The 69286-nt window shown below is 41.6% G+C and overlaps 8 protein-coding genes across 10 annotated transcripts in view; 6 read left to right on the top strand and 2 right to left on the bottom strand.

The window, feature by feature from the left end:
- chatb (choline O-acetyltransferase b) overlaps positions 1-1530 on the top strand; it is a 9592-nt gene extending 8062 nt beyond the window's left edge. The window contains exon 15 of the mRNA XM_079293257.1: positions 300-1530. Within this exon, the coding sequence (XP_079149383.1) occupies positions 300-566 (267 nt within the window). The 3' untranslated portion in view covers positions 567-1530. The remainder of the gene's footprint in view (positions 1-299) is intronic.
- An 11737-nt stretch (positions 1531-13267) lies between these two features.
- LOC306795027 (poly(ADP-ribose) glycohydrolase) lies at positions 13268-32116 on the bottom strand. 2 transcript variants are annotated; one of them, XM_079293354.1, is made up of 17 exons: positions 31636-32116; positions 31445-31533; positions 30605-31347; positions 30245-30367; positions 29780-29866; positions 29451-29525; positions 26628-26720; positions 25472-25626; positions 23233-23312; positions 23072-23132; positions 22844-22919; positions 20418-20565; positions 17572-17650; positions 17038-17146; positions 15552-15657; positions 14369-14497; positions 13268-14095 (listed from the first exon to the last, which is right to left on the bottom strand). In XM_079293354.1, the coding sequence occupies exons 1-17, from the start codon at positions 31749-31751 to the stop codon at positions 13917-13919; spliced, it is 2448 nt and encodes an 815-aa protein (XP_079149480.1). In that variant the 5' UTR covers positions 31752-32116; the 3' UTR covers positions 13268-13916. The 2 variants fall into 2 exon arrangements, with proteins under 2 accessions (XP_079149480.1, XP_079149481.1); XM_079293355.1 differs by having other exon boundaries at positions 30605-30804.
- A 1171-nt stretch (positions 32117-33287) lies between these two features.
- Positions 33288-41230, top strand: adam9b (ADAM metallopeptidase domain 9b). Its single transcript, XM_079293193.1, has 22 exons — positions 33288-33418; positions 33638-33744; positions 33831-33907; positions 34022-34100; positions 34181-34257; positions 34556-34748; positions 34865-34927; positions 35197-35268; positions 35380-35549; positions 35647-35734; positions 36288-36415; positions 37059-37227; positions 37699-37788; positions 37884-38085; positions 38365-38476; positions 38719-38899; positions 39055-39141; positions 39237-39342; positions 40014-40146; positions 40256-40337; positions 40523-40560; positions 40674-41230. The coding sequence occupies exons 1-22, from the start codon at positions 33352-33354 to the stop codon at positions 40795-40797; spliced, it is 2445 nt and encodes an 814-aa protein (XP_079149319.1). The 5' UTR covers positions 33288-33351; the 3' UTR covers positions 40798-41230.
- A 1907-nt stretch (positions 41231-43137) lies between these two features.
- On the top strand, positions 43138-45716 carry pstk (phosphoseryl-tRNA kinase). Its single transcript, XM_079293746.1, has 6 exons — positions 43138-43563; positions 44121-44376; positions 44669-44870; positions 44984-45059; positions 45142-45235; positions 45333-45716. The coding sequence occupies exons 1-6, from the start codon at positions 43342-43344 to the stop codon at positions 45548-45550; spliced, it is 1068 nt and encodes a 355-aa protein (XP_079149872.1). The 5' UTR covers positions 43138-43341; the 3' UTR covers positions 45551-45716.
- Positions 45717-45755: 39 nt separating this feature from the next.
- On the bottom strand, positions 45756-48409 carry LOC306794841 (zinc finger protein Pegasus-like). The gene is made up of 4 exons (XM_079293071.1): positions 48287-48409; positions 47917-48143; positions 47639-47827; positions 45756-47259 (listed from the first exon to the last, which is right to left on the bottom strand). The coding sequence occupies exons 2-4, from the start codon at positions 48074-48076 to the stop codon at positions 46328-46330; spliced, it is 1281 nt and encodes a 426-aa protein (XP_079149197.1). The 5' UTR covers positions 48077-48143; positions 48287-48409; the 3' UTR covers positions 45756-46327.
- Positions 48410-48693: 284 nt separating this feature from the next.
- acadsb (acyl-CoA dehydrogenase short/branched chain) lies at positions 48694-52704 on the top strand. Its single transcript, XM_079292967.1, has 11 exons — positions 48694-48752; positions 49037-49193; positions 49276-49376; positions 49478-49684; positions 49894-50064; positions 50379-50504; positions 50582-50674; positions 50792-50881; positions 50995-51132; positions 51680-51779; positions 52120-52704. The coding sequence occupies exons 1-11, from the start codon at positions 48720-48722 to the stop codon at positions 52194-52196; spliced, it is 1293 nt and encodes a 430-aa protein (XP_079149093.1). The 5' UTR covers positions 48694-48719; the 3' UTR covers positions 52197-52704.
- Positions 52705-55449: 2745 nt separating this feature from the next.
- Positions 55450-56610, top strand: hmx3b (H6 family homeobox 3b; the record flags this gene model as incomplete). The annotated part of the gene is made up of 2 exons (XM_079294026.1): positions 55450-55729; positions 56021-56610. 2 exons carry the CDS (start codon positions 55450-55452, stop codon positions 56608-56610), a joined length of 870 nt encoding a protein of 289 aa, XP_079150152.1.
- A 1837-nt stretch (positions 56611-58447) lies between these two features.
- On the top strand, positions 58448-64053 carry bub3 (BUB3 mitotic checkpoint protein). Of its 2 annotated transcripts, XM_079294018.1 has the most exons (8): positions 58448-58584; positions 59350-59544; positions 59643-59712; positions 59850-60001; positions 60471-60629; positions 60818-60995; positions 61220-61436; positions 63404-64053. In XM_079294018.1, the coding sequence occupies exons 2-8, from the start codon at positions 59350-59352 to the stop codon at positions 63411-63413; spliced, it is 981 nt and encodes a 326-aa protein (XP_079150144.1). In that variant the 5' UTR covers positions 58448-58584; the 3' UTR covers positions 63414-64053. The 2 variants fall into 2 exon arrangements, with proteins under 2 accessions (XP_079150144.1, XP_079150145.1); XM_079294019.1 differs by lacking the exon at positions 63404-64053 and having other exon boundaries at positions 61220-62799.
- Positions 64054-69286: the final 5233 nt, after the last annotated feature.

The following is a 69286-nucleotide window of genomic DNA, read 5'->3' as shown; positions in this document are numbered from 1 at the left end:
CAAATGTGTTTCCAACTGCAATGAAGCCTGCTGTTTTCTGCTGAGTATACTATACCATCGTATTTTAATTGGAGACCCTGCCTAACACTATTGTCCTCCTTATTGGGTTCAATATCTTTATGTTGCACTCGGGCTCTGAGAGCTTGTGATGAGCGTTGTTTTATCTATGTTCTGCCCATTTATATGCCAAATGATTAATCCAATGAAAGAGTCAACTGATTAAGCAATAATTCATTCCTTTTACCCGTTCTATTGACGAGCTTATCTGATCTGACCCCGACTGTGCTCTCTTGTATCAGGTCCCAACCACAGTGGAAATGTTCTGCTGCTACGGCCCGGTGGTGCCCAATGGCTACGGCGCCTGTTACAACCCGCAGTCAGACCACATCATCTTCTGTGTGTCTAGTTTCTGGGAGAACACGGGGACCAGCTCGGCCGTTTTCGTCAAAGCCCTGAACGAGAGCCTGCTGGAACTCAGGGACCTGTGCAGCAGAAGCAGCGCTGCGGCTACCAAACGGGCCGATAGCGGCCCGGGAGCTGGCCAACGTCATAAATCAGGGAAGTAAAAAAAATACTGAGAGAGCACGCCCACTGAAGCGGCTTCACTCAACTCTCAGACTCAGTAGATGAGATGCATTGGTGTGTCTTTGTTGTCTGTGCAATAGTGTTCCTTCAACAACTAAATACAAAGCCTTAAAGTTCATATGTTATGTAAAATACAAAACAAATGTGATGTGAATGAAAACTGGAACACTATTTATTTTTTGGGGATATGTGTAGCCGTAATGATTTGGGGTCCAACAATGACCCCGTTTGACTCGGCAGACTGAGATTAACTGGTCTGCTGCCTTTAGGAAACTTAAGCCATGTCTGCTTTGTAGCACTGATGACAGGGGCAACTCCCCATCAGAGCGAATCAGCTGAGCAGTCCCAATGTATATCTTACAGAGTAGTAATGTATGTGAGAATATTCTGTAAAAAGTACCAAAAAAACAGTATCTTTAAGATACTTCTAACAACCATGACATTCTGTAAATGTGATCCTGTTTCACTTTGTGTGTGCCATCGTGTATTAACAAACTGGATCAGTTATATTATACATTACACAAGATCCATTTTAATGCGCTGAAGTTATGTCATGTTTATATTCGATTAACACCATGAGGTTTCCAAAAAAGTTCATGTGAAGTCTGTCTGATGAGGCACTTTAAGATATTTATTATATGAATCAATAACTTAAACGCAGAGGACTGGTTATGAATAATGTGTGTCGAGTGAAAACCGATCTCAGTGGCACATTTAAGGTCGTCTAGATAGATGTGCTGTACGTATGTGTTCCATGTTATAGCAATAGTTAATAAGTGTAGAGTGCAATACAATGCTACTGTATAAGTAAAATACAGTCCAGTGGTGATTGAGGCAATAAGTGCTTTGTATTTGCACTTAAGAGGTCAAATGAGGGATGTATTGTTGTACTGTAGTGCAATGAAGCAAGAGCAAGTGCAGTGAGGGTATATGTGCAATTTACCAAATCAACTAGTTTAGAGGCATGGAGCTTATGTAATATTATATTAACTATTTTTGATGATCAGAAATATCGGACATTATCGGTTAACATTAAAATGAATTATGGCAATCTACATCGTGCATGCTGTTTGGGTGTGAAAATATCAATTCAAAGTGTATTCGGATTCCAAATGTATATTGTGTTTCAATCTGTGGTGGTTCATGTCAACAGAAAATTGAATCAGTGATCTGTAGCGTTTACAATGTGAGGATATTTGTTGTCCTGTATCCAGATGCCACGAGTTATGTGTCTACCAATCATCAGCCAAAGTGAATGTGAACCATGTAGATGATTTCAAAATCAACGTCACAAAAAGACTATAAGCGACACACGTTTATTCTTATATGCCATCTGTATTTTTTTATGTTCACATAGAAAGCTTATATGATATAGAAAAATACTATTAAAGGGTACAAATAAGTAACAAAAATGCCTTCAAATAAAGTGATGTAAACTGTTTTCCTGCCAGATGTAATATTCTCGAATGCTTTACCTCGAACGTGAATTTGATTTGTTGTTGATTGCCGTCTAATCTGAGTGATACGTGTAATATGTGTCATGTGTTGTTCAGTGGGGGTTCCCTTTGTAAACCAAGTGAGTAATTCTTGCTGTTTTATCCATTGAACCACTGCGTAGTATTAATGTATCATCCGTGATAACATTTTTAAATGACAATTAATGTGCAACACATCTTTGACAGGGTGCTTTATTCAGCGATTAAATGTTCAATGAATGTTCAGTGAAAACTCATATGTTCGTCATGAAAAACAAAACAAAAGGCTGATTTATTTTTCTAGGCTACAACAATATTTTGTTGATAGAAGACATTGTTAATTTAAGCTGTAACACAACTGCTGTGTAGCAAAACGTGATACTCTATTCCAGAAATAAAAATGAACTCTAAACTCTCTCATCAGTGTTGTCTGTTCTATATCAATTCTGAAATCTACCTAATCTAGTCTCAACACACAAGAACACATTTACTCATTTTAATTCTTGTTTCCAAACATAGTAAGATAACGTGGCTGTGAAATATACTAACCTTGATAGTCAGTCTCATGCACAACTGTAACTGGAGAGAAACAACTGGACTCATTTGCATAGGGTTGTCTGTTTGCAGCATTGGCCACTTCACGAACACACTCCCAACAGATGGCCTCGTTTTCACCGGCACCTGATAAGGTCTTTAGGGAGAGACCTAAATTAAATTCTTCACTGAACCAGGTCAGTCAAATGCTCTAAAAAAAAATGAAACATTTCGTCAAGCTCCTGTGAACTGGTCCAATTAAATTTGAAATACAAATGGGGGTGAAAATGAATCATGCAGACTCATATGGATTACAACAGTTCAGTGTGTTAGCAACACGGTCCACTTACACGATATTGCTAATCATTGTCTCTGTATTCAGGGGCTGTGTTTTATTGCCATATCACTGCTGAACTAAGATGTTGATTGGACTTTCAATTCAAAGCAGCAGCAACTCAATTCAGACCTCTGCCATCAATCAATTTCTCAGTCGTCACGCAAACCTCAGGTGAGGGTTAGAGCACAGATTGACTGGTCTTCACAACGAAAAAATCTCATTGAACAGCAGCGTCTCACTCATTGGTGATTGGTCACCAATCTACCCTTTCTCGTGAAGACGACTCCAAGATACTCAGAGACTCATACAGCAAAATTGGCATACTTACCTTGATAAACACTAATCTACCATCCACATGCACGCCACGGCTCTTGGGCACATTGCAAAGATCTGAGAGAAGTTTTTCCTCACATATTATGCTTTATAAAGTAATCAATATGTGTATCTTAGCAGCATATCATACCAAACAGCTGCATTGGTGGGGGAACGTTACTGAAGGTACCAGTGAAACATGACCTATGAAGCTTGGTCATCTAAAGTCAGTGCTGGCGGCGACCAGCGCGTTCATTCGGCAAAGGTGCGACTATGTGACAAGCCTTGGCGCCGAGATCAATGACGGAAGCCCACCTGGAGATGGATGATGGTAGGACATTACCACTAATAAGTGTCTGCCACGCAGCAGACGGGGACAGAGCCTTACATGCTGGCTGCTATTGACTGGAGACGGGGCAGAGCTGTGCATCCAGATTCCCTCCTCCGTGCGTACGGGCCAGCCAGAGTCCAGGAGAAAGAAAAGGCCACTGTTGCTGGATTTCTACCTCAACTGAGAACGACAAAAGCAAAGCAGTTGCAGTCTATTGAAGTTAAGACCCTCATACGTAGAAATATCCTCCTCAACAGGTGGGAATTACAAAATAGATCCACCGCTGTACAATGAGACAGAGGTAGAAAATCATACGTAGTTTCAAGGCTATGATTTCAGTTTCTATACTCAGTCAGAACGGCAAACAAATTCTAAATGGAAACAGCAAATATTTGTCCATAAATATGATATTTAATAAATAAAACAGTGCACAAGGCATCAATTAGAAAAAAAACGTAGCTACCTGTCCTCACGTCTGACCAGTGCTCAACAACCCACGAGAGCCTCAGCTCTCACAAATCACGCGATGTGCTGTAATCACTAATCACCATGTCGTCTTAATGAGCCTCTGTAATTGAACATGACTGCACATTACTCAAAAACAACAGCTACACGATTACAATCTGACTCCATTGAACAGACAATTTGTTACACTGATCCTGTCGTCCAAACGTGCTTCACACACACGATTAATATATTCGGTAAAACAGAAGCCATCAGCAATGGTGCAGCCATCTTTGAAAACGAAACTGAGCTTGACATTTTCTCCCTAAAAATGGTACAGGGAAGAAAAACAAAGTCCCATTGTCTTGTGTCAGATATTGACATTTAAGAAGGAGAATTGAAAGATCGCACCACTGTTATTCCCACAATCTTTCAATTAAGGCCAAAGTCTATATTATAGCTGTCTGTTTTCACTCACAAAGGAATTCGGATAATGGCCACTCTGGCATTTATGAGGAAACTGCTCCCAGGGCAGACGCTCCATTTACACACCATCTTGAAGCCTAATTAGGCAAGAAGTGAAGCCCCATTAAATAATACGCCACAATACAGTACATGTCAAGAGCTGAAATGCAGTCCTTCCATGGAACCTCCCCCATTTAAGTTCGATGTCCATTAATGTACCGATACTGCTATGACAGAATACTGTGTAATTCAGCTCCGTGCAGTGATTGACAGGCTTCCATTACAGCTTTTTAAACAAGAGTCCGAATTAAGAGGCGTGTGAAGAATTTGTTTCCATCACATGAAAGAAAAATTGCTTAAATACAGCACTCTTCGAGCTTGCTAAAGAACTGCAGTATGATAATATCAAAGGCACCGCAATTATTCTCAAATGAAGACATTAAAATCACTGCAGCCATAAACACACATTGTTGCATATCACCACAGTAACTTCAAGCTCCTCACTTCAGCGACTGTCAAGAGCTTCTTCAGCTGTTTTGATATGTTATAATGAGGCTCTGCTGGATGACAACATGACACCTATTCATCTCAAGGTAGACTCCTAATTTATTTTCATATTTATCCCCGTTCCGCGCAGGTACTTGTTTTCTCGTGGTTTCAGAACAATACTCCGTCCTCAGGCTGCATATCAGCAGTAACCGTAAGCTACGCTATACTGTAAACGCAGTACCGACACAGTGTTGGCAACGTATGATTCATTTTGTGATTGGAAGATCAATAACCAATTTGACGATGACCCGGTGGAGAGGATCCAGATTGCGGGGCTGTGCTTCGATGTGCGGCGTAAATCTCGGGTGGTGGATGCGCGTCCAGGCTCCTGCTCTGAGGAATGATTTATGCCTCGGCCCTGCGACATCTCCTGTAGCGGTTGGGCTCGTACCAAGCGGAGCTAATTTGAGTGGCCTCAGTGAAAGGGCTTTCTGAATGAATAGTGGGGGATAGTAAACGAAAGGGTCAGGGTGTTACAATGAGAGAAAGTGGAGTGGAGGACAAATAGTCATTAATCATGAGCTTTATCATCATAATCATTATCATAAGCACACCGTTCAGCTCACAGCAGTATAAATGCCTCGACTCACACACACACATGGACTTACTTTAGATCTGAGCAGAGACAAAGAGAAAAAGAGGGAGAAAGTGAGAGTTCATGACTGGATGCGAGTTGAGAAAGTAAACGGTTCATCTTAAGACCCGAGTCAGTCATCCACAACAGCGCTGCGAAGAGACAATCACATAAATGCTGTCCTCACATCGAAGTAACAACCATTCGTCCGCCTGCATGGCCTCCAAGTTCAGCATGAGAGAAACTCTGAGCCGGTTGCATAAGTGCCTAATGTGAATGGATAGAAGGCGACAGGAGGGATAAAAGTTAGATGGAAGGCGCTCATTAAGAGTGCTGCATTCTCCTCACAAACCCCATCTCGGTAAAGTATGGACATTTGTGAACTGGCCATGAGTTCTGAAGGATATCTTATAATACTTGACAAGTGAAAACCGCCACCAGGCAGCTAATAGCTGTACTGTCATGAGGGCAAATAAAAAGGCATGGGTTTGCATGCATGTAGGCTTTGTGGCTCTGGTCAGGCAATTCCCTCACTCAGTCCCCAAGTTCCCTGAACAGTTCATGTTCTGCTGCCATGCCAGATGTGAGATGGAGGGATTGTAAGCGTTAGGAAAAGAGGTTAATTGAGGAGAAAATGAGTGAAAAAAAAGGTATGCTTCATTAAATGCTCAGCTCCCAGGTGGCCATTTGTCCCAGTAGCATAGTCCCTGTGGGGCAGAGCTGTGTGGGGTGGAGATGAACAGAGGTGCAGGAGCAGCAGCAGCATCCTTGAGCCCACAGCTGCCAATAGCTCCATCGCTCTCAGGACTCCAGTAACTAAGCCACGCGCCAAGGAGCAGCGCCCGCTTCCTGACTCGGCCAATTACAGCGAGCCATTAAGAGGAACCAACGCAGCTCCAACAGAGGTGTGTTCATTCACTTGTCTGGTGAAAGGAAACAAGCCTATTTTGATGCTGATGGGATTTTCTTTTAACTAAGAAATAAAGATTTTTTTCCACAATAGATCGCTCATATTTTTATGTGCATTTATATAGTCTTTTTGCCAGAGCGTGGTTGAAGGATCAGGTGAGAGTCTCATGGTTTGATACTTGCCGTGCTAACAGTTTTGAGTGTGTAGGCTATACGTTGCTTTCAACAACAAAAAAGCGTAACATTAGATGTTGCTGATGCACCTTACTGTAAATATACACAGACCACATATACATTCCAGTTTATAATTGCCTTCACATTATTTTAAGTCAACAGATATTCCATGAAAGTTGAGTTATGTTCATACTGAAACTAAACAACATACAATGTGAACAGGAGAGTTAAAGGGCATTCCCTCAATCTCCAGTCTTCAAATGATACTTTTCAATAAATCCACGATTTCAACCCAAATGAATAAAAGAGTTCTGCGACTGTCCTTCCCCCTACCGGTGAAGCAAACACCACCCCAGGAAACGCACACAAACACATTACGCTGCATAGTTCACAGGAGAGTTTCTCCAGAAGTAAACTTAATCCGACCACGAAGAGATGTTATGAGCAATATGGTAAGAGGCATTAGGAACTTAATGGGCCGCACACAGTTGAAAAGTAATACTGTACGGCCACGCTTTCTGTACAACCTTGAGCTCATTTGTGTCTATTTACTTCCAGGGGGGGGGGGGGGGGGGGGGGTGTGAAGGCAGATGAAGGAGGAGCAGAGAGAAGCGAGCCGGAGCTGTAAAGTGATGGTTCCATCTTTGATGAGCGGCTGGGGACCGTAATATCTGGCGACAGAGAGCGTGACAGAGAGTCTCTGTCACAGCGGAGAGGCTCATCCTAAATCTCGCTCTTATTGCTACGAGCAGTGCGACAATATCTCACTCTGGAGACAGAACTTCAGCTTTTTATGGATGCTTGGGTAATTGAGCAGCAGGAGAAGAAAAAGGTCTCATCCACTTTTTTCCCGTAAAGGAAGTGTATGCAACCTAAATGAGTGGTAAATTGGTATTCTCTCTTTTCTCTTTCCTCTCTCTCTCTCTGTGTTGGCTTTCACACGCAGTAGTTTATCAATGAGATTTGTTTGTGAATTGATCATCTGAGCTACATGTGCCTGTCAGTTTAGCCACTCGTTCATATGTAATCGAGGATAGGACTGAAGAATGGAGGCTCTGCCGCTTTATGGCCTCTCAAACCAAAACTTGTCAGGGAGACCGGCCCACGAGACAGCTCTGATGGGCACTGCAAATAGGCTTCGTCTCTCTGGTTTACAATTACCCAACAAAGAGACTAACTATATTGCATGTTCAATCTTTAAACTGACTCACTGCTGCTTTTGCCAGTGGGGAAGCAAACATTACAACAACTGTGAAGTCAGACTTTTACTTCCTCAATCAAAAAAAAAAATGCTGACAGGCGTAGAAAGCAACAAATTGTGGTCGAGATCCCAATATGGTCATCAAGGTGCTTTGGCCACAGTACGATACTGCCGGACACGCATCCAGTGGCTTAATATCATTCGATTTACATCTCATTACAGAAAAAAAATCTCAATGTTATCACAAGGAGTTGCAAAAAACAACAACCCAGCAGCAGTTAAGTTTATTGTTCTTACACAGGCCCCGACACCAAATCACTCATTTATTGTCTTTTGTTGTTGCTGTGCTTTAATATACCCTCCCATCACAAATGAAGTGCTTGATCATGAATAAGATGTTAAGCAGAGTGCAAAGATACAATAATGATCTCAATTACAAGTTATAAACCCCCCAGAGTTATGATACTTGCAATCATTTTAGCATGTCTCATTTATGTTTTGATTAAAAAGGATCTATCTGTAAGTACTGGAGGGCTTCCACAGATTAAATCCAATTAACATTCAGTAAAAAGGCCCAGCAGGGATTTACTGTCTTACCGGGAAATCCTCCGCCCCCTGTGCAGCCTTGCTGGCAAATCAGCTCTGCTTTCAAATCACTGAAATTACTGTTTTGTCACAGAAAATAAAACCAGACAAATATTACCAGGTTAGTTCCTTAAATCATCTGTGAATAACAGTGAAGGAAACAAACTGAGGTGTTAACAGAACTCATTTGCTTGTGCCTTTCCGTTACACTCCTCATCCTGGTCAAACTTCCACGAAAGGGGCCGTTGCACTGACAGCTCCATAACAAGCCCGGTCCACGGAAGAGCCTCGAGGTCCACTCTGCCAAAGCTACTCTGAAAAGCACCAAAGGCGCATGCCGAGACAGCTCCCTGTCTCTCTAAGGACAAACGCACACAGAGTCAACCTGCGACATTTGACGGGTCCTTGCCTTACGTCGCTCTGTTCTGCTATCCCCTGCAGTCCCCTGTCACAGAGTCCTCACATACATGCAGCAAACAACATATCAAGCACTTTGAAATGTCAGCAACAGGGCCGGTTGAGGTTCCAGTTCTCCAAGTATTGACCACGAAATGATTGGATTAATCCCTTTTCTTGGTGATTAGGTCAGAAAGAACCCAAGTTGATGTATTTAAATTGCATGTTTGCTTGACTAGCAGTCCAAAAGTCTAAATATTTATATATATATATATATATATATAAAAAAAACAGTGACGGGCAACACATTCTCACATCTGAGAAGTTTTTGGCATTTCTGCTTGTCAAATGATGGAAACAATGAATCCATAATCAAAAATAGCTGTTGATTCATTTTCTGACATTTGACTGATCAACTAGCAGACCAATCGATTCAGCACTACGTCCAAGGTGAAGTAAAACACACTCAAACTTATTCGCCTTACTTTGTTTTTCTCCCAGTTTAATGACTGCTGCCATGTGTTGGGATCTAATCATATCCTGAAAATGATCAAGGCCAAAAAGCCAGTAAAATGTCTCCTTTGAAATGTGAGGGAAGCATCTGGTTCTGGCACCTTTGAAACCCAGAGAGCGAGAGAGAGACATCTGTCGGATGTGGTAACGTACCCAAAGAACCCCAAGATCACCATATATGCATAAATCTTTACATCTCTCTCGCGCAACACATATCCCTCTGCAAATAACAGTGTAATGTGAACTATTTTTAAAGTTAAAATATACGGGAAGCTTTTTCATAAAGTCTCCCGGTCTTGTGCGGACACGGAGCAGATGGTGTTATCTACCTTGTGGGTGGAAGGAGCAACAAGTGTGCAATTACAGGCCTGAAGATCTTTCTCCGAGTTAGGAAAGAGTGCATCTTGTGGACATCTGTCATGAGCTGCCTTCCGTTCAAAACAGATAAACTCAGGAAAGTAAACCAATTCAGCAGTATATGCGGACACATTATTAGATCATACCTGGTGCATTTGGAAAGTAAAATGTGACATCCAGGATCTTAATATATGGTAAAATGACACCAGCAAGCAAACATGAAAGCTAATGAACAGTCTATGACATTTGAAGTGGTCAGCAATATGTGGGCTGTCCCTAAGTTACCGGCCTTTGCATACACACTTAATGGTATTCATCCCTACACAATTGCCTATCCAGCTGTTTTATTTTCCACTCAGCGTGCTGAGGTTGTAAGTTTTATAAAGAACGTTCTGCAAGAAGAAAAGAAAAAGGAGAAACGATGCAGCACCAGTAGTTAGCTTGTCATTTTATATCATTTAAGGGCTTCTTCAAACACAAGTTGCCGTGGCTATTGTGTGGGAGCAACAAAGGCCTTGCTCCATCTTTCATTCAAGCCCAGTCAGTATCAATCACATGACACTTCAGTGATAGATAGGCAATCTAATAACACTAGGAGCAAAAATAACTTCACCCACTCAATCCTTGACCTTACGAAGCGAGCAGTCAGTTTGGTTAAAAGCTACAGCTGTGACATCAAAATTGATTTTTTCTTTGCGATCAATTGCAGTGGAAACATTTGAACTAAAATGGCCATAGAAAGCTGTCACTAATGAATGATTGCTGGTGTTACGGATTTATACACCGGCTCCGCCTCCTCTAGAGCAGCTCATATTTAGACCGAATAAAAAAAAATTTAAAAAAAGACAAGGCAAGCAGGTTTTCAGAGCTGTGAAGGAACTGCCTTTGGACGAGGAACCATCTCAGCATGTGTAGAGCCGCAGGACAGACACAATTACCATCAAACGATAGCGGCCATGACACTGCTGAGGCGCCACACAGGACACAGAGGAAGTGGTGAAACATCTAGGTCACACCGAGTTCAAACATGCTAACACGGCTACAGCAGTGAAAAAAGGACATGAGCATGACAAGGCAAGCATCCCGTCTGCAAAGGAACATTATGAGTCACTGAAACTTGCTGATGGATGGGAGAAAATACTGATGGGCGTGTAACAGAATATTGTCTTTTTTTCTCAGTGGCTGTAATTTGTTGCAATAACAAAGATTAGTGTGCAGCAGTTTGGACCCGGCGACTGTTTTTCCGAACCATTTTGCCTTTATGTTGCAGATAGGGTGCAACTACAAATAAGGGCGTCAGAGGCGCCGTTGAGCTCGGTCTCCCACTTCAGCAAGCTAGCGCATAACAAGGTGCACCTGTGCTCAGGGTCTTGCCAAAAAAACATGTTTTTAATAAATCCCCTCTAAAACGGCAATGCACAAATTAATTAGAACAGGCAAGAAACATAACCACCTTAGAGAATAAGCTCTTTGATGTCTAAAATGATATTTCACACAGGTGACGTCTGTCATAGTGTGGTCGCACTGCAGAGGTTAGAAAGTGAACTTGAGGAAAATACATTGACGCCATAGCCTCAAGTGAACACATGGAAGGAAAATAAACATGCAGGAATTGATTTACAGACAAAGTTGGTGAACCTAATCTGACATTTAAAAATGATTGTTTTGCTTCTTTTGATGTTAGAACTGAATATTTTTTACCAACAGCATAAAATGGTAATAATTCATGAGCAAGATCGGAATAGATTTCACATAAGCTTGATGCACTCCAATAACCCCGGTATGTATATGCAGCGTCGACCTTTTTTCATAAAAGAAAGTTTTTTGTCACGGCGAGGACAAAGTATGAATAATTACCAAAGGGCAGCTCATGACAACGAATCATATTTTTGTATTATGTGTTCAGTCCAAGCAAATGTAAGCCACAGCTCCCAGGGTTCCGTCAAACATATCAATATTCATCTGATTATTCCTTTAATCTGTGGCCAAGAGATCCTCGCATTACTCCTCCAAACACTGCAGGGAATATCCACTAATGATCAAAAATAATAAGGATGTATGAAGTAAATAGCAAATAATTAATTCAAGTAGGCCTCCACATTTATAATACATTACCAGAGGTGACCTTCTTGGATGGAAACAAAGCAAAAGCAGTAAGATTATTTGTCGTTCCATCTTCAAAAAGAATCTATTGACGAAATGTTTGATACAATTCCTTTGTTCTCTGGGGTCCATTGATGAATCATTCACTCGACTAAAGAAAGCTTGGCGTTACTGTATTGCTGGATTACTCAATCACAATATACGATGCACTGTACCTGTTAAAGGTTGCCTGATCCCCTAAGTCTCATCTGCAAAGTGCATTATGTATCCAACGTTTCCATCCCAAAACTGCAGCACTGCCATGAGTCATGTTCAAGACTAAATACTGCTCGGGACTTTTTGACAGGTGGCAGCCAAAATGTCAAAGACACGCATGGGGCTCACTGAGGGGAGATCAATTCAGTTGGGTACCCCTGTGTGTCTGATGGATCCCCTTAGGAGAGACACCACCAAAGCCCTTTATTGAACTCAGCAAGCCACAAAGAGAGACCCACCTACCCGACTCCCGATGCCATGAGAGCACGAAACTTAAGAGATCCCTCCACCTCGTTCATTCACTTACAGGCTTCCAGGAGTCCATTCAGTGGCGCGGACAAAATTTATTTAACATTCAACTAAAATGATTTGGTCAATAAAGTCCTGCAGACTGGGTAATCTGTAAATAGACAGATAACAGCTTACCAGGCATGTAACATCACTGAAATACAAAGAATTGTGTCTATAATCAACGAACTTTAAGAAACATTCAATTCATATCAGAGTGTTAATGTACGTATCAATTTAAGTTTTAAATGTTGTGAACCCAGTGTTATTCATGCAAAATTGTGTTGTGGGCCAAGATTATTTCTACATGTCTCCCACAAAATTAAACCGGAATACAAAGTGGCAAAGGTCTGACCTCAGACTTTGCGTCGAGCAGCTTCTCCTTGATGCAAATGAGGCAGAGTTCCATCCCCCACACACACACACACACGCACACACACACACACACACAGAGAAATCACCCAGGAGCCCCACTGCCTCACTCTCGCCTCTGACTGGATGTTCTATGATCTACGCTTTACTTAATGAGGTGTCATGTACAGTTTATATAAAAAGGTATGACCTTATTAAACTGTGAGTGAAAGAGTGAAGCAATAGCTGGGGGAAAGATAAATGGCAAGGTTGTATCGAAACTCATTGTGCCTGTAACATTCACGGGACAAGAGGCCCTCCTTCTGATTGTTCCGAGACGTATTACTGACATTTGGGGCCCTCTTCAAAACGGTGCTTCAGAATAAAACGTAGGCACTATTAAAAATTTGAATATTGCATTTACTTTAAACTGATTTTATTTTCAAAATCAAAATCTGTCAAACAACACATAAAAGATTCACATCGATATTAATTGTAAAATACAGAAACAAACCAATCATAAGTGAAGTGCAACTGGGTTCCTTCGAGTGTGCATCAAATACAGCAAAGAATCCGAAAAAATGTATGACTGGAGCTGTGATTGCAACTACAATTTCTGCTGCGAGTGCAGAAGCTAAAAGATTATTTTCCAAAGAGTCACGCAGCTCTTTAAATCAAGCCAAGCTTTCCAAACCCCGTTCTTGTTATTCTTTTCCTTTAACTTGATTTCTGACAGCCAATTCAATTAGGCTGGATGTGTGGGTGTAAAAAAGAAAAAAAAGAAAAAAAAAAAAAAAAAAGAAAAGGCAACACGACAAACTCAGAAGATGGATGGCAACCTTTGCTTCACCATTAAATTCACAATTGCGTCGTTTTGAAGCTCAATCCATTGGCGTATTACCAGCAGCAGCAGAATGAACGCGGCGCCAGACGGGGTCGTAACTAATCACCTTCTGCAGCTCCATTGTGTTCGAGAAGGATCTGCATGCTAGATTGTCATTTTAATTTTTTCGGCTGCCAGTGGTGGAGACCACATTTGGTTTATCCACCGCTGTTAATCAAGTTTGTCTTACAAAAAAATAAAAGAAGCCGAAGAAGGTTTTAAAATCGTTTTGTGGTTCCTTTTTTTTTTTTTTTTTTTTTTAAATAAGGCACGGTGACTCATCAGCCACCTGACCCTAACGGCGGCGGTCTGCAGGGACGTGATGTCTGGCTGAGCCCCTGTCGGAGTCATCTGGCGCTGGGGAGGAGCTGACCTGTTGGTAGATGAACGAGTAGAGGCTGACGTCAGGGCGCCGACTGAGGCAGCTCTTGCACACCGAGCTGTAGTACTGGCCCAGGAGATCATACACCTCCCCTGTGACGGAGACAAGGAGATTGTGTATGTTCTCTCGTCTCATATCACAGCAAACTAAATGTGGAGTTTTCAGGGATAAGAATTAGCATTGTTTCATAAGATCACATTGTTTGCAACAAAACCTAAAAAGGAAATATTCCAAGTTCTAATTAATCATATTATTATTAAATTATTATCGTGCCCGTTGGCAGTGAAATCTGAAAGAGTACAATAAAGAAAGGCAGACACAGTTGCATATAAACAGGAAGCAGACCGGGTGCTTGTTTTCCTTACCGACACAGATCTTTCTCCGAGTTAGGAACGAGTGCATCTTGTGGACATCTGTCATGAGCTGGCTGTCACCAAAGGTGAAATAGGCCACATCTCTGCCCGCCTCAGCAGCTGCCAGCATCTGGAGCAGAGCTGGAGGAAAAGAATCCGTGAGAGTGGCAAAACAATCTGTTTCATGGTTCATTACAGTAATAAGATTGTTTTTGAAGGTTCTTTTTTGCAAGATTGTTTACACATTCTCTTCTTCTTAACTGTAAAAATAAAGAGAAGTTTATATGAAGTCTGAAGAGCCATCCAGTAGCCGATGTTACCATCAAAGTGTGTCGCACCAGCCTCTGTGGCATGTAGAGTGAAAGGGAAGTAATCTGGGAATAGGTCTCACCCCCACTGAGAACTCTGGATTAGTTACAAAGAGAGGCCAGGTCTGGCCCCGGGAAGCTGTGAATATATTTAGAGACTGGAAATATGTCTGCTGATTAATGAACGCTGGGACAGGTGCAAGTAAACGAGGATAACCGAGTCAATATTTACAGGAGAGGGCTAAGCTGAATCTCGACACTTCCGCTGTTTCTCTCCCCAGCCTTGGTTTAATTGCTTTTCCCGAGAATTATCTGATCGTTAACAAATAGCTGGCTATCCGATGCCACAGCAGGTAAACCCAGGAGGAGAACCACATCTGCATTACAAAGCTCTTCCCAGGAGGAAGGTCATTAGGAAAACAGTGTGTGTGTGTGTATATGTGTATGCGCATATATATATATATATATATATATATATATATATATATATATATATATATATATAAAAACAGTTTAGTTCAAATCATTCAATTATTCGCATAAACTCTCCGGAAGCTCCCTGCTCAGCGACAGTGACACAAGGCTGAGACAGAAAGCTGTAACGGATTGATGGACTCGAGCAGGCGATCAATTTCACTATTAATGAAACATATTAACTTTGTCATTTGATCAATAGGAGGAAGGCGACGAATCAGGCTTAACTAAACGAACGCATTCCCGGAAGACAAATGGATGCCCCACGCTGATCGGCCGGAGCCTTTGAAGCTGAAATGTATTCCATTATGTCCTGGAAGAGTGTCCACTTAAGACTGCCAAGTGCACCAAGAATGATCCGAGCACATTTGGCCACACGATCTACTGACGGGGAGCGTTACGTCAGTGCTCACCTTTCAGACGTGCGTCACCTCCAAAAACCCCACAGCCCCAGTTCCCCGTAGCCACTGCCGCAAGGTTTTGGCTTCGTTCTTCGGGTCGAGCAAAGCCACAGTAGGCCTAAAAGAAGACGGCAACATGTTAGGGAAGGAAAGGAAAATGGAACACAAAGCGGAAAAGATAATTCGATATGATAGGACAAGTGTTCATAGCAAACACAAGGAGATCAGTACACTGTGTCTGACATCATTCACTATTCTCTAAACATAGTAAACACTTGGTGTAGTATATAGTGAGCAGTGAAGTGAGGTTTCGGACACCTATGAATCATCATTATTATGTAGTGTTGCACACCTGTCACTCAAAGGCTAATCATTGCACAATGAGATTTTTGTATGTTGTGAACACTATGTATTTGATCAGATGTGGGAATTTTTGAATTCTGCTGAATTCTGCTGGGCTAAAATAAAGTGGCAGTAAATAATATAAGGTCCCAAATAGGGAGTGATATCAAATACCGCCATTGCCTCACGGTAAGCAAAGCCCTTCAGTCATCAAAATCCAACGATGAAACAGGTTTTCTTTGGATGACATTACATTAAGTCGTCAGCCACACAAGGCCGGGCCGTTCAAGGGAGTGATGTGTCATTTAGTACATGAAGGCGGAATCAGCTCTGATGAGCCTCAGGTCTTGGGATCACCTTGTTGTTCCAGATCAGGAACAACAATTGCAGGCAATTCCATTTGCCTGCAGGCTTGAGCTTGACACGTCAGTCAATGCATGAACACATGAAGGTTGGTTTGACTGGCTGAACATACAGTTGTAACATTGTGTCGTATTCCCTCAATTCGACTGCCATTGGTGTGAAATTGGCGTGAGATTAATAACAAGAGCATTTGACATGACAACATGTCAGGTGTCATATGAGAAATAATTTCTAAAAGCAAATGTTAAATGGAAGATCTGAAGGAGCTCTGGACATTCATTTTCCCACTGGAAGTGAAGTGAACAGTGAAAATGAATCGTGAGCGCCCGCCCTCTCTCTGACCAGTCGTAAATTCTTCCTGTGGAAGGGCAGATGTGACAGACAGCTGAACAGTATTTGAAACAGGATTGATCTATAAGTTGGTGCATTCGTCACACCCTTGTCCGAGCTGTCAAACTCCTACATGCTTCCTTCTTGACAACATCAACATCTTGATATTCTATTATCAACGGAGATCTCCGACTGGGAAGATTGAACACATGGTAGGATTCCTATTTCAAAAAATCTGTGACGTCAATTAAATAATTGTGATTAAACACCCCGAGGTCAGTTATGTTGTTTAAAATTCATTCTGGGCCTAATGGACAGTGGAATGAATAAAATGGAGCATAAACTCAGTCTGTATTACACATATACTGCACTTCGTGTCGTTTTGTGACATATAGTACAAAGACACTTTACAGAAAGAAAATAGAAAGAAACACAAACACGAAGTAAGCAGATAAAAGATCACCTTGTTCAGTTCTCGGTTTAGTTTTTCTGGACTAAACTGTTGAAGAAAGTTCTTGAACTGCAGCGCATCGATGGCCACAATCTCAGTGCATCTTCTCTGCCAGTCATCTCTGAAACAAATCAAAGAAATGGTTCTATAACGTTCCACAAACAACAAAACAAGTCAAATATTTTACAGCTACGGACACCACAGAGATAGACAGTACCACAGAAAAAAAAGTCAAAAAAATAGACAGAAAGCATGCTTTGGGACATTAAAAGAGATGCCTGAATTTTACATGATGATGGCGATAGATGAAAAGTTCGGCATCAAATCTGTTACAATTCATCCTGAGGGAGACATGAATGTCTGTACAGAATTAGATGGCAATCCATCAAATAGTTGTTGATTTATTACAGTCTGGACCAAGATGATGGACCGACCAAATTGCCCTCCCATGAGCATCGCCAACAATGAACCGAGGGGGTTAAACATGGCATGTTCTTATTATTTAGGCCTTTTAAGGTCTTTAAAGCAGCTCGGTGCAATAAATACCTTGGTGTTGTGTCCTGGTGGCTGCCAGCCCACTGGTAGGTATGAGAATAGCCTGTGTATTTACTGTACTGCTCGGTACCTGGTGATAACAAACAGGGACAGTCGTCACACATCACTGCAAAGCATTCACAAATCAATCTTGATTTTTAAACACGGTCAGCAAGGGCGGGAGAAAAATGATGCATGTAAAAAATTGCCTTCAAAAGAATCATTGTTTTTCACAAAACGGTTTTCAGAGGGTGTAGTGCTTCTGCCTCATGTGATCGGATGAAACAAGAGAAGCTGTCTCCCGACAAGAGGAAGGTCAAGTTATTACCCCCCTCGAAACAACGTGAGAAGCAGCGACTTACCGCCAACCCACAGGGGAGCACTCAGCACCAGTAAAGAAAAAGAAAAAAGAAAAGGGAGCGGAGGGTGGTAAGGCAACGGCACAGTCAAACAAAAGAGGCCTCAAATTAACTACCCACCCATTAGCGCTCATTAGTACCTGGCTGTCGAGAGCACTCGCTGAGATGCTTCATGCTGCAAAGTGCATAAACCAAGTGATTAGTCGTGGGGGCCTTGGTCAGCAGGTATTAGGGGGTGCACAAGGGGGGAGGGAATCTCTAGAGGGGACTCCACTTGACATTTCACTGATAATCAGCCTGCCTCTCAGTGTTTTTAAGTAATACGCACAATGATTGGTTGCCAGTATGCCTTTACATGAGGAAAAAGAAGAACGGGTAATATATAAACACCATACAGTTAATTGGCAAATGAATGGAGTCCCCTTCATTTAGAGAAGCTCTGGTGAGATTTGAATAAAGACCACTACATTTTATACTGATGCTTATCAAAACAATACAAGGACTCCTATTCTGTGCAGCTACAGCTAACATGCTAAATTACAAAGTTTGTAAAAAAAAAAAGAAAGAAAAAAAGATAATATTAACTATGCATACACATTAATCTTTATTGGTCCTCCCAAGAATATCAAACTCTACGATCAACCATATTTGCATTTGAAAGGAACAACCTTCAGGAACAATATGAATTATGATTTTGTGTCGTCATTCAAACATTATCTGCGGTGAGAAGCAGATCAATCTTGGCCAGGGAATGATGCGTCTGGTTATCAGAAATGATTTATAAATAACAAAATAGGTTCCATAGAAATCTGCAGGTATAATTCCCGATGTTGCTGAAGGTGGTTCCTTTCATGTGTAAATACGTCGTAAACAAAGTGTCTCATATTTGTGGTGGACCAGAGACTAGAAAAGGTCAGAGGCGCATCTCATTGCCATGTTGAGGCTAAAGTGGGCAACTGAGAAAGTTTTAGTGCCGTACAACCGTCAAGGTCTGCATGTGAACACACGCGAGTAACATTTTATATTATTCAGCAAGATTTTGTGCGGTCAACAAGAAAAAAAAACAACAACATTTACATCTTCTGCACCACATTTTCAGGTCTGTACCGACTTCTCCTTGATACTGTTCGGACTTTTGACCGCCGCCACATATCTATCAATCAAGGCAAATTCAATTAGGCTCGGGCACTTCTGCAAATTTCTGAGCAGAGGTAGGATCCATTAGCGTCCGTACTGCATGCCAAAACGTATCACAGGGGGCAGTGATTTACCACGCGGCCACAATGCAGCTAAGGCTTAGGATTTTATAACGGGGGACAAGAGATACGGGCAGAGTTTAATAAAGATGATGGAACGGAAGAGTCCATTAGCGGAACAGGTCTTGGGCCGGTCTTCCAGCTATAATTAATTCTGGGACCCAGTAATAAAGTTACGGTAAGTGCCCGTAAGTGGAGCCGAGGGAGAGGAGGCGGGGAAGAAGTCTGAAGGTGACTCTGCCACAGCGAGAAGACCCTGATGCAGCGGTGCGATTGCTGATCAGCAGGACGGAGGCTCCGTTGCCTCACTTCCTGCTCTAATCCAACCCACTAATGTACTCTATTTAAGGGTGGGTGTTCGCGTTGTAACAGTGGTTCACGGCATGGACTTGGCATTGCATATAATATTAAAATCAGGACTTGGTGACCAATTAGCAGCTAATATCTCTGCCAGCAGACAGTTTATCGGAGCTTTTCCTCTAAAAACATGTCTGAAAACAATGCTGACGACAACGGTGACAGTCAGCCAAAAAGATAAGAGCAGTAAAATACAATGAGCAGTAAAAAGATATTGATGATAGCTTCTGGAACGCTTATAACACCACAAGTGTATCTATAGTAGGGTTGTTATAAATATATAACATAACGTTAGTTTTCTAACTTGTTTATCAAATGCAATCAAGCGGCTGCAACAGTCTCGACAAACAACGTGAGACAGATACAAAAAAAGAAGAATAAGAAGAAGAAGAAGAAGAAGAAGAAACTGTCAGCAGACATCAGCCACCTGCTGGGACTCCTTCAGTCTAGCTCTCGTTACTGGGTCTACTGGCCTGTCCCAACCTTGTTTGTTGCAAACACTCGATCCTGAAGTACAGTCAGTGGGAATTACTCAACAGAGAGACACCAACAGAGCAATCAGGACAGCCCAATCTACAACACCCGACTGATGAGACGCTCCCCTATGCAGCCAATCAAAAAGGGAACATGTGACAAGGACAGATACAGAAATCGGGGCAATTGCCACAAACATTCGTTAGCCTCTTGCTGAGCCAGAATGAGGGTAAATTGAAGGTGTGCACTTCATGCTGTGTGTCTGTCAAATTATAGGTCAAGCATTAAAAGAACCCGGGGGCATTATTGATCTGATCTGGAACAACGGGGTAAATTATGAATCATGGACGAGTAAGATTCATTCAGTGGAAATCATTTTCACAAAAGGTGCGGGAGGGTTTTGATCACTGACCTGTGATGATCAGACATTCGTTATGATCCAGAGCTTCAGTGAAGAGGCGAGAAACAATGAGCTCAGGATTGATTAGAAAACGGATTTCCTCTTGGACTAAACCAGAGCTGGTGACTCCTCCTCCCACAAACTGGTTGGCAAAATCCACCTGCAAATCAAGAGAGAAAGCTGAAAAAAAACCACTTTGAATTTTGAAGTCGTGTGCACATATTCTTATAACAAAAAAAAATGTCTGACTGTGAAAAATACGAGTATAGTTCCCCAAACTAGGACAACAGGAGGAAAACATCTACATGAAAGGGACTCAGCCCTTTTTCTTTGATTTGTGACAGAATCCCTGACAAGCTGATTGGAAAGGGGGCCTGGGGTGCGCACATTACTCAGACGTTTGTCCCCCCCCATGCCAAAGTGAGCTCTCATCCGAGAGCTGCACTCAGGCGTGCTGCTGCCAGACGCAAATATCAAAACAAGAGAGCAGTCCTACAGTCATAAGTAAACATCTCCCTCCAGTCACAACGTGGTGCTGACGGATGCCTGTGATATATCTTCCTGCGTTTGTTCTTTAAAAACACTGATCAGACACCGATTTACTGGTTTATCTTTAGATAGATTGACTTTATTTCAGACTCGGGGTCCATACAGACAGATACATAAAAAGACAGACACAAACAATAAAAGTACATTGGCCTAGCAATGCCTTACAAAGAGACAGCTGTACCAATGTCGCCACAGCTGGGACTGGTAGCGTGTGGTGCTAAACCTTATGTTGGTTAAAACAAGTATGATCCCATTTACAGAGTCATTCAGTCGACAGATGAATTTGTACATGAGATTTCTTAAAACTGTTTGGAAAGTGTTGACTCGTGCAGCCACAAACATTTCACGAGCACTACTCCATCTCGGTCTCTTTAAAAGTATTCTCATGGCGTCATTGTACGCTACTTGAAGTCTCTGTAGACTCTTTTTTTTGTAGTTTGACCACAAGTGTGCAGTGTAGAGTGGAGTACAATATGCTCTGAACAGAGACATCTTCACTCCATCTGTACACAGACCAAACTTGCGTGAGAGACTGTTTGCTTGTGCATACATCATTGCCTGGAAATGTCATTATCGTCAGTCATGTGTTCTGTTAAAAAATGACCAAGATATTTTACTTCACTACAGACACCAAGATTATTGTCAGACAATTTGAAGTGAGGGAAGTTTAGACATTTGTCCTCTTTAGTTCTACAGATCAGGACAGCACTCTTACTGGCGTTGTGTTTGATGTCATGTTCCACACCATACACAGTACATATAGTGAGGAGCTGCTGAAGACCAGCGCTAGAAGGACTAAAGATCACCAGATCATCTGCATACATGATGTGATTAACCAGAGTATTACCCATCATGCACCAGTATTACAGGCTTTCAGTTGCTTGGACAGATCATCAATATACAGATTAAACAGAACTTGTCTGACACCATTGCTAACCCCAAATGGGGCTGACACACTTTTACCCCATTTTACTTGCATACTCTGGTGCGCATACCAGTAAGCCAGAATTCTCACAATGTATGTGGGGACACCTCTTTGGCTCAGTTTAAAAAATAATTTACTGTGATTAACACGATCAAAAGCTTTGGAGGAATCAATAAAACACATAAGAAGTGATGAGTTTTGACCTCTGTATTTGTTTACAATTTAGTTTGTTTATGATTCAAAATACAACACGCATCTCATCGTTTCAAGTCAGACACAGACTTGACAAGTCATTGTTTTAGTCAGAAAGCAGCCATGTGGAAGATATAATCCAAATTCCGGACAGACAGTTGTTGCTCATTGGCCTAAAGACAGTCCCGACCAACCCCGTCACCACACCCACGAAGAGGCTGCAAAGGGGAGAGCAGCAGTCTGAGGGTAGATCTCCCCAAACTGGTCACTCAACTCTGGGACAGCGGGCCATCCTCCAAAGTCTGCTTTGACAGGCTGTCAGCACCCCACCACCCCACCCAGCAGAGCAGCCATCAATCCGGGCCGCAGTGTGCCCCGGAGCTGCTCATGTGTGCACATCAACTGTCAGCTTGTGGCGACTGGAGGCAAACAAAAGGTGAAAGGCAGAGCGGGCCATCCTGACAGTGAACAGGAAGCACGGCCGACAACAGAGAGCAGAGGAGGCTCAGAGGCCTCGACCCCAGTCCCAGCGCACACTCCCTCCGACGTGCCACGGGCTCCCTCAAAGGCCTTTTCAGCAGTAGTAAGCATTCTGGGTGAAAGACTCCAGAATGTTGTGGCTCAGTGATTGACTAGAACAGAGGCGAAAGAGGATGGGAGCCAAGCACAAGGTGGAGTATCCCTCAAACTAAGAGCTCCGTCAAGCTAAAGAATATGATTCGGCAACTTATAAATCACGCTGTCCGTATACTTCCCATCCTCGGCATCTTACCTGAAGCATTCCGTAACCATCATCCTCAATGGTCCCTTCACAAGTAATGTGGATCTTTGTGAGTCGAGTCTGTGAGCTGAAACACAAAGAATCCCAGTTGTTAACTACAGTTGACATGATGGATCCTTGATTGCTTCCAAACAGTCTACTGGATTTAGCAAGCCGCAGGGATCTTTGACAGAAACAATACTGCAATAATTCTTTGATTACAGTCTCAATACACTACACCTTCTCCAATTCAGAGGTTTATCCAAGCTTTTTCGCATGAATGTTACAAGTCCAGTAGGATCTGTCGAAACGAGAAGGAAAGTGACAAATGTTCAATATCTTATTTTACATCAGTAACAACGTATTGCTGCAACATTTGAAAGGTGTATCTGAACACCTACTTTGTTCGGTGACATTTTTGAAATAGCACATCAGGGTTTTCAGTTTCTCAATCTTCCTTGGAGAGGGCCCCTCAAACAGCCTGAAGGCAAGAAGAGATTATGAATTGAATTCAGTCCTTTCAATAAGACAACACATTATACTCCTCTTCTAAAAATGAAGAGCACTTTTTAAGCAAGCTGGAGTGGATATACATGACATCACAGCCGAGTCCGCTAACGGTTAAACAACTACAGCAAAAGAAGAGGAAAAATGACTCTGTGCCGTCGACACACAAGACCTCCACTTTGGCCATGTGAGTTCAGTCATGCTTTAACTTTTGATATAAATTGGTTCATCTCTCACTCAGCTTCCCTTTCAGTCACTAGCCCTATTATATAGGAGTTCCTATGCTGTTACGACAATGGAGTTGCCCCAGGCTTGCCATCACAGAGTCACACTCATGTGCCACTTCACAGCACTCGCACACAAAAAATAAAATGAACAGAAAGGGAAACAGGGCTCCCTCTCCTTGGGGGTACATTAAGAAGCCCTGTGTCCCTTTTAAGCAACAGAGTCCTCAGGAGGCAAAAGGTCAATCCCCCTGAAAAATATCACATTAATGCACACACACACACACACACACACACACACACACACACACACACACACACACACACACACACACACACACACACACACACACACACACACACACACACACACACACACACACACACACACACACACACACACACACACACACACCTGCTAGTAGTGAGGTGCAGTGGGCAGGGTTTGAATGAACTTTCCACCATCTCCGTCAGTAGCAAAGTCTATAAAGAGCGCCACAGCCTGCCTCACATGCCTCACAATAAAGAGAAAGAGATTTCATGCGAGTGAAACGAATTAATGACAAAAGGTTGATGCACTGAGAGCCCTTCAGGGGCCGAGAAATGCATTTATCCAAGTCTGCTCCTGCATTCATTTCTACTTTTTGTAGAAACAACCGTGCGTCGTGTCGTCCTCGGGGCAAATGTCTTTGACATAAGCTCAGCCACTAGTGGAAGCAGGCTTTTAGGAACAAATTGCAATATGGTCTTTGGGGAAGAGAATTTATACGTGATTATATAACATCAATATACCACCCACAGATGTGAAGAAGGCTATGATGTAACTCAGGAAAAGGGTATAAGTGACTACAGCTGGGTTTCTGTACCATCGGAACAAGAAAACTGGGTCATCAAGCCTGGAAACTCAGTTTGAACGAAACGCACTTCATGGTGAAATAATACGTAAGCTTGCTTCTGAAGAACACTTTGAATGACAGCGACAACATTCAATCCAGACAAAGAAATAACGGTCTTAATAGTCAGCTTTATCTCACTGCAAATAATGTAAGAAGAAAAAAACATTTGAAGAACAGTTTTATGTTAATTTGAACGCTCAAATGGAGAAAAATAAGTTTGCAACAAAAGTAATAAAACAAAAATAGATGAATGATTTGGAAAAAAAACTACATTTTCCAAGCTGGCTCGCACCAAATGTGTGATTCAGGATGTTTTTTCAGCAGCAGGCTAAAAAGATGACACTGGCTTTCCTTTTTCAATCACAGCAAAACCTTTATGTGAATGAACTCAGCCATCTGAGTCAAAGTTAATCTAATTCCCTCCTCCATTTAGGTAATTACACTGTGATGCCAACAGAGATGGGGGGGACAAGACTGAGCAGTGATCTGCAGACCGTTGTTGCATTACACCACCCAGACCATCGCCACAGTGAAAGCTTGCAGGGATTAAAATATGACCCTCCTGCCCTCCTCTTTATTATATTTGATGCTTTTGAAGGGACGTGTTTGGCTCTTAACTATAGAGAAAGGTATTTATTATTCTGGTAAAGCTGCCAGAGAAGGACCAACAAATAGTATTGTCGTGTATAGTTCTGATAAGTATTGCAGCCTAAAGGAAACGTCTGTTTTCAGACATTTGTTTCATTTAAAATCTTTCAGATCAGTCTGTAAAGACGTCAGAGCGATCACTGTCTCTGATCAATGTACTCTTGTTATAAGACGCCGTTTGCTCATGTGTCATTAAATCTGCGTATGATTTTACACCCAGCCAGAAGATAAAATGAGGAATCAGGAAACATATACAGTGGTGCCCCCTCATGGAAATTAAACTAGTTGTCCCAGCAGCATCATTTACGAAACTGATGATGTAACTTTAAACATCGTGGATAAAAACTAGCACACCCCTACGTTACCTGAAGAAGTTGATGTCTGGGTAGTTGCAGTATTCCTTCCTTCTGGAGTTGCGTCGGGGGAAGGTGCAGAAGAAGGCGTTGGCGAGCAGACATGCCACCTGCTCCTGAGACATGGTGATGGAGTGGTTCATGCCTCCCTTGAGGAGGGGTATCGGCTAGAGGAGGAACAAAAAAGGTACGAATGAGGAAGGTCAAAACTATTTGTGTTTGCCAATTTGCCGAACGAGACTTTGAAGCAGGTTGCATAAATGTAGTAATTTGGCACCACTCTGTGCCTCTTGAAGAAGCCATCCTAATCATAATCAACATCCAGCTGTGCTCATAAGAGATCCATACTCCTAGTAAAGGCTGCGGGTGAACAAATAAGCATAAGCAATTCTGCCATGACAATGGGGAGAGCTTGTTGCATTAACACTATAGCCACACAGGAAATGGCTACAAGTTGCACGGCCAAAAATCAGCAATTTAGGAACAACACAGCAATAATGATGGATGGGATGGACTCAATTCATTGTGCACGCTGTTTAGCAGGTTTTAATGTTGCAGTCATGTAAGAGCACATCCAGTACTTAAGTATTAACCTCCACATCAAACACAGACCAGTTTTCAATGGAATGAACTGCATTTTAGACGAGCTACTCAATTTTCTATCCACTAAAGAAATCAACTCTTAACACACAACACATTTTTCTACGCTACTCACGTGTAGAATAATACTTTTGTTTTTTTATAATTTTGGAAATCTGCATCACTACATTTGCTACACTGAACACTGCTGTAGCGCGGACCGTTATTCTCTGTCTGGGCCACTTTCATTGTTAAATTAATCAAACTGGAAATATATTTAACACACAGATGTATCGATAAAATTTGATTACTGGCTGTTTGGCCAAATTGATACACATAAAAAAAGCCTTTTAATGAGACTTTTTTTTGGGCTGCAAACACACATTGCTCTTCATCATCCACATGCCAAAGAACCAGATGACCAAGAGGACTTTAAAACACATCACCATCAATCGCTACGTGCCTCGACCTCGCCATTTTTACTCCCATTTCACAAGACATTTGTCATGTTGTGACCTAACCCGCTGCGGTTGATGTACTATGTCACAGACCGGTGAGTCAGTGTCTGTTGGTTAGTGATGACTGTTACCTTGGTACAGAGCTCAGATGCTCTCAGTGCTAATTGCACCATGTCTGGCAGCAGGGAGCCAAACAGATGTTCAGCAGCATCAGGATCCAGGACCTTGGAGAGAGCAAGAGATCTGTTTATGTTTGTTGTTTTGCCACAAAACTCAGCTGTGACATTATTAGCTGTTTGGGTTGATTAGGACAGATAGAATTAACAGCTCTGATCCGTATCAAAATGTTCAGTTTTACGAAGAAACAAATCAATGAAATACAAGCAACACAATACATCAACTTTATACCTCTAATAACATCACCAGAAACACATTTTAAAGTAACATACCAATCTCCACAACACTGCTTAAGTGCACTAATGTCTTTGAGACAGTACACACACTACCCGCATTTACTCGCGTATTGGCTACAAAATGTCAGAATGATCAATCACAGAGCAATTTCATCAAGGTTGCACGGCCATGCCAGCTGATGAAATAGTCTTCCTGGAAGAGATGCAAATGACCCGAGCGTTTGAAATGGAAGGACAGTGTGTTCCCGGGACAAGAAGCCTCGACTTGTGATGTAGCTAAGGACATTTATATTACGGGCAAAAGAAGCCTGACTAAACAGTGTCATAAGTAATGACCTGGTTGACACCATAAACCGCTCCTATGGGGTGTAATAAATGAAGGCAGTTGACAGGGCGAGACAGAGGATATAGCTGAGGTAGTAGAAGCCCGGCTCTTTAAATCAGCAGAAGACAGTGCATCAAATCAACTAAACTAACACTCTGTATGACTCGATACAGGTCTGTACATCACGCCAAACTGACAAAGTAATCAAGCAAGATGCAGGCGTGTGAGCAGTGAGAAACCAGAGCTCCCATACAGATTTAACACTCCTGATGCTCCTGTTCCTATTCCCCGCAGGTCGGAGCAATAAAGCAATCTGCTTGACTGCGTCTGCAGACGTGTGACCATGTAAAAATAAAACACTCGCATGCTCATAACCGTAAACACAACACTGGTTTGCTAGAGAAAGAGAAATTGACAACAAAAAAAAAACAAAGCTGTCCGTCAACAGCTTTTCAGTTATTCATAAGATGCGCGTGCAGAGATGAATATTCAATGAGGGTGCCTGGCCCGTCACTCCGTGCCATTCATGTCTACTTTTCTCTGACACTCAAAATAAGTCTGCTCCAGTGTCTCTAATCCGGCATCTCCGGGGCAAAAGTATGGGCAACATTACATTGAAATGTTTGCTATCCCCATGTGTGTTGCACTGGAAATAAATCCTCGGTTATTGGTTTTAAAATGAAAATGTGTTAAACACCAACAGTATATTCTGTGGGCTGCTATACGAGCTGCTTTCTATCGACGCATTGAAGATATGAATGTGTAGACTAATTGCTACTGCCGTTTCAGCATATTCAACTATTAAAAACACATATTTATAACTCAGTCAAACGGAGAATAAATGATGTAAGAGAGGGACGCAATAAACAGTCTTCGTGGAGAGGAACTGTGTGCGTCAACTTTGCAATAATACATAACATAAATAAAGAAACTGCTTTTGTGTGAGCTACAATGATACAGTATGTGGCTTTCAACAGTTAGTTTTTTTTTTTGTTTTTTTTTTTAAATGGTGCTGGAAAATGTTGCCGTCTGACAAAATCAAGTGTTGCCTTCCCAATAGATTTGACAGGATTCAAATTCAACCACAACAACTAAACTTGGTCTTTGTATAAGGCCTCTCGACCTCTTCTTCCCCATTCGGACATGATTTATGACATACGTATGGCACACAGTTGATTCAACATTATAAGGCAGAGTGTAAAGCATTCTCTGGGACGTCATGTCAGCCATTTTCATTTCTGACAAGTTACTAAACGTGACCTTTTGGCAAAAGATTAAATTATTTCTCCAGACTCCCATTTTGCCACTGAAGGGGCTGCAAGGTTCTCCTGTGAGAACACCATTCCTGTACCTGTACAAAATAATAGAAACGCATTAGACATACTGACATTCATGAAAAAAAGAGTTACATGCACTTATTTCCTGAGATATCATAAAAAAAACATGGGGCTGATGTATTCTAAAGGATGCCATGCACCGGGTGGGTAAGTGCTCCGACTATAAGGAAAATAAAGCTTATTATTTGTCTCGTCCTACAGGCTCAGGGTTTCTTATAAAAACACTCACGACCCATCTCTCCAAATGGAAGATTCCCATCCCCTTCATGAGCCAGACAGTAGTACGGCCCTCTGATTCTCTACATGACGCAGAGCACATCAAGACAAAAGATGATGGATGGCCTCCAAAACGAGGCTGGAGAAGACACAGACAACTCCGAGCAACAACCAACAAACCGGGCTCATGATACTGTGTGTACTGTTTTCAAGAAGTAGAAAAACAAACAAGAAAAAAGGCTGCCTAGTACGTCTATCTATCCATAAATACACATTCCCAATGCCAATTAAATACTGGTCGCATCAAACTAAATCTAATCCGGTGAAAATGCGACATCCGTTTCACTGTGTCTTCCACGAAGTGTAGATAAATATTATCCTAACTATCTGATGAGACATCTAGACTTTCTGTGACCCGAACTCTGTGAGAAGCACTAACACTGGTTTACAACGCCTTCTGTGGGGCAATTAAGTATCACGATTAGACAGATGATGTTCAATCAATCTACAGCTAACCCTCCAACATCATGCATCTTCCATCTGTGTCTACATGTCTGCACACCAGTTCATTCTTCAATCACTCCTCCAAAAAAAACAACTCATTTTGAGTACAAAGTAACCTCATTCACTACTTCTGGGTTCAGTGACACTTATATTGTTTACCTTAGTGCAGTACAAACGTAATGCGGTGAAGTCCCATTTCTTGGCCTGTGATGCACTGTATTTCAATATTGCATTCTGGAACAAACAAATTCAATTATCACACAAAATTGAAAAGCTAAATTTCTATGAATTGTTATTTTCAGTCATAATTACTATGTGTGTATGTGTAAACTCTCAAAAAAGCAAAATTCTGAGAGACTCTGTTTCTGGGCCTATGGCGCCATCTTATGGTCTGGTCTAGTAACTACAACTACAATACACTGCCCCTCGTTTTATGAAGTGACATGCACGAGGCCTTGCCAATAAAAGGACACAGATGTGAAACTTGCCTTCAACTCTTGTTGACTTGAAAGTGTGTCGTTTAAAGTCTCCTTGATCAACTCCCAGCGACTCTTTTTCTGAAGTTCTTGTGTTACCTGTGGAAGCACACGTGTACTAATGAATGTTGGGTCTCAGCAGGCTGATTTCAGTTCAGCTTTTCATACGCAAAGAATGATAACACTGTGTTGATGTGCCTGTTTCTGGCAGTGATCTCATGATTCAATAAATACAGGACCGTCTTTTGCCCCTAAATTGTTATTTGAGACATGAAAAGTGAATGTGGACGGATAAGCATCGTGACTTGTAGCCGCTCTTGAATGTCTGACCTAAAGTGATATTTCAATACTTGTAAAATTAAGTATCACAATGCTAATCCTATAATCCTCATTGATAGCAATAATATGAAATAATACTGAATATGCATCGCAGCAAATGTTCTCATAATGATGTTTCATAAACACTTGGACCATTACCTCATCCTGTACAGGAAATAGGTTCCGACTGGAACAGGGCATCTTGACATAGTCATCATCCCAAGTATCCTTAAACTTAGCAGGATATGGAACAGAGACTTTACCGTCCTCAAGAAGGTCCGTCTGTCAATGGGATTGAATGAAAATAAATATTAGTATACACACAATATATGTGTGAAAACCAAATAGTCCTACTGACAATAAAATACAGATATGTAAGAAACTTAAAGTATAAGCATAATTTTAAAGATCAAATTATTGCTTAAATAAGTTGACCAATTAAATTACTGTCTGTTTCCATAACATAACCACTTGAAGTGCTTTGAATACTAGTATAAAAAAAGAAAGAACGTCTCAAACCCGTATCATCACAGTGTGCTGGCCACGAACGTCCCTCAGCGGAGGAAGCAGTCCGCCACATTCAGGCATTCTCTTCAGTTCGTTGATTGGCGTCCCGAGCCATTTGGCCTCAGCAGAGGTAGTTTCCTTGTCTGCATCTTGTTTCTCTGGAGACTTGTCTGGCCGGCGCCTTCTCACAGGTAAACCTGGTGATGACGTCCCTGAAAAGAAGTCTGTTATTTTGGTGTTGTGTTTGACAGAGTCCTCTGAGCTCGCTGAGCATGTCTCCACTTCTTTTTTCTCTAATCCACCATGATTGCGGGACAGTGTCTGCATTAGCCCTCCTCCTGCAGAATCCTTGGAAGGCGGTGATACAGGTTTGTCTTCATCCAGCTCCTGTGGTGTCAAAGGTTGGGTTTTTTCATCTTCGTCAGACAGGGTGGGATTTTCAGCATGTTGGTAGTCCAGCGCCTGAGCTGAAGTGCTTTGAAAGCCACAGTCGCCGGCCATCTCTACATCCTCTTGGGTTTGGCACACTTCAGGTGACGTTGGGGTTTTTTTGGGCTTAACCAACCATTGGTAAACAGTATTTCTAAACTGCTGTGGTGTGGGGCCGATTCTTTGACGATCACCTTTTATCTTTACGCCTCGCAAACTATCTGCTCCAGTCTTTGGTCGTTTATCCATCTTCGTCTCTGTGTCGTTTTGCCCCCTTCCTTGATTTTCTACTGTGTCATGATTATCTCTGCTACATGAAGATGGGGCTTAAAAATAAAACAAATATTGTTTTACAAAGAGGGATATACTAACCCAAATGACATATGTATACTCTGCAAGACAAATATTATCGAAACAAATTACCTTGGAGAGAAGAAGAAGGGGACGTTGGGGCACTGATTTCAACCCTGAGTCTCTTTGCTGAAGGTTCAAAGTCAGCCAGCGCAGTCATCCTGCAAAAGGAGAAAGTAACACATAAGACATACCCGTATTATTTTGAGAGATGTGCGTTTCTTGGCAGTTTAAACATGAAAACACACTACACGTATACTCACAATACAACTTGAGCTGACACCACGATTGAGGTGTTATTTGGTTTTGTCCAGACTTGTTTCTTCGGCAGTCCTTTCTTCAATATGTGAGCAAATCTTAAGATATGGTATGCAGCCATACATGACACAAACTGTTGTTTCTTGGATACTTAATGACGCAAGGAAATGGTGTTTTGTATTTCAATATTATTCAGACTTCTTCCTTCGGTCGTAGTAAGTTGCTGTCCAGCGATAGGTTGACAGACTATCTAGAAAACGACTGTCAACAAACCATAGCTCATGCTAGCTAACGCGTATCTGCTAACTAGCGTTGGACGACAACGGATTGTTAAAACAACCCAAAAATCGCGAGGATAGAGTCTGACACTTGAAAGCTTCAAAGTATACAACAATAACATTTGTTCGTTGATGATAAAAAAGCACACTCGTACTTATAGCGGTTGAACATTGCTACAAACACAGTGCCGTTCTTCTTCTTCTTCTTCTTCTTCTTCTTCTTCTTTAAATTTGATTGGCGGGTCGCAACCAACTTGTATAGGTGCATACCGCCACCTGCTGTACCGGAGTGTGCAGTTTCAGGGTAATCTTTTCTTCACTGTTTCCAACTAAATCCTACGGTCTAATCCCGTTTCTTCAAGATGTTCCTGTCTGAATTGTATCTTTGACATTTCAGGATAACATGCTCCACGTCTTCCGTAACATGACAAATAGTGCACTTATCTGAGTCCATTTTTGCCATTAAATACAGCGTTGAGTTAAGTCCTGTATGTCCGAACCTTAACCTTGATATTATGACTCTTCTATACTTCCCTTTGTATGGCTTCACATTTATGGATTTCTGAATGTTATAATGTCTTCCTTTGTTATCGTTGTCCCACTTCTTCTGCCATAACTCCCGTCCTGCCTCTCTTATTAATGCTTCCCCCTTTCCAAAACGAATTTTCAATATCTCCTCTTCTTTTAGTGTTAGTGCTCTCTTTTGCAATAATATCTGCTCTCTCATTACCCTCCACCCCTACATGAGCAGGAACCCAGCAAAATCGAACATTAATTCCCAGTCTTTGAAGTCTCAACATTATCAGAGATATTTCCATCACTAAATCCTCTCTAATTGTTTGTTTTGTCTTCAGGCTGTTTAAAGCTGCAGCAGAATCTGAACAGATGACCACTCACTCAGGCCTGAGAGAGTGGTGGCCTTGTTCAACATCAAAACACTTCCGCGTGCGAGTGACGTCCAAGTCACTGAAATCTCGCGATAATTCCACTGCAGTTCCCGTTGACGTTTAGAGCGGCATATTATCACTTATGTTGTACAAAGGTTAACGCAAGTTATTCAGTAAGTCTGATTCAGGCACCAAAGCTCGATTTTAAGTAGACTTACTGTGTCTTTATAACGCCGATGAACGGAAGAATGTCAGTGGAGAAACTCACCCACTTGAGACAGTTAACAGTAAAGCAGACTGTTTAACTGTCAGTTAACACGTAAAGCCCTAGTAGCGTGTAACGTTAACTGTTTCACAAACATTAACAGTATTATCACTTCACCTTTTGGCGTTTGTTTGTTTCCACAAGCCGAAAAGCTCACCTGTGGTTATAGCCACGCCCATCATGACGCACCTGACCAGCAGCACGGAAGCAAAAGCACGAAACTTGCATTCGTTAATAGTTGACTTACCGTGGGCCTAATTGGGAAATAACCTTGATACTTAAACGAGGATCATGGTCAGAAAATACATCTTATTTGCTATTGTTTTGCTGTCTTACGTTTCCTGGATTGACAACAAAGGTGAGGCATGTTGTTTTCGATGGAGCCGAAAAAGAGCGTGTTAGAGCGTGTTTTTCGTCTTTTGTACACACAAGTATTTGGAGGTTTTGACAGTTGTTGTTTTGCCATTAAGCTTGCTTGCTGTCTACAAAATACATTCATTTTGTATGCTCGATAGGAATTCTAATAATGCTTTTTTAATATTTACAGTTGCTCTGTATTCACCTTAATTCCTTCCAGACAGTTTCAATGGGCTGAAATTAAAACTCTCCAAGTACTCCATTGTAAATCCTCAGGTGGTTCACAGATGGAAAAGGAGCATCAACAGACCGCCACAGTCGAAAGACGTAGGAAACAACCCTGATTAATCCTCTTTAACTGATATTTTAATGTGACAACTTCAAGAATGCTTTCTTGTTTTTACCCATTTCAGAAACATGGAGAGGAGACAATATCATATTCAGTCAACATAAACAACAGGAAGCACCTCCTTCATCTAAAACAGAACAGGTTTGAACAAAGTTGGAACTTCTTTTGATGTTACTGACATTATTGTAAGTTCATGCCAATGCTTCAGATAACATATGTGCCGGTAATACCATGTATTTTTCATCTTCTTGTCAGAGACTTTTTGCACCCAGACTTTGTTCAGTACACAAGTGACGCCACTGGTAACACTGAGGCATCATATCCAAAACAGCATGTAAATTGACACTTCTTTATTTGGTTGTATTCTGGTTTGAACTTCAACCCTTGAACCTTTTTTTACTTTTCTCATCCCAGGTGCATTGCTATTACCATGGAGAGGTGGAGGGCTATGAGGATTCATTGGTAGCGCTCAGCACATGCTCTGGCCTCAGGTTTGAACATCTCTCTCGCTGTTTCTGTTTAGCTCCTCTGATTCAATATTGACATTTGTTGTCTTTCAGTGGAACAGTGTCATGATTTTATTGATATGATTGCGTTATGGTGCCACAGTATTTTGTTGTCCACATTAACGATCCAGAGCAGCAAAAAGTGCTTTTATTGAAGTTTTGAACTTTGATACATTTTTCATCACCTCAGACATTTAGTTTACTACTTATTATGAGGAAGAATTGAGAACTGAGTGAAAGCATTTCTCTAATGGTGTGTCTGCTATGCACTCCTTCTCTTTAGGGGTGTAATCCTCCTTGGAAATGAGACATATGGACTTGAGCCTGTGCCACAGTCCCCCACCAACGAGCACCTTCTGTACCTCCTGAAGGACAATGACTCCGGGCCCGTCACTTGTGGGGTCGTCAGTGAGGCTTCACCAATGCCAAGCCATGAACCCTTTGAGCCGGGCAAATCACTGACTTCACTGCTGCGGGTTAGAATGCTCCACACCGTCACCTGAAGTGAACATACTTCTATTGTGTGAACTGGTTTTGAAATGGAAGAGTGACACGACGGCATTTCCTTCTTTACTGTGTGTTGTTTAAACAGAGGAAGCGCAATTTACCAGAAACCAGTTATGTGGAGTTGGTGCTGGTTGCCGATCATAACAGGGTGAGTGTGCATATCTCTTGATGACCTCACTGGTATGTAAGTGAGAATGAATTGGCCGCAACAGGTTTGTTTTTTTCCACTAGATGCAAGTAAATATCATTCAGTGAAAATTAGCACTTTCACCATACTTATTGAGTCATCAGCCTTAATTAGTAATGTGCTATTCCCCTTAAATGTAGCAGTGCTTTTGTTCAATGCTGTGGAATATAGTGCCAAAAGTATTGACCTTAATCTGTTAGGAATTTATGTTTTATAATTTGTATTTACAGTATACTTTTAAGAAAAACAATGAGACGGCTGTACGAGAGGAAATAGTGCAGATGGCTAATCTACTGGATGGGGTGAGATTTCAAGTTGTTTGTAAAAGAAAGTATGCTCCATACTAATTCATTTAAATCTTGTTTTTGTGTTATGCTATGCCTTATCATCTTTTATTTTCTGTTTTATTCTAGTTTTACAAGCAGCTGAATATCCGTGTGGTGCTGGTGGGCCTTCAAATCTTTAAGGACGGTAACCCCTTCGATGTGGAAGGCTCTCCAGGACCTGTGTTGGGCAGGTTTGTCCGGTGGAGGAAGACTGATCTGTTACCAAAGATCCAGCATGACATGGCTCAACTCCTTGTGTAAGTAATGTGTGTTATTTTGTCATAGATGGCCACATGTCTTCAGACATGTAGAGTGAAGTTTGTAACTTATCTCTTGGTCCACTTTATTTCTCAGTGGTCCGAATACATCATACGATAGTGTATTGGGTATGGCCTTCGTGGGCACGGTCTGCCGCGCAGGGACCGCTGGAGGAATCAGCTTGGTTAGTTCAACTCCCTTTTAACTTCTAACACCAGCTGTCACATTGCTGCTTTGGCAGCATGAGCTTTTGTACAGAAACTGATACTGTCTGCATTATTCATGGTGTGTTTTAAAAATGCATTCCATTCTCGCAAGCTCTAAATAACAAGTCAAACGTGTTCGACTTCAATTCCTTTTCATTCCTTTGTCTTGTGATACCCTACAGTATTTCACTTTTTTATGTCCTTTGACCTATAAATTCTAATCAAATAAGATAATTAAACTTTTGCTGCCCTTCTTTTCCCGAAAACACATTTTCTGTTGAAAGATCCCTTCTTGCTGGATCTCTTCCTCCAATATCCTGATTCAACAGTAGATAAGTAAAATGAATCAGGCGAAAGGCTTTCTTTCACTGTGACTTAAAAATACTCTTGTTCAAGGGAAGATTAATACGTATGGAGCCAAAGCACTTTAGTTTTTTTTATAATACCGATGAATAACTTGCATTCAGGATCATATATTTAGGTATATTGACTGGCGATTGTTAGTACTGAATGTACTGTGTGTTTTCCCAGTTCCACGGGGACAACCTGCCTTTTGTCTCCACTGTGGTGGCCCATGAGATGGGTCATAACCTGGGCATGAGTCATGACCGTACTGGATGCAGCTGCAATGCGGATACATGCATCATGGCAGTGTCTGGGTAACACATCTTCCACAAAATATTTCTGAAACTCTTGACATGAAATTAAACAAGAAGTAGTTAAAGTGCTGCGGTACAATACATACAGCATATAGCATATTCTGTGCCTTTTACAACAGCTAGAGTCTAAAACAGACTCCTGAAATTATTACATTTTTCTTTGTCATGTGACAGCTAGCAGACGGCTGTTTTCTTTTTGAATATCCATGATGGTCCAAGTACTTACTGAACAGGATTCAAGCACAATATGCTTCTCTGTAATGTAGCCCTTTTTTTTTTTTACACTAAATCCATTTACCTTTGAATGATAAGAAGCAAATGTGTGATCCTTTTTAATGTTTTAATTTTCTCTATCAAGTAGGATAGAGATCATGTGTGTAGTTTAACAATACACATAGGTTATGATGATGTTGTTTGGCACGAAGCTCTTGATGTCCCTGAAATATTTTTGTGACTTTGGTGCCTCCGTACTGAAGTGATATAATTCTGTATTTGTTCTTGTTCCCAACATTTTTCATGTCATATCAAAATGAATGTTTCTAGGACCACAAAAAAATGTCCTCTGCTCAAAGGCCAAAGATTGTTGAATGCGAGGCCTGGCCAATTGGACATTTCCATTAATAGCTTATCCTGCTACCTGTAGGGGTTCCGCTTTCAGCAGCTGCAGTGAAAAAGACTTTGAGAATCTGATCATACGCGGAGACGGCACATGTCTGAAAAATCAGCCATCCCCCTCAGATGTGGTTGGTGTAGCTGAATGTGGCAATGGCCGACTGGACAAAGGAGAGCAGTGTGACTGTGGCAAACCAGCGGTAGAGTACTGCCTCTCAGATAAACTCACACACACACACGCACGCACGCAGGAAGTTAACGATTATTGTATTGGATAAGGATTTTTTGAATACTTCATTCTACTGTAATGTAACTGGCATTTACATCTGACAACTAATAAATACAATGTATACCAGGAACTTATACAGGTAGAAACTATATCGAGTAAAAATATTCAGTCCATGAAGCTGAGAAGTTTGTGATATGTTGTAAGCCAATATCTAGAAAATGAAAACAGACATTTGCAAATGAATTCTGTTAAGAGTAATAATTATTGTTTCTTTATAAATTAAGAAGAATTCTTGGGTGTAACACATTTTATTTACAGATTAGACACACGTCATGTTACAACCTCATTGGACTTAGAATAAAAATATTCTCGCAGAGTTAAATCCCTGTAATTTGTTATTGTTGTGGTATGAATAGATTTTCTCTGTTTCCATTTCCTACAGGAATGCAAAAATAAATGCTGTGATGCTGCCACCTGCAAAGTCAAATCTGGGGCCGTCTGTGCTCAGGGAGGCTGCTGCGCTAACTGTCAGGTCAGCATTATGCTGGCCTTAATGCCAGAGTTGTATGGGGGGGGACTGGGTGTTTTTTTTTTTATTGTTGTGTGTGTGATTGTTTTTCATTTTAGATCAGAGTCTCTGGAACACCATGCAGAGGGTCTGTCAACACTTGTGATCTTTCTGAATACTGTGATGGCAAGACTGAGTTCTGTCCCAGTGACTACTATGTCATGGACGGCCTGGCCTGTCAAGACCGTCAAACTGCTGCGTACTGCTATGAGGGCCAATGCCAGACGTATGATTTCCAGTGCAAACATCTCTTTGCACCAGGTACATTTAATAATGCATGATACGAAGACCTTTGCAGCTAATTAAGCTCCAGAAACGGTGAGGGTTTGTGTACTTTTGGTCATAATTTCTGGCTGCAAGATATACCCTTTGTGCCAGTCCACACTAGTGATTTCTATCTGTTTGTGTAAAACGCTAACTGTGGATAACCCTGTCAAAAATGCATAAGTCTAACAGGAGGCCGTGGTCACCTGGAAAATATTAAATCACTTCTGTTGCCATCAATATTATATGTTTGATATTTTTTCTCTTTTTTGGCAGATCCAGCAACAAAGGCAGCAGATATTTGTTTTCATGCTATAAATTTGAAGGGAGACGTAGTTGGTAATTGTGGAATTGGAAGCAACGGAAAACTTATCAAATGTAGTTTAGCGTAAGTACTCTGGTTTTTAATAATTGAATGATTTGAACTAAACTGTGTGTGTATATATATATATATATATATATATATATATATATATATATATATATATATATATATATATATAGTTGTATCACAGTTCTAATTTAATATACTTGGGATGGTCATTTTAAATAACTTTATTTTGTCAATAGACTGTTATCTTCCAACATTTAACTCCATACCAACTGTGTTCCCTTGAACCTGCACTGCAGAGATACCATGTGTGGGAAGTTGCAGTGTGACAACGTGGACTTCGACTCCTTGCCCAATGGTGCCCTAATCAGTGCCACAGACATTGAAGGGGAAAGGTGTATTAATGCAGACTTCAACCTCGGCCCAGATGTGCTAGATCCTGGCTATGTCAACTCTGGCAGCCCTTGTGAGGAAGGAAAGGTAAGCAGACCAACTATTTAAGAAGTGTACACGCCCAAGAGAAGGAATGGAAGGAGGAACTACTTTGATTATGTGTTCTAGGACAGTACTATCATTTTTAAAGTTTAAATAATGACGCCTAATGACATCATTAAGTTAAAAGTCTTCTCTCTCAGGCCTGCCTGGATTTTAAGTGTGTGAACGCCTCTGCTCTGCTGCCCAACTTGGACTGTGATGCCCAGAGCACATGCAACGGCAGAGGGGTGAGTCTCCTTTTTATTTACTTTTTTGTTTTGTTTTACTCGGTTACCAACCAATAAATACAAGTGTGACTTTGCTGTTGTAATGTTTTCTTCAGGTATGTAATGACCAAGGGAACTGCCACTGTAGAAACGGGTGGGCCCCACCTAATTGTGACAAGTCAGGGCGTGGTGGCAGCATAAACAGTGGTCCTGCTCAGATAGGTGGGTTCAAATTGATGTTGTCAATTTACGTTTCAAGATATAGTATGCAGAAAGTCAAAGGCACTCAACTGTATTTATACAGTTCACCTAATGTCACATTATAGGCTCCAATTGGGGCAACGTGAAAGTCAGCAATGACGTTGTCTAAGTGCATCCTTTATTAGGCTTCAATGTCTTCTGTTGGCATGACTGAAGTTGATGTGGTTCCTTATTACATCTGTTTTTGTAGCGCCAAGATTTGAACAGGTTTTGGTCTTAGAACCTTTTAATTATACTGAAAATACATCATGCCAATTTGTCTATTTCCTGTATATGCTGGATCAGAAATCCGAAACAATGTGTTCAGTCACTGTTTATCGTCTTCTCAGGCTGTGATGCCTCTCGTGATGAACTAGAAGGAACCAGATATTTTAGCTGTTATACTAGCATTAGTTATATATTGTAAATCTAAGTTGTCTTTTCTGCATCGTGCCTCCGTTCCTAATGTATTCATGGATGTTATGTTTGTCATGATGGCTTTTGTGTTGTCATGTTTTGGGGGGGAAACTATAGCAAAAATCACCGAACCACTGATGTAATCTGCTCAGAAAACATGTTGAATGTTTGGTGTACCTAATGCAATTAAATATACTGTAATGTTTCCGATTCACACGTGACCGTTTCTACCACAGACCACTCCCTCAGGGACGGACTGTTGATCTTCTTCCTGTTGGTGGTTCCTCTTCTGGTCCTTCTCATCCTGGTGCTGCTCTACTTCTTCAGGAGAGACTCCCTGGACCCGTGCCTAAAAGGACGACGCCTCAAGTAAACTTCACCTCACATTAAAAATATACCAATAGATACTTTATGAACTACAGTGTTTTATATTTAGATGAAAAGAGTATTGCTTCTCATAAGTTTTCTGCTTTCACAGGTCGCGTAATGTTACAAATGGAAACGCAAATGGGAACTCAAGTGCCACAACCCAGCCTCCATCACGAGCTACTTCTGATGAGGTAAAAATGTGTCTTTTTCTTAGTGGTCATCACTGGAATGTAATGTTGATTTTTTTGCAGTAGGAAAATATGTTTTTCCATCACCTGAAAATTGTCACACAGAAGGAAAGAGGCAAATCAATCAGAAAAGGTACATGTTTTGTTTTCAGCATTAATTTAACATGTTTTTTTTCTTTTAATTCCAGGCTGGATACCCACCAGCTACTGCAGTTCCAATTCCTGGGTATGAACTTTTTTTATTTTACTCGATCCATATTGCCCTCCCACACAGATGGAAATGTAAGCTTTCAATGCACAAGCAAACCTATACAACCAAATTTGCACACATCCTGTCAGTTTCAGGCCTGGAGAACTGGATTATTGGAATGCAGAGGAAAGCACTGCCCCTGCACAACCACCAGCTCACAGGCAGGGCCCTGGAGTACCCGCACCAATCCCACCCAGGCACCCAGCTATTTGATTCTCTTTTAATACAAACTATATTCAAGTTTATTGTGAATATATATATATATATATATATATATATATATATATATATATATATATGGAGTTTACTACAGCTCAAGTGAGACGAGTTTAAAACACTGTGATAACAAAAGTTATTTTACCTTGTTGCCAGCACTTTTTTTTAAGGTTTACTTTAGTAATGTGGTGGTGGATGAGGTTTATAGGCAAGTGAATATTTATTGGAATATATGTGATTTTATAGATTGCTGTTTATCACTTATTGGAAATTCATGCTCAATTTGGCGGATTTATAAACGGATGAAAAGATTGTGATTAACTGTGGACAATAATGGGATTAATCACGGTTAAATATTTGAATAGATTGACAGTCCTAGTATACATGTTACGATGCATTTAAATCTTTTTTATATTTTGATTTCATGACTAAACGGAATAAATAAATATATGAATGAATTTCAATTTGTTTTATTGTGAGAGTGGGTGTTTCTTGGAACTGTAGTAAAGCTGTACTGTCAGTGCAGTTTGTTGAACTCCTGTAATGTAAAGCCCCGCATATGCCTGCCTTCTTTGCTCTGCACTTTATAAGTGTAGTTGATGTTGTACCAAGTTGTTTCTTTCATATTCCAAGCTTTCACTGAGGTTTTCTAATGTCTGTCATACTTTATGACATTATGACCCAAAACATGGGGTAAATATGATTTGGGGTGATATGTTTTCAATCGATTTTTACTTTTGGACTGAGGACAGACAATTAGAGAGACGAGGAGGGACGCGTTGCTCGCTGTATGAAACTACACACTATGAAGCATTAGTTAAGTATGAGTAAACACTTAATTCATCATTTATAAAGCATTGTTCCTACATTAATAATTCATTAGTATGCAGTTCATAACAACAGTTATAAATGTTGTATTCTTAATTAATAAGCCCGTCTATTATGTGCTTCATTATTGTGTTTTCATACTTTATAAATGATGGATTCCCCATTTGTAAATGAAGTATTATATATTTTACAAACCAATTATTAAGGAGTTGTAGATTTTAATACGATAATTTATAAAGTGTTGCTAAATGATGAATAACTTATTTAGATGTACATTATTCATGCATTTATATATAATGGTTAGGGACTGTGTTAATATATGCTTTACAAACGCGTATTAATACTGCAATTCATGATTAATTCATGATTTATTAAGGTAGTTACTACTCGTTAGTAAAGTGTTTTATGTGACCTCATCTAAAGTGAGGACTATTTATGCCTTATAAAGCATTTATAAATGACATTGAAAAGCCAGCAGTGCCTCAAAACACTATTTTGAACAGAAAAGGCAAATAGACACAACACAGTGATCAAGAACATATTAATATTTATTGCAAGATGCAAACAATAAACTGTTAAATACAAACCTCTCAGTCATTCATTCATGTAAGAAACAAACAAACAGACATTCTCCTTCAGGAGAACATGGCTGGATACAAAACATTTGTAAATATATACAACTGGAGCTAACCAGGAGCTTTGCGTATTAGTTTACATTTACTTATTTAATCATTCATTCCACACCAAGCATATCGATCTCATTCACTCCACATATAACAGCTAGTTAGCCATCTGTCATCTTGATTGCTCTATTTACAACGGAGGCGTTAGCGTGCGCCTGTCTCAGGACCTCTAGTGCTAGCTTGAAGGCTAGCTTGAAGGCTAGCTGGATACTCATCCTCCATATTGTGTAACGTTACGTGCCAGCAAACTAAGAAACAAACAGACGGGCATTGGAGAACAGTCAGCAGTTATTCTTTCTGGCCCGGATCCGTGCGTCCTTTCAACTTAGGTCGGAGTTTTAGATCGCGTAAGTGCACTTCTGTACCAGTTCCTGAGCGAAACATTTGCCATTGTTCATAACCACATCTTGGCCAGATGAATGTAATGGCAACCTTTATATTCCAAATGAGAAGTTAGCACAGCGCTCACTCACTTTAACTCGCTAAAGGCCGAGACAGGCCGAGGAGGACGTTTGTTCTTAAAGCAATAGTTTGACTTTGTTGAGTCGTGTCTTTGCTCTAATAACACATGAGAGGCACAAACTGGGCTTGTAGGTATCAGAAATGTTAAGCAAGAAAATGTTTTTGGCAGTTGCTTTGTTGTTTAGTTGCTCAACGAATTATGGAAAAGGAATTTAAATGATTTTTGGAGAGTTAAAAATATATAGTTTTCAAGAACAAAAGCTCAAAGACCGTATCTATTATTTTGTGTAAAAGAAGTATCTAGTGACCCTTGCATTCTTTCCTTTGAAGGTTCCCAACCCACGTTTGGGAACCATTGTCTTAAACAAAGAAGTCTTTCTGTTTATATTTAAAAATACATTGTGTCGGACTATCTCAAGCGTTTGCCCCTTTTTATTTTGAAAGGCTTGTGGCCGGATGTCACGTGTTGTTCCTACATTCTGACGCAGCATGATACGGAAGTTAGCTGACCCATTGCTACAATGTGTAAAAAAAAAATATGAGTTTTGAAGCGGCTCTCTGGTAGCACATGGCAGCAGAGGAAACCGGAGGTGTCGGCCGGGCTCCGGCCTGTCTGTGTGTCCTCTGCGGTCTACCTGCTGCTGGGAAGTCCACGCTGGCCCGCGAGGTCCTCAGCACCGCTGCACAGCGCGGATGGAGAGCTAGTGTGGTGCCGTATGATGACCTGATCCTGGAGCATGCTTTTCAGACCAGAGTGGTGGAGGTGGACGGTGTCAAACGGGAAGAAACGGTAAAGAAAATGTAGCTAAATCGGTCCCAAGCAGTGTAATCTGATGACACTATATCCAAAACTAGTAGAATAGCACAATTTAGATTATTTTAAGTGGACTTTTCCTGTTAGTAGCCTAATCTTTAATTGTAAACTATAAGATGGTGTTAATAACATTGCAGCTGCACTATGGACGGTCAAATAAGTGTATTGTGAGAATAATATATTTGCAGACATTGCAGCAAAGTTTAAAGTTGTGAGCGAGAGAAGAGGAATAAGTTCATTGAGTTATTTTTTAAGGACAATTCACTGGTTTCAGCTTCTCACGTGACTATTTGCTGGTTTGCTTGGTAGTTATGGTATTCAACTGAATATTTCAGGGTTTTGGACTGTTGGTCAGACAAAACGAGCCATAATAAGTACAAATGTATTCACTATAAGGAACCAGTCATTGTCCTGATTTGGGTTTCGGTGATGTGTCCACAATATGTTTTTGCAATAACACTGTCAATTCAATTTCAGTTTTCCAGAATACATAAAAAAAAAGGTACATCGGTTAAATTAGTTTCTATTTCTAGCACACTGAATGGAAGTTGCATAGACAAGCAGTTTTGCGGTGCGTTGAGCAGTTCTTGAAGAAACCTCAAGTTTTGGCCGAGCTGCCGGACAGCCGTCGGATCAACAGGGCTGCATGGGAACGATGTATTCAAGCTCTACTGCAGCCTGGAGCTTTGGACCGCTCGCAGGCGGACCAGCCACCACTTCTCTTCCTACTCGATGACAACTTCTACTATCCAAGCATGAGATATGAAGTGTACCAACTTGCAAGGAAATGTAAGCACTGTCATTTACAGCATAAGCCACTGACTTGAATGTTCATAACAGACCATAATGGTAGTGTTGCATGTTTTAGCCCATTAAGTACAAATGTATTTTATATCTCTGTTCTACTGTGATGAATTTTGGATCCCAAGCAAGTTTGTTTTAGTAGACTGAAAACAACTGATACTGTCTGCCTTGACAATTAGAAATCAGTGTCGAAACTTTGGGATAACACAAGCAAAACCACTCGTATGGCATTTAAATGTCCCTTCGGTTGAATGAATGTGTCTGTTTCCTTTTTTAGATTCACTGGGTTTCTGCCAGGTGTATCTGCAGTGTGATTTGGAGTCCTGCATCAGCAGAAACCAGACCAGGTCTGGACCCATTCCCACTGAGGTGATATCGGAGATGGTGAAGCGTCTGGAGTCTCCAAATCCACAGAAGAACTCATGGGAGACGAACAGCATTTCACTCAACACCACAGACGACTTGTCCAAATGTGACGTGTAAGACGGCAGAATAAACAGTTATTAACACGTATTACTGAATCTCACGTGCATAAATTAAGTATTCATGTGTTGCCTCTGTCTTTTTCTCTTCCTGTCTGGCTTTCCCTCAGCCAGAGGGTGATGGAGTTGATCTGTTCTTCACTGAGCAACCCACTGAGCCCGGCTGAAGTCGACACTGAACAAAAGGTGTGCCAATGTAGCTCCAGTCACATATTTTAACAGTAGGACTTCAGTTATGCAAGATGTGTTTTTCTCTCATACCGTGCAGGAGGCAGACCGCCTGAAATGTGCAACGAGTGTGGTTCACCAGACAGACCAGGCCTGTAGACGCCACATCTCTGAAGCCATGAAGACTGCCAGAGGTCAGTTGTGAGCTTCATTAATACTACACGTTTGACATTTTATGCAGTTTGTCATTTGAATCCCAGCTTTATCATAATTTTTTCACCTCAACTTTAGAGAATCAAGCACCTCCCGAGCACATGAGGGCTTTGGCCGCTCAGCTGAACGAATCCAAAGCAACATTTCTTCACGACCTGCGGAGACGGCTGTTTCAAGAAGTGTCTTTCGCTCAAGACGAGGACATTGATGTAGAGCGTGTGGTGAAAAGAGCGGTGGACGTTTTTGACCGTGAGAAAGAGGAAATCCTGTTGAGAATCACAAATGAAAATGGATGACTTAATTGTCTTCTTGAAGGCAGATTTGATTGCATCAAACATCACGAGAAAATGCGTGACAATCTGTATCTAAATGTAAATAAAATGTACTTTTGCTGGTCATTGTCGCAAAGAAAGAAAATGTATGCACACGACTATTTTATCTTGTTATTAAAACCTTTTTTAAACTCAAGATACTGCGCTACATTCGTGGTCATCTACAAGGTCTCTGCCAATAAGGTGTCAGTATACAAATGCTAGATAAGAACACATTGATCTCAAATCATCACTTTCTGTCCATAATAATATTAATCGCATACAAGCAAGCAACCAAATTAATTAACATTTTAAATTACATCTTAAGAGTCAGAGATCGAACACAGTGACTCTACATCTCCTACTATACACAGAAGTGTGTCGAGTGAAATCAGAATTTGTACAAAAAATTGAGACCACAAAACTACTTAGTTTATAAATACAAAATGGTTTCATGGAGTGGTATAAATAAATATCAGAACAGCAAGCAGGATTATAATGAGTCTGGCTGCACACAAACGCTTGAACAGAAAATGAGCCAATTAAGCGGTCAGTCTTTGAACGTCTCACAGCGAAGTGTGTCCAGACAAAACGCTATTTAGCAAACATCTCTTTGCTAAATAGTATTTAGCAAATTAAAAGAAAACAGTAAACTGTTCAGAATATAAAAATGTAAATCAGGGTCACCATGTTTAAATGCTGTACAATCAATATGCTGAAAACAAGGAGCAAAGACACCGTATGCGTCTGTGTTGCTTGGAATCACTTTATATGTTGCCCGCGGGCAAAATGGCATGAAAAGTTGTATTTGTCTTTGCACATGCGACCACAGATGTTGCACTGGAATGGATGTTCGTAGCCATGGCAGCCCATGTGAATGGTGTAGAGGATGTTATCCAGGAAGTGAATATCACAGTGCTGGCACTTATTTAGGAGCTGTTGGTCCGCTGTGGTCAGCGCAGGGGCCGGTGTGCCCGGCTGGCTGTTGCAGACGTTTGCAGTGACAGTGTTCAAGCTGTTCTCAAAGCCGAAGCCGGGAGCGGGACTGCAGCTCCCGTGGCCTGAGGTGGGGGATTCATTTTTAGGCGGTAAAGTCTGCATGCCATTTGAACACATGGCGAGGTGTTCACTAGAGACCTGTTGTATGAGAATGGGCTTCTCATCTTTTAGGGACTCCCTGTCTGGGGATGCAGGGGTCTGAGACTCAGGATGAAGGTCGGCTAACTGGCCAGCGAGTGTTGACAGCTGGTCCAGTGGGTTAATAAAAGTCAAACCATTGTCGTCTCTTTCATGACCGTCATTCTCGTCTACCTTGGGATGGTTCTTATGATCACTGCCATGCGTATGATGGTGGATCTTGTAAGACAGGTCATTTATATAATTCAACTTCGGCATCCCCATGGAGGGAGGGTTGTAGTTGATGAGCAGTCGCCTGCTGAAGCCCAACGCGCCGGTCCTCTTCTGCAGCGAGCTCAACATTCTTTTGTTGGAGAAAGGAGAGCGGACGGCCCTGGTAGGCAGGAGCTTGTGGCGGCGGCGGCGGTGGTGCGACAGGTTGCTGCGGTCACTACAGCGGAAGGCGCAGAGGTCACACTTGTACGGTTTCTCTCCTGTGTGCGAGCGCATGTGGGACTCCAAGTGGCGCTCGTACGCTGAAGCAAACGGGCACAGCTGGCAGCGATGAGGCTTTTCTCCTGAGTGACAGGAAATAATTGTAGATATAATATCCATATTACCAAGCATACTTTACCGTGAAAGAGTAAACAGCTATGAAGCGGTAAGTACAATGTAGTATGTGTGCAGCACAAGACATTACACAAAATAGACATGATGATAAAGACAAAAAGTACACAGCAAGTACAAGATATTCTTCAAATATATAATCTTAAATTTGTGGGGGAAATTAATGACATGAATTTGATATATGGTACAATAACAACAGTAGTTGATTAGTTGAGTAGTTGACATTTCCAGTCCATTTGACTGAGAACCCTGAGAGCTGCTGGTCCCTCAGCACTGTGTTCGAATGACCTATGTACAGTGTTTAGGAATGAATGAGGTGTGGACACTGACCTGTGTGGATGCGGATGTGCTCTATTAAACGAGCCATGCCCTTGTTGGCATAGCTGCAGTAGCTGCACTTGTACTTCCCATCGCAGGTCCTCTCCAGGCCGTCCATCTGTACATCTGGACCATCCTCCATGGGCAGGCTCACCTCCAAAGACGGATGGGCCAGACCATTCTGCTCACTCCTGGGGGCAACTTAAACCAAACAGCACAATGACTTAATCGAATGACTCTTACGTTATCAAAATATATATTTCTGTAAATGTACTGTACTACGTTCCCACCGGCTTGAAACGGCTCTCCTGGCTCTTTTTCTCCGCAAACAGAGCCCGAGATCATGTTGACATGCTGGGTCTGCTGGGTCAGGTATTCTTGGAATTCCTTCACAAAATCCACAGGCTCGGTCTTTATCTCTTCCATACTCCTTATTGGGCCTGATAACATCCAGAGGAGATGGGTTGACAGTCGGACTTGCAACCTAGAGTACGTTTGCTAACGTGACGTTAGACGCCTGTGAAATAGGTAATGTTGATGGTTAGCTCATAGCTGCTAACAACAATGCTAACGTGGTCTCGCTAGCTCGACACCTTAAAGCAATTTTTATATCTTACCACCGATTATCTAGCACCAACCTCAACGCAGTTCATAGCTTACCTTTCAACGTGTAAGTAGCATTATCGCTAAGCAGAGACAAGTGTGAAAACTGGCCGCTAGTGGATTAATTATCTGGCTCGGACCATCAAGAGTGACCGCTTCCGGTTTTTGCTGAGTCATCGCTGTTCCGTACTAACTGTTACCTCCAAACGTAACTGTTGCGTTCATGACTGTCGTCGAAAATAAGCATGTTCATACGTTTGGCACATACGAACGAGTCTCAAAAACGTACTTATAGAGCATCCATCGGAGAGCTTTACGAATGACAGCTTGATTTAAATTGTGATTACTCATTAGTCATTAGTCTTATAATTTACTCTTAAGTTTCGAGTGTGTGATTCGCACAAGGGACACTTGAAGGCAGCATCAAACCTCCGTTCGTCCACGCATGCCCCATGACGTATGCACGCATGTAAACATTTTGTAACGAATAATGGCTGCACCATTGGTCAGGATTTTCTCAAAGGTGAGACTGAATACCATTAACAATTATTAACAATTGTCAGGTTTCATTGCTGCATTTAATAGATTTTGTCCACTGCAGCAATCCTTTATCCTTGAATTACGCATCGTTAACATAACCCCAGCTGGCTTTTGTTGACGTTACCAGCTAACACACAGCTAATGCTAGCATTAAGGGCACACACGAACTTGCAGTGCAGGTAAATACCGTGTAGCACTGTTATTCAACGTGTGCATTTAGCCCAATACGCAGATAGACATTTCCACTGTTGCCTGTCTTGTTTTTAGTCGTGTAGACAGATCTCTCGACCATGGTGCCAGGCTGGATGGAGGAGCAGGTCCACCAATCCTGCCCCAGATGTGTCCTCAGACCAATCAGCTGGTATGGTCTCCTTTCCTCCACTTCAAACATATTCAGAGGAGGAGAGCATGATGAAGGAAGCGGGTGAGTTGGACATATGGTGGTATCATAGATTGTGGAGAGAGATATTCCCACAACACTAAACATATGTCTTGTTCTTTGACAGTTAAGAAATATGCACAAGAGCGCATTGCTCCGTTTGTGTCCAAGATGGATGAAAACTCTGCCATGGATGAAGAAGTGATAAAATCTCTTTTTGAACAGGGTGTATGTAAACCATTTAATTGCGAATTAACAAATATGTCACTTCACTGAAGTCAGTGTCCGTCTTTTTTCCATGCAGTGATTTTCTTTGTTTCTCTTTACAGCTCATGGGCATTGGGATTGACCCGGAGTACAATGGCACCGGCTCCTCCTTCTTCTCCTCCATTCTGGTCATTGAGGAGCTGGCGAAGGTGGACGCCTCTGTGGCTGTGCTCTGTGACATCCAGAACACACTAATCAACACACTGTTTGCCAATCTAGGTACAACCGCGCAGAAAGAGCAGTACCTCAACCGACTGTCAACTGACATGGTGAGCCATTTAACGTACTGTCTCTCAGCGTACGGCATGAAACAGTACATTGTCGGTGTGGCACAGATACCAAACGGTAACCTAAAGATGAAGACAGCTATGACAGGAAGATTTGTTCGAAGACCAGCCACATATTACCAGTGTAGTAATCTCTTGACTGGCTGTGTACATTCTGCACTGTATTTACTGTAATGCTCTCCTGCACACAGATTGGAAGCTTCTGCCTCTCTGAAGCAGAGTCGGGGAGCGATGCCTTCTCTCTGAAGACGCGTGCTGAAAAGCACAAGGACTATTACGTCATCAATGGATCCAAGATGTGGATCAGTAATGCAGAGCATGCAGGTGTTTTCCTCGTGATGGCAAATGTCGACCCCTCTTCTGTGAGTAACTGCTCATCTCTTCTATCTTTGTTTCTCTTGTCAGTTAAAAAAAAAACAGTCCACAACTTAGTCAGTTGTTCATCGTGTTTCTTTAAGATCTGAATGTAAAAATACCAAATCTCTTCATCTCACATCTCTAAGATGGTTTGCAATAGAAAAGTAACATCTGATTGTCCCTTGTTTCCTGTGAAAGTAGCTACCGTCACGACCTCCAAAGGTTGCTAAATCTTGCAGGAAAGTCACCAAGTCTCCCTCAAGAAGATGTGAAAAATGTGCCTCTGTAATGTAAAGACAAACCCACTTTCAATTGACAGGGATACAGAGGCATCACCTGCTTCATAGTGGACCGGGACACGGAGGGGCTCGAGATTTGCAAGAAGGAGAACAAGCTCGGCCTGCGCTCGTCCTCCACCTGCCCGCTCAACTTTGACAATGTCAAGGTAACACCTCGCTCTGCACCGGAGAGTGTGAAACTGTGACTTTTACCAACTTCCTGCTTTTTTATTTTTTATTTTAGGTACCAGAGAAGAACATTTTGGGCCAGATCGGTCAGGGGTACAAGTATGCTATCGGAATGTTGAACGAGGGCAGGATTGGAATTGCCGCTCAGGTGAAGCAATCTTTATTTAAATGATCTACTTAAAAGAAGCTAAACGCGCTCTGTTCAAGATTACAAAGTGTGAAAGGGAAACGTTGCATGTGCTAACTTTGTCTCTGTGTGTTTCAGATGATTGGTCTGGCCCAGGGTTGCTTTGACCACGCTATTCCTTACACCAGACAGAGAGTGCAGTTTGGACAACGCATCTTTGACTTCCAGGTTAAGCTCCACAATATACTCGCATGTTAGTGGTTCTTCACATTATTCTGGGGATCCGCGTGTATTCATGGTCATGGGGTTCTTATGTCGTTGTGTTACTGTTTGCGTTCCAGGGCATGCAGCACCAAATAGCACACGTAGCGACGCAGATCGAAGCTGGTCGGCTGCTGACGTACAACGCTGCTCGTCTGAAGCAAGCTGGGAGACCGTTCATCAAGGAGGCCTGCATGGCGAAATACTTCACTTCAGAGGTGAGCTTCCTGCTTCACTGACTGCACTTCGTCATCAGTGTTATCTGGGTTTTTGTCCATTTATCCTTGTACTTAAACATGTTTATATTATTTATCTTAAAACGTATGTGTTGTTGAATTGTGATTACCTTCTATTCTATGTGCTGCTATCACGGCTAGGGAACTCCTGTAAAAATATATATATGTTCAGTGTCGGTGAAACATCTTCCTGGTTGTATTAAAGTCATTTTAATATCAGAATCAGATTTATTGCTCAGTAGGATTTCACATGGAAGGAATTATAGTAGTGCAAAAATCACAAAATATAGAATAGAGGAAATATACAAATGAAGAAATACTGTTTAAAAATAATACCTACAATAAATCTCAATTACAAATGGGAGAGCTGTGCAGATTTTTTTCAAAGGTTCACAGTACAAAGTATAAAAAGCATATATTCCCAAACGTGTGCGTTACTTTAACGCTGATCGACGGATGTGAAGGTGTTAATGTAACGTGTAGTGTCTATGGGACGGGATAAGAGTCTCTTATGTTTTATCTTCCTCAGGTTGCAACCCTAACCACATCTAAATGCATCGAATGGATGGGAGGGGTCGGCTTCAGCAAAGACTACCCCATAGAGAAATACTACAGAGACTGTAAAATTGGTGAGCGTGACATATACAGTACATGAAATACGGAGCGGAGAGAAGGACTGATAGTGGCGGCTGTAATCGGACTCCGCAGGAATTCCCCCCGGCTGGACCCCTCAGGGTGCCATTATACTGACGTGCATCCAGGGAAGCTGCCAGGGCAAAATGTCCCTTTTCCTGTCATCGCCGCCGTTTCGGCTCCCCAGTCCTCCAACTGGAGCGCCGGCATACTGAGCTGCATAATAAGTCCCCACCTTGTCTCCTCTGCAGGTTCCTGTACTGTGCGGGACAAAGTTGACCTTGTTTTGCACTGCAGGAGTTGATTCTAATGCTTTGGTTTGTCTCCCATGTGCAGGCACCATTTATGAGGGCACAACAAATATTCAGCTATCGACGATGGCCAAGTTCATTGATAAAGAGTATGATCACTGAAACCACCTGACTGGAGCCTGATGGATGGCAAAGCTGTGTTACACTCCGTAGTCTTCCCCTCAAATGACTTTGTGGAGTGCATTGCTGTAGATCTGCAGTCATGTTTTAAAGTTTGGTTGCAGTTATAGATGTCTCGGTGTAACTGAATGTTTGTGGAGCTGCACCGCTTCCCTCTTGTTCATTCTTCTGCTTATTGAGATATGGTGATGAATCATGACAGCACAACATAACTGATCCATAAGTTTTTTTTAATGTTAGAATTTTGAAAGATATTGATTGGTATTTTCTTTGAATGTTTCAGTGCCTTCAGAGGGTCGGCTATGACTGAGCTTCATCACTTAAAAGTGTGTTGTCTTCGCTGGCTCTCAAATAGGTGAATTCTAACATTTCACTCACTTACTACTGTACAGTTCCTTGTTGGGGAAATAGTTTCACATCATATGAATAAATATTCTGTATATAGCAATCTGTTAATAACTTTGGCAATATCAATAAATATGAAGTATGATGGAGTGCAATTGACCGTCTTTCTTTGGTGTGACTGAGGTAGATTAATACGGAGCACTGCCACTAGATGGCAGCATTCTCCAAAGTGACAGCAGCACTTTGAGTTGAGGCAGCTTTCCACTGAGAATAGTCCGTTCCAACAGCCTGTCACCTCTAATGACATTTAAATCAGTTTAATTATGCTGGTGCTTCAGATGAAGAGAGCCTGCCTTGTATAATCGATTTACGAATCATTTTTCAGGTGAGATTGATTACAAATACACGGCCTACATGTGCTGTGTAAAATGAGGTCTATTGTTTTACACAACACAGATGGGCTGTCTCCAAGTATACGTACTAGTAATAGCCATTATGGCTCCTTGTAATAATGAATCCGGTAAGGTATCAGTTTTGCAAAAATACATTAATCACTGACGGTACTTAATGATATTTATTAAAATGGATGAAAAAATACCTGTCGCAATGGAGATTGTCACAATTGATGTCAAATATGTAGCCGGTCAGATCCCCATGAAGTTAATGGATAATATTTGTCATTACATTGATTCAACTTTATTTTAACAGGGAAATAACAAAGCTCTCTTTCTCTTTGGGGCCCCTGAAAACTATTCCTCTTAAGAGGAGAGCAGAGACAAAGTAGACTGCTCTATTAAAAACAAGAGGCAAATATGTATAGATCATATTTGCCAAAGTGTTTTCCCAACAGTAGCTAAAAATGTCCCATTTTCCTTTTGTCAAATCATTCCAATTACAAAAAATCTAGATGTGTAACCTAATTCTGTTTGGTGTTGTCCCCGTACGATTGTATTTACTGATATTTATTGTTACCTGTTGACACCAGATCAAACACAATATATTATATTATTTTAAGACAAAATATAAAGTATCATTTAGGCGTGGGGCGTCACTGATGGAACTAATAATCCGACATGAGTAGAGTCTGTCTTTTATGGGTGGTGTAATTAGATCTAAACATGACAGCTTCAAACAACACAATGTTATTAACAAGATCCGCACCATGCATGATTTGTCCAGACATTTCCAAAATCACTAAGACGACCAAATTAAAACCACAGGCCTGCGTTTGCATCATTGGTTCAGCTGACTTTGTTTCCCCCTCTCATCCACTCTGACTTGCTCTGTCTATTGTGCAAACCCCTGGTTAATGAGCATAATCTGATGGAAACACAGCTATCTGCTTTTCACTTTGCATTGGCAAAGGCAGCTCAACTATAGCCTCCTTCTCCGCCCCCATCTTTAACACGGCTATGAGACCTCTAATTATGCAGGGATTCAAGTAGCTTTTCACAAAACTCAGTGTTGTCCTTTTGAGCTGCAGAGCGCTCCGTGAGCTAAAAGGACAGGCTGGATGTTTCTCGGTTGAGCAAATTCATGTGGTTTGATTAGTTATCTGCGTCTGCTTGGAGTTTGGTGTTGTTGATTAATCTTAAATGCATTCCATGGTGTGTTTTTCGGATTTTTAAATTTCATTTTATGGCCATATTTACTAATAAGTTTGAGCCAAATGTTACAGGCATACATTTTTGTGTGTTTGCTTTCGGATTTTCTAAGTGACATATACATTAAAAGCATATTCCAGAGGCCAGTTGTTTGATTCAAAAATCCATGATTTGTACCTCTCCCTTGTCAAGTCTCAAACTTACATACGGTAGTTTCCTCAATCTTAAGAGAAAATCATTTTTGACGACTTAAACACAATCTTTTTTAATGAACGTTTCATTACATATGGAAATATAAGTCGCTGCATCCAAGCAGCAGCATTATTGTAATATTTGATGAAAAAAGACTTGTTGAGTCATCCTCATGCATTACATCACCTGCTGCCCCTGGGTTTGCAGGCTTTTGTAAAAAGCTGATTTGAAAAGCCTTTATCACTGTGCTAAGCATTCAATTTGATGCCTGCCTGTAGCACTTCCTGACTAATAAAATTACATTGAAGTCAATGGGCTCTGGTACAGGAGAAGTGCAGGTACATAATGCTTTCCTGTTGCAGACAGGTGAAACAGAGGATATTTGAAATAACAGATGACTGAGGTTGATCCTCTGCAGGTCAACAACAGCTTCAACACGCCAAAGTCAAACTAAAGAATCTGTATTTAGTGTGCTATAAAAAAAAAAAATGTAAGGTCGAAATCTCCTCTTTTTTAAAATATTTTTTTTATTTCGGTGGTTTACAATAGTGCGTAAAATATGCGTAATTTGCGTAATATTTGTGCCAAGGCCAAGCTGTTTACAGCTCCTCGTAGACGTGTGATAATAGTTCGTCCGTTTATTCAATTTACTGACAGATGATTGCGGCTCGTTCACGCCCCAAAAAACCTTGAGACATTCTCCTCTTTAATCTAATTGGATGATAAGTGGGTATGCACTGTTGAAGCCCGAAGCCAAAAACGCTTGCCCGGCCTATTTCTCTGGAGTCTACTCTCGTCACAACCCCTCGCGGTTTCATCTCAAATCCCATTTGCTATTGTACCTGCCCAATAGCAGGGACCGAGCGCGTTTTAACTCGGATTGCATTTTTTTTTATTTCATCATTGCAATCCAGTGCAAGTTTGACGCAGTGATCTCTGAGCTCTCACTCTGTTCATCCTCAGTAGCTGTTTCTCTCAACTCTCTTTCTCTCTCTCTCGCTTAGTTTTAACAAAAACGATCATCTTTTCCGAGTGGTTTGTTTTTTCGCCCTAGATAAGTTTTGATGGTGATCCACATCGGACCGTAAACGGTGATGGCAGACTCTGATGCGCAAGAGACTCGCCAACCTGCAAAAGAGTCGCCGTTCTCCATAAAGAACCTGCTGAACATTGAAGACAAACCCACAAAGCCGAAAAGCTTCCTCGGCTCGTCCAGAGGAGTGTTTGAAGGCAGCTTCTTCTCTCGGCTCGGTGACTTGTCTTTCCCTCGATTTGAGTTGCCCACACAGAGAATTGGACTATCGGCGCAGTATTTGGAGAGAGCGTCCACCTGGTGGTACCCTTACACGCTCGGGACGCATCTGAGGACTGGAGGTAAATATAATTAACGTTGACGCTGCTAATGTAGGAGATGTGGTGTTTTGGTTTGGAGAAATCTGAATTTATATATTGAATCGCACAGATGTCATATCACGAAGGGATATCATGATTTGGGATTTTAAATAAGCCTCTATACGAATTACCAGGAATCATGTAAATAAATAGCAATATTTCAATAAAACCATAAACTGGATGTTTATGAATCAAAATGTTTTGCCTTTGAATATCACACGCTTATTGTCTTAGCGGGTCAAATTTGAACACAATATGTTTTATTCACAGCAGGGTCTGAGAAGGCCAGCCTGAGGGAAGCATCGCCGGTACCGGGCAGGCGCTCCCCGGATCTCCAAAAAAGTGACCATGATGACAAAGAGGAAAGCGCCGACGATGATATCGCGCTGGATGACAGTGACTCGGAAGAACCGAAGAAAGAAATAGACCAGGAGGACGACTGGAGGAGGAAAACGGACGAGCTGGACTCCGATAGGAAGCCCTGTCGGAAGAAGAAGACGCGCACGGTGTTTTCCAGAAGTCAGGTCTTCCAGCTGGAGTCCACCTTCGACATAAAGCGCTACCTGAGCAGCTCGGAGAGGGCAGGCCTGGCCGCATCCCTGCACCTGACGGAGACGCAGGTGAAAATCTGGTTTCAAAATCGGAGGAATAAGTGGAAAAGGCAGCTGGCCGCGGAGCTGGAGGCGGCCAACCTAAGCCATGCTGCTGCACAGAGGATTGTGCGGGTCCCCATACTTTACCACGAGAACGGAGCCACAGAAACAGCCGGGGGCCCCGCTGTAAACTCACCGGGCAGCCAGTCACTCCTGGCTTTTCCCCACCACATGTACTATTCCCACCCGGCACTGCTGAGGCCTGTTTAACACTGACTGTCATCTGTACATATGTTTTTAAATGAGAGTGACCTTCATTGGAAAAAAATAAAATTTTGTATATTTTGTAGATTCAACGGTCACAATGTTAGGTCATGTAATTATTATTGTTATTATAGCCTATGTAATCATCATTTGTCCTGCTGGAGCATCCTTGAGCAAATCCATATTGCAGTTATAATTGGTTATTATAGTTGTTATTATTATTATTGTTATTATTGTTATTATTATTGGTGAAACTGTTAAAGGCTCAAACGTGAACATAATTTAATGTATTCAATTCAATTTGAAAAAAAAATACTTGTTTTGAACAGGGTTGACTGTCATTATGTATTTTACAGAGATTTGCGTCAGTGTTTAGGAAAACATGTGGAATTTATTATTTTTATAATTTCCAATATTGTGCAATAATGTTGGCTTCACATTAGACTACCAGCCTTTGTCACCTATAAAAAAAATCATCTTTCTCTTTGTAATATTGCAGACAATCATGTGATCCTTAAGAAAATCCCCGAAAAACTGCAGGTATAGGCATTTGTTTTTATGACGTATAGTGTTTTGCCGGTAATTTAAAAGCCATGCAAAGAGCCAAAAATAGCCTCTGTTTTTGTGTGTTTTTTCTCTGATATTGTCATTAAAATCATGTCTATTATATGGTCTTACACTCAGTAAAAATTCCGCTCCCAAAATAAATGTATTTATATCCTTAATATAATTGTGATACATGAAAAGGAATATTAGTCGTGTGCTGAAGATCTTGGCTTCAAATATTTGTGAGGATGGAGTGATCCGATTTCTGTCCGATTTTTTTTTAAACGTGCATGGCATAAAGGCACATTGAATGTCTGCAGAGATGATCAGTCTCTCCTAAATCAAATACTAACATTTAACATAGCCTAATAAATGAAGACTATGATTTTTTACCTGATTTGAACACTTTTGCACAATGCCTTATTTTAAACATCTTTAGAGAAACCATTGTTTTTGTAAATGTTTAGGCTGATCGGCTATTTTGACAACACATAAACAGATCTCTTGCTGTGGTTATGCGTTTTTCTGCCCAATTTTCTTAAAAAACAATATTTGTGCAGATAGCGATATACTGTCTCACACAAACTAGATCAAGATGCACAATTAAGAGGCAAAGGGGATTACATAGTCCAGGAGTCAGTCATTACATTTTTTAACAAATGTTTATGATATTGATGTTTAGAAGTATGAGATATGAGTCTGGCCAACAAGAGACTGTTAAGTACACTGGGCTTATTTGGGCAAATTTCTCCTCAAAATGCAAAAAAAAAAAGAATATCAGGAAGGCTAGCCTACAGATACAGTATAGCATACAATAGCCTATAAGCCATAAATCTGTGTACACTTGCTAATATATAGACCTGATAAGTACAATTTTATTATAAGATTTTCATAGTTTGTAATTGTAGGCTACAATGGCCACATAGTATGCTGGCTTCTATTTGTATCCTGGTGCATTATAGCTTCTTTTTTTAATGATTTGTGCATTGTATCTATCTTAAATGAAAGACACAATTAGGCCTTCTACTCATACTCAGAAAATGTCATGGAAGAGAGAGAGAGAGAGAGAGAGAGAGAGAGAGAGAGAGAGAGAGAGAGAGAGAGAGAGAGAGAGAGAGAGAGAGAGAGAGAGAGAGAGAGAGAGAGAGAGAGAGAGAGAGAGAGAGAGAAGTCCTGTGTCATGTGATCTACACTGAGACAACGGACATATCGGTATCAACCAATCGTATCGCAGGCGGGAATTTGAACGTTTGTCTTAACCAATCAGCATCCGCTAAAGCTGCGGCGTCGCTTGTCCAGGAGCTAGCTTCATGCTGCCACATTGCTTTGTAGCGTTCATTTCCACGTTGTATATTTTATTGGATATCAAGTCCTGATAATTAGGCTCGTTAAAGAAAAGAACCAGTCGCGTGTGAAGGACACCAAACTTAAACGGTAAGTAAAGTGAAACGGCGTTGTCTTTACAGCTATAAGCTACCGTTAGCAAACACCAGTGTGCAGCAGAATGGGACTCCCGGCTCCGTGTAATTGCTGGATGTAGCTGAACAAGTCGTGTTAAACAAGATCAAATGCGATCGAGAAGTTGCTGGTCCACCAGCTCTCGCAACAGAAACCCATCTTATTGAGCTTGTTATGTTAGCAAGCTAAGTAAGCTACTCGAAGGGGCTACCTAACGTAGCTAAATCCACAACCACTGTCATTTAGCTAGGCTAACAACAAGCTAACTCAAAGCTAACTGTTTATGATCGCAAACCTTTTATGTTTTGGATTCATTTTACATTGTGAATGTGAAAGTAATTGGATGTACACGTACATTTAGCACTCAAAGATCCTGAACTGTATAACTAACGTACGACAGTGGCATCCGCAGTGGTGTAGTTTAATAACAAAACTCTTCTAGTTGTGGATCAAATAACACAACTCGGGGAGTTCAGTGTGGTGTATGTGTAACAATTACTCGTATTCTGAAGCACAATATGGAAATAAATTGGTATTTCATCCACAGAGGTGATGATTGAACTTGAAGCCCCTGTTTGTGGCGTTGTTGAATTTGATAGCAGCATAAAGGGTGTATGTTGTGTCCAACCCTGTATATTGCCTTTTTTGTAATTGAAATGAGTCATTTATGCATCTATTAGGTCACAATTTAGCATAATTCAGTCTCAATTTCAGACTTTGTTATATGTTTCCTCTTTGCAGATGACAGGCTCAAACGAGTACAAGCTAAACCAGGGACCAGAGGACAGCATCTCTGCCGTTAAGTTCAGCCCCAGCGCTGCCCAGTTCCTGCTGGTTTCCTCCTGGGACTGCACTGTCCGCCTCTTTGATGTCGGAGCCAACACCATGCGCATGAAGTACCAGCACTCTGCTCCAGTTTTAGACTGTGCTTTTTATGTAGGTCACAGATTATTTGATTTGTTTAGGTTCCTTATTGTCATGTCAAACCCTCGGTGGCGAGGTACACACGGCTAACATTCCTCTTTAACGTGCAGGACCCAACACATTCTTGGAGTGGAGGCTTGGATGCACAATTAAAAACGCATGATTTGAACACAGACCAAGGTATGCCACAAACCTGTTGAGCACCAATAAAAGGTCTCAGGCCCTATCGCCTAAACCGTTCACAGATCTTCATAAGTGTGCCATTTATTTGCTGTATGTGTTCCTTTATGCTCCTCTCCGATATTATCCTTCAACAGATACAATAGTTGGAGCACATGACGCCCCCATTCGTTGTGTGGAATACTGCCCAGAGGTTAATGTTATGGTAACGGGAAGCTGGGACAGATCAGTTCGGCTGTGGGACCCAAGGACGCCCTGCAATGCTGGCACCTTTACTCAGCCTGAAAAGGTACAGACACGGTATAATAGTATCGTATCGTAAAACAATGTATGCAAGATTTTACGAGTGACTTTCTTGCAGGTTTCTCCAGTTTCTCTATGCATGTTTTTTTAAATTATAGTCGTAATGACATGACATGGCCTTTTAATGCTCCCTGCCTTGTTAATTTCATGTATTTTTCAAAGTAACAAGATGTTTGGGACTGACATAACAAAAAAAAACGACAATTCAAATGTATTTTTCAGGAGCATCTTTCATCGGTGCACAAAGCGGTAGCCCTTGAAGATGCACTGTTTTTGATTAGATTGGATTTTGTCCTGGATGTGTAAGAGAAAGAAGACCTTGTAATTGTGTTTGTTTGCTGTCAAATGATTGTATGTGACATTGTGGAAGACTGCTGTTCATTTGCAAGCGTGAATGAAGACTTTCGGCATTTCTAGTGTTCAGTCTCATCTTGTCTCTCTCGTCTTTGTGAAAGGTGTACACCCTCTCTGTGGCTGGAGACAGGCTGATTGTTGGCACGGCTGGAAGACGAGTACTGGTGTGGGATTTGAGAAACATGGGCTACGTCCAGCAAAGAAGAGAGTCCAGTCTCAAGTATCAGACCCGCTGCATTAGAGCCTTCCCCAACAAACAGGTACGCTCTAACTTAGAATCTACCTTTTTATCAATTAAACATGTGCACCATTCTACTATACAGACACAGACGACAGATCAAACCTGTCAGATCATTTAATCCAAAGAGCATTCTGTCACCGATGCAGATTCCTTTTGTTAATGAATAGACCTCCGATGGTAACTTCATATTTTCTGTCTTGGCTCCAGGGCTACGTCTTGAGTTCAATCGAGGGACGTGTAGCCGTGGAGTACCTGGACCCAAGCCAGGAGTTTCAGAAGAAGAAGTATGCCTTCAAATGCCATAGGCTGAAGGAGGAAGGAATCGAGCACGTTTACCCCGTCAATGCCATCTCATTTCACAGTATTCATAACACCTTTGCAACAGGTACGACTGGCTAGTTATTACATGACAGAATATATTAATGAGTTTCCTATTACGTTTAGTTTGTTTCTGTAATTTGTTCTTATAAGTCTCATAGATTGTGATGTGACCTTTACTTGCACGGCCACGGTTGCACGAGGAGCCCACTGTTCCTACAGATCCATATCTCAGCAGTAACGCAGCCTAAATCTTTTGAAGTTGACCGCGAGTGACTCTCCTTCTTCCAGGTGGCTCGGACGGCTTCGTGAACATCTGGGACCCCTTCAACAAGAAGCGCCTGTGTCAGTTCCACAGGTACCCGACCAGCATCGCCTCGCTGGCCTTCAACAACGACGGCACCATGCTCGCAATCGCCTCCTCCTACATGCACGAGAAGGGTGACATCAACCACCCAGAGGACGCCATCTTCATCCGCCAAGTCACAGACGCTGAGACGAAACCCAAGTGAGTCTTCCTCACCCCTTGTGTATGACGGTTTGCCACTCACTGAATCATGCATGCAGCACGTCCAGCTGCAGCATGTGCTGATCTCTATCTCTGTCCGCCCACTTTTCAATATCCGACAGTTGAAAGATAGACAGATGCGAACTTGAAAATCCTCCCACCAGTTTGTGTGTCTGTGCTGTCGAGAGTATACACTCGGTGACCGTGTAATGCAATTCTCTACAATAGCTCTGTAATATATACCTTTTTTATGAAACAAAATCAATGTTTGACCAGCAACTCTAATGATTATTCCTTTTAAAAATGTTCGTATGCAGTATATGGTTACATATATTGGACTCAAACTGTAACGCAGTGGTTCTCAAACTTTTTCTGTCACGCCCCACTTTGGAGGAGGGAAAATGTTCATGCCCCACCGCCCCAACAAAATGGTCCATGTTGAACTTTTATTGAAATAGCAACATTTTGTGACTCCTCCATCTGTGCTTTTTCAAATAATAGAAAAAAGAAAATTGCAATCACTTTCAAGTAAAACACATTGCTCCATCAGACAAAAATAAATACAATGTGCAATCACTTTGTTGGAACAATGCAAGTAAAAAATAACGAATATTTGGCAAAATATTTGGCTTATTGTGGCTGCAATTCACCGGTTTTGCACTGCATATCTTTTCAAAACAACAATAAAGTGCAAAACAAAATGAGTGCAGATATGTGTCACACATACCAGGAGTGTTTTATTTTATGAGCTTTAAAATCTAGCATTCTAAAAGTAAAATAATAGCTGTTAACTGCACGTGGGACTGTTAGTATACTGGCTGTGGTCATCACAGTGAACAGTGTGATGAGAGGACATGTGAGCCCTTGTTTCTGTAGTTCATCTCCTTGGAGCAGAGGCTGCATTTAGCATACCCTGCCTTATCAATGTATTTAAAACACTGTGACAGCAGGAAGCTGTACTCACGTCTGTTTAGACCTCACCTTTATCCAGCCCAGCTCCACTCACATCTCAGTCCTGCGTCAAGCTGCGCTACACAAACAGCCTCCTCTTCATTAAGCTCTTTGACCTCATCATCTCATCAGTATCTGGTCCTTTGATTCAACTTTGAGTTAAAACAAACAACCTGCAACCAGATGCGCCGGTGTTCGGGTTTAACGTTAATGAGTGACCACGTCAACTGAACCGGAACACGGGGGGCTGCATGTTTCATCACGTTACGTTTTTTCCTCCTAAATCGTGATAATGACGAACGTTAACAGTCCACGAAGTTCCGCATGCAGTGGACGTTAACTTAACCCAGCAAGTCTGAACGGTAATGGAACATAACGTAACTTTAACGGAGGGAAATAAAGACGCTGTAGATTGGCCAAGACTCGACACGTCAAAGATGTTCTATTCCGAAGATCACGACATCACCTTCTCTCCTCGTCTCACTCACCCCCCCCCCCACAAAACAAAACCCTCTACGGATCTACACGATTCACATGGATGATATATTTTGATTCAAAACGGCGAATTTCACCCAAAAGCGACAAGTTTGCAGGTGTGAATAAAGTTCTTGAAATAAACTAATTCTGCATTTCCCTCTGCGCCCCACCTGCAATACCGCCGTGCCGCACTAGAGGGGCGCACCCCACAGTTTGAGAACCGCTGCTGTAACGCATCGTTTGGTTAAATATTTTTTTAGCTCCAAAGGAATTGTGATTGAGTTTTCAAGAATGTTTTGTGAAGACGAAGTATGAATTGTTTTGTATTTTATGTCACACAATAACTCATTTGGATTAAAAAAGCAATAAAGTTATAAAACATGTATTTTTAGCAGATCTTTTTGTGTGCGTGAACCTCGGACACTGCAACTATATTCAATGACATGTCTCATCGTGCTTTGGGTCAGTCAGTGACTGCTCCTGAGTTGAGTTGATTTGAACCCATTTTCTCCTGTGTTTTTTTTTTTTTTGGTTTACAGGTCAACCTAAGTCCACCGTGGACTGGTTCCCTCTGCGCATGAAGCCTTTATCACATTTGGGTTATGTGCTGGCGTCCAGAGAACCATTACCACATTGTTTGCCGTCATGCCATTCCAAAAGCAGTTTTTTCTTGTGAAACCATTTCTTCTCGTTTGTGGCTCTTGTTAAATATTTCATTGTTTCATGTTTTTTCTGTCAACCAACTATGGTTTCTCTTGACTAAAACATTTTTACATACTCCTTTTTGTCATTTTGGAGTCCTCTAAAAGTTGTGTTTACTCTAAACTGAAGCTGTCCTTGGATCAGTCTTGTAACATTTTGACAGTATAATAAAACTTTTTTTTAATCTTTAAAGTTTTGTCACATGAACTACCTGTGAAAGAAATGCCAGGAATGTGTCCGGGCTGAAGAGGCTGCTCTCTTGATGATGTGTTGAGGGAAAGCGATGATCCACTTGTCTTGCCGAGGGCTCCACTTGCCCCCAGACAGTGACCTGTATTGATAGACATCGGAGGTCCGTGGCCTGAACCAGATCCGGCTTTTATTATTGGGGAAAATTGGGAGAAAACGACTAAACTGAACGCCCCGGTTGCATCTGGCAGACTGAGGGCTTCACTGTGCAATGGGATTGTTTTAAACTCATTTAATGATAAATGTTATACAGAGTGTCATGCATAAAACATTCTACAAATTGTGTTATTATAGGAGATAAAGGGTGATCGCGGAGTTTTTCCTCAGCAAGCTTATACCTTTTTAATCCATACCGCTGAGTTTATCTGCTGCTGTGTCGTAAGTTGTTACACTGGTGACAAAGTCGGATGTGACGCAGACCCTTTTATTTTATTTTTTTAATGCAGCAGTCAGCATTATATGAATGGGAACAGTAAACGCAGTGCACTGCAAAAGTCTGGTGTCTTTTTCCCCTCCGTTACGATTTTCAATTGCAACTAATGCAATTTCGGAAGCCCTTCAGCCGACGCAGCAGAGAAGATATAGATGTCAATTATTCTATTTAAGAGCTCCAATTTTTTCTAATGGCTCTATCTGCTTCTGTGGTATCCTGGAAATGATTAGTCTGGATTGGTTAAATGATGTAACTAATTCCCATGATTGCCGATAATGAGTCCGTCTTTGACGTTGGATTATGACTGCAGCTTAATATGAAATGGCATTCATTTTGGGACATAATTACAACCCGTGAAGCAGGCGGAGAACGGCCGCCGGGGTTTGTTGTTGAGGATCCAGCGAATTACCTTGTTTCCTGTCATCTTTGGCTTCCGCTAAATTGGAAAATTGAGTTCTTTGAGGATACATTAAAACTGTTACGGGTTTCTTGTCTATTGTTTCGCTTTTTTATTGGGGGGAAAAAATAATTTCGCTGCCAATTTGTCAGGTGCATTGAAGCACTGTTTTTCAACCTTAACACAGTTAGCAAAGAGTAACAAGGAATTCCATTTTGATCAGTGCCGTACATGATTTATTAAGGCCTGTAACTTAACAAATTGCAGCAGATACATCTCACATTATCAGCATCTTCCTCCAAGCCCGTCTCCACAGATCTCTCCCGGGTTTCTCCTTTTTTTTTTGTTCCTTAAGCAAAGCCCCAGTTAACCACAGATGTGGTTGTGTGGCCAGGCTCTGGTTTCAAACCGCTGAAGTGTTGCAGACAGTTTGGCTCTACATGAAACCGTTACATGACAATTAAAATGGGTGATCGTGCTCCAACAGCCTGTCATGTGCATTTAACCCAACCACAAAAGGCTCTTATGTTCACTCAAGAGGGCACAGATGACCTTCAACCAGACACCTTATCTCTGTCAGGACCGGTTTCTAATATTATATCAAGCTAATGATACCGTTCTCCATGTGTAGGAAATCACATGATGCATCAGGAAAATGTTGACAGCATTCTGTATTATGGTTTGCCTTCCTCCTTAGTAATAAACATCAAACTATTTTAGTATTTTTTTCATAAGCATACAGCACCATTCATTCATTGTATAACACTGACTGTATACACACACAAATGAGTTGTTTTATTGAGTTGGCTCTACATGAGTTTTTTCCTTGGCAACTGTCATGGGTTTCCCCTAATTATGTACTGATTTTTAGGCATTCGATCATCTCAAATGGGAAAATATCTTGCTTTGTCTCTTTAGCTATAGCTGTTGAATTCAACAGGAAGCCCCCCCATCAGTGGACAGTTCAGTTCTTATTGCGTTTTTCTTTTAAAGCGCTTTCTTGCTGAGAGTTAGAAAATAACATTAATACCACTCTCATGTCTGTCTGGTAAATATGAAGCTACAGTCAGCTGCCGGTTAGCTTAGCATAAGGGGGAAACCTGTAAAATGGGGTTTGCACACAAACATCAAGCTGGGCCAAAATGAAGACCCTGTTCTTGTCCTGCGTGTATTTTGGCGTCCTGTTTCCAGTACATCCCAGCTGAGGGAACAAAACCTGAGCTTTTCACTTGTGGCCTGCCACAGCACCTCACCCGGAGCTCCCCCCGCCGCCTCGAGGAGGCTTTTAAAGAGCTTTGGTGGGCAAGACAACATCTCCTCGAGAGCATTGTAGTTACATTAGAGCCTAATTAGATGCTAAAGCTCAAGGCCATGTAAACCACTGCTAGGTTTCACACTCGTAGCCATCCATCTCTTTACAGGCCGGGCCGGGCAGGCAGCATGGGGATGACTGGTGAAGGGGACTCTCACCTGGGAGCTGGGCTATAGTAAATCACAAATCTCTGGGCGTGACAGGAGGGTCACAGATTTTGGACTTGAGGTTCCTTTTTGGCTCCGAGGCTTTGTGCTGCACATTAATCATTTGGTTAATAAATGGTTGGCATTGGTGTTTTAGAACCAGGCCTGTAAGACCATGACACCAGATTTAGAGAACCATAAAATATCTAAGGAGACTGACTCTTATTGTTTCCGTACGCTCAACCTTAAGTCACACATAGATCTCTAAAGTATTCATCCAGACATCACAGTACACATTCACTTCAAACGGTGTCGTGGAAATTGATGGTTTAGTGGGGGAAAAAAGTGCAGCATTGAAATCAGCTTTCATGCCACCTGTCAAACTGATGAATGTATCAAGAAGGCGGGGGGGGCAGTCAGTGCATCGGGGTCAGGTTTGAAAATGTATGGCCAGGGGGCACCAGAGCTGCAGAGATTAAAGGTGAAAATACTCAGAAAGGGGAACTCTTGTTTGTGACTTTTGCTCGCCCAGAACAGGAAACAGCTAAGCCCCAAACAAGTGAGATATTTCAGGTACACTGATTGATTTAATCATGTTTTGTTCTGATGAAGTGTTTAAGGTGTTGCCTTCGAAACAGATGCCTGATGATGGTTCCTACCGAGGGAGGACACCGTTCCCAATTATAGGGCGTTAACCATGACTTGTTAATGTCCTCCGGGGGTGAGAGGATCCACATCCAACAGAAAACCACCTGTCAGGCTCTGTGAGGACTGATGGCACGCTGATGGATCGCACAACATATTCCGCTTGAAAACATAGAACTTGCTGCATTGTAATAGATGATTAGCGGTCAGCCTTGGAGTGACATTTTTCTTTATGCTGTCAAGAAAAAAATACGGTGAGGGCAGATCAGATCCCATGGGGGGGCTTTGCAAAACTTGTTATCCCCACTTAAACTAAAATCAGTTTGCAGGCCTTTTCAGGTCAGCCTTTTTTGTACGCTCTCCATGTCTATGAAACCCTCTGTGCTGTTTAATGGGTTCATGGCCACAGGGCAAAGGTTACAGTTTGTCCTTCCTGCAATTAGCATTCACGGTTAGCTTAGCAGAACTAATGCACCACATCTTTGAGGCTCAGGTTCCCTGTGAGCCTCTGAGTGGCCGCAGGCGATATTCAGCTGACTCCTTGTATCCATTTCAACATGCTTTACGAGAAGTGATTGGCAAAATCCCCTGAAGAATACCATTTCAAGCTATCATCAGCCAATTAAGGGTCTGTGTCATTTTGTTGCTCTTCGGGGAAAAAACAGAGGAGATGGATAAACCTGTGCATACCGTGTGCTGAAGTAGACTACAGTACAGCTCCGAGTCATATTACAAGCATACAGCACAAGGGTCTGACCTCCTACGGCCCTCCTTTTCACATCACAGATCAATACGTGACACTGCCGTTCTGTTGTCGATCCATGTGTTTTTTCTTGTATTTTTCTCTGTCACAACATAACACATGCACAGCACATTTTTATTTTCTTTATATTGCAACATTTTCTCTCCATCTCTGAAACGCTTCGACGGTATTGTCAGACTCTCTTTCCGATGAGTCGGTCTGCCTTTTGTTGGGGGGCTGCGTTGCAGTGTAGGCAGTTGCTATGTGCTGGAAAAGCCACTTTTCCTGTCTTTGAATCAGGCTTTCAAGATCTGAAGGGATGTGCACACTCATCTGCATTCGTAGGAAAGGACGGCCCTCTCTGAAATGACCTGCGACTTCCAAAGTCTCCCGTCAGCTAGATCTTCTAGAGCCTGACAACAGGACCTCTCAGACCACTTTAATTACAATATCCTGAAAGGCTGAAAACAACTATGCCAAACATAAAATGCCGACCCCCAGGTTTAATTACTATATTTGTAAAACATATCTACATTTTCTTTGCAAAGACCCATGATGAAAGCAGTAAAATTACATTCAAACATAAGTCAACATCAGGTTGAAATCACACAATTCGCAGGTTATATCCTTCTCCAACATCCCAGAAATAGAGTTTAATGAGAATATTGAAAGGGAGAGTTCCATATTGCTATCAGTTCATGTCTATACTTAGCCTATTATGGATGTGGAAATGTTTGTTTAAACTCAAACCTGTGGTTAAAGCAGGGAAAAATCTACGTTATTGAAATATAACATACATTTGTCGTTTCCGAAGTGCATTCTGTCTGAGTGATCAGTGACTGCAGTGTATTACAGAGTCCAATCAATGACACACAAAAAGAGGTGCTTTCACAAACAGCTTTTGATGATTGAACATAATTAACTTTTCTGAATTCAGTGAAGTGAAACGCTGTGCTGCCCCATCGACTCAAATGCAGATTAAGCAAACTAATGTGAAAACAGTGATCGATGCATTCATCGAGTGATGTTTCTGTGCGTATGATGGCGATGCAACGCGGAGTCTGGCTCTAATTCATCATCGTCCACACATTATATTGTTATTGATGGCCCTGGCCTTGGGCTAGTCCATTTGTTTTTTCAGATTTGTGACAGGCGGCAGAATGCTGGATGGAGGTTTTATTCTGCAGCGCTGCCAGCAGCGTTGCACACAGCTCTCTTATTTATCTATTGATCATCATACCTCCCAATAATCTGGCGCCTGACACATTTGACGACATTATGTGGAACAGGTCAGAGGACAGCGCTAATGAAACTGAATGATGGATGTTGTTATCCGCCACATTAACCTTGCTGATAGTTGTCACAGACGGCACGTTTACGCACACTGTCACCGCGCAGAGTCGGTTGGGATTGGCATCAAAAAAAGAGCATTCATTGAGGTGGTCCAGAGGCATGTGTGTGGAAAAAAAAAGAAAAATAACATTTTACAATTAAATATAACATCAGTGTTGCAGCCATGTCGCTGAAAAACATTCACTTTTTAATCAAATTTCAACTGGCTTTAACCTAAACGTCCACCTGAAAATCACCACAACCATGCTTACCGGGAGAGTGCTTCTAAAGTTTGAATGTAAGTCTGGGACAAGGGAAAAACAGATTGTTTGGGGGGGGGGGGGGGGGGGGGGGGGATGAAAAGAGTAAGAGCTCCTTTGAAATACATTTTAACATGTCTTACTACAGAACCTAAGGTAATTTTAGCTCGACTGCAAATAGTCATCAACACAGATTTCATGTCA

Source organism: Melanostigma gelatinosum, assembly GCF_949748355.1.
Source record: "Melanostigma gelatinosum genome assembly, chromosome: 21".
In the NCBI taxonomy this organism is placed as follows: Eukaryota; Metazoa; Chordata; class Actinopteri; order Perciformes; family Zoarcidae; genus Melanostigma; species Melanostigma gelatinosum.
The sequence above is the reverse complement of the archived record's forward strand: the minus strand, read 5'-3'. Positions and strand labels throughout refer to the sequence as shown.

Bases quoted from the DNA above. Each gene is read 5' to 3' on its own strand.
- LOC306795027 (XM_079293354.1), bottom strand. From the start codon at position 31,751: ATGGCTGCATACCATATCTTAAGATTTGCTCACATATTGAAGAAAGGA. The intron at 31,534-31,635 runs GTGAGTATACGT...CTCCTTTTGCAG, and splicing joins GTGTCAGCTCAAGTTGTATT to GATGACTGCGCTGGCTGACT. The intron at 14,096-14,368 runs GTAAGGAAAACA...TCTCCGTCACAG, and splicing joins TCGGAGAAAGATCTGTGTCG to GGGAGGTGTATGATCTCCTG.
- pstk (XM_079293746.1), top strand. From the start codon at position 43,342: ATGGCAGCAGAGGAAACCGGAGGTGTCGGCCGGGCTCCGGCCTGTCTG. The intron at 44,377-44,668 runs GTAAGCACTGTC...TTCCTTTTTTAG, and splicing joins GTACCAACTTGCAAGGAAAT to ATTCACTGGGTTTCTGCCAG. The intron at 45,236-45,332 runs GTCAGTTGTGAG...CCTCAACTTTAG, and splicing joins AGCCATGAAGACTGCCAGAG to AGAATCAAGCACCTCCCGAG.
- acadsb (XM_079292967.1), top strand. From the start codon at position 48,720: ATGGCTGCACCATTGGTCAGGATTTTCTCAAAG. The intron at 49,685-49,893 runs GTGAGCCATTTA...TCCTGCACACAG, and splicing joins ACCGACTGTCAACTGACATG to ATTGGAAGCTTCTGCCTCTC. The intron at 50,505-50,581 runs GTAACACCTCGC...TTTTTATTTTAG, and splicing joins TCAACTTTGACAATGTCAAG to GTACCAGAGAAGAACATTTT.
- adam9b (XM_079293193.1), top strand. From the start codon at position 33,352: ATGGTCAGAAAATACATCTTATTTGCTATTGTTTTGCTGTCTTACGTT. The intron at 35,550-35,646 runs GTAAGTAATGTG...TTTATTTCTCAG, and splicing joins GACATGGCTCAACTCCTTGT to TGGTCCGAATACATCATACG. The intron at 39,142-39,236 runs GTGAGTCTCCTT...TGTTTTCTTCAG, and splicing joins GCACATGCAACGGCAGAGGG to GTATGTAATGACCAAGGGAA.
- bub3 (XM_079294018.1), top strand. From the start codon at position 59,350: ATGACAGGCTCAAACGAGTACAAGCTAAACCAGGGACCAGAGGACAGC. The intron at 59,545-59,642 runs GTAGGTCACAGA...TTTAACGTGCAG, and splicing joins TTTTAGACTGTGCTTTTTAT to GACCCAACACATTCTTGGAG. The intron at 59,713-59,849 runs GTATGCCACAAA...ATCCTTCAACAG, and splicing joins TGATTTGAACACAGACCAAG to ATACAATAGTTGGAGCACAT.
- LOC306794841 (XM_079293071.1), bottom strand. From the start codon at position 48,076: ATGTTATCAGGCCCAATAAGGAGTATGGAAGAGATAAAGACCGAGCCT. The intron at 47,828-47,916 runs GTGGGAACGTAG...GTTTGGTTTAAG, and splicing joins AGGAGAGCCGTTTCAAGCCG to TTGCCCCCAGGAGTGAGCAG. The intron at 47,260-47,638 runs GTCAGTGTCCAC...CCTGTCACTCAG, and splicing joins GCACATCCGCATCCACACAG to GAGAAAAGCCTCATCGCTGC.